This window comes from Gavia stellata, chromosome 13 (genome assembly GCF_030936135.1).
Source record: "Gavia stellata isolate bGavSte3 chromosome 13, bGavSte3.hap2, whole genome shotgun sequence".
Classification (NCBI taxonomy): Eukaryota; Metazoa; Chordata; class Aves; order Gaviiformes; family Gaviidae; genus Gavia; species Gavia stellata.
In genome coordinates, this window is record NC_082606.1 from 5,262,242 (window position 1) to 5,334,330 (window position 72,089).

The following is a 72,089-nucleotide window of genomic DNA, read 5'->3' on the forward strand; positions in this document are numbered from 1 at the left end:
ACCTCAAAAAAAAGGCCCCCAAGCCTGTTGAGACTACAGTGCAAAGCACTGTAAGCATCCACACTAGCTCCTTCCAGTCAAGCAGCCGAAGCATTTTTCTGCTTTGCCGTTTCTCCATTTGCCTCCTTGCTTATTTGCTGCCAAAGGTATCTTATCGTCTTTCCCATTACTAGCAGCAGATAGCTAAATATTTAAGTCTAAACTAGTGTAGTTTCTTTATAGCTTTCATTTAAAGCTACCATTTCTGCTCTTGAATTACTGCTGAGAGAAGTTACTCTGATCAATTGTCTCTTTTCTCATTTTAATTTGTTTATAGTTTGGAGCCCAGTTTCAAGGTCTGACTAAAACAAAATACTGAGTACCGTTGGCTACCAAAATTTTGCGTCACTCTGCATCAGCTCACGTGTTAACAAAAAAAAAAGATTTCTCCCTTTCTGAAAGATCATGAATACCTTTCTTCTATGCATGATGAAGAGTCTCTGCAATCTCTGCTCATGTGCAGTTCTCTGCAGAAAGCATAACCTTAATCTTACTGCTTCAGAGTCAAGAATAAGTAACAGAGCAACCTCCCTATCAATTTATCATCTACAAAAATGGATTTGTTTGTATTATGTTGGTTACAAGTGCAAACCTCATTTCTTGGCTGTAGTATGACTCTGCATTAGACAAAAGTTATTTCTGTGACTATATATAACTCATACAGGGCATACAGAAGTCACGCTTGGGATTTTGCTGGTTCTGTTCCTTGATTTCTCGTTGTATACTATATAAAAGGCATAGTCATAATATTCTATTCTATCTTCATGCCTCTTATCAAGTCCCTATGCCACCACTTGCAGAGTATAATGTTATAGAACAATGCCTCAATTTAAACTCATTTTAAAATGAGAATTACACTAGTAGTTCTCTTGTTGCTAGATCCTAACCAAAATATATAAGGAAATTACAAGTTTACCAAATCATCAACAATCCTTAATAGCCCCATGATTAATATATAAACTGGTATTAGCTGCACAAACAATATTTTGAGTAAACTAAAAGATGGCTAAACAGTGAAAAAGGGAAAGAACTACAGTATGTCAGCCCTTTTTCTGCTTTTGTGGATTGGCCAACTAGAAATATCCCTCTCTCCCATGGCATTCTTACATGACCATGAAGAGGGTTAAAACTTTCTTCCCAAACCTCCAATCTCAAACACTGTCTGCCAACTAGAGAACTAGTTGGGTCCAGAATGGCTATTTTAGTAATCCCCTTCAAATCTCTGCTGAAGTCAGATTCTGTACAATGATTTTAAACAGCAGAATCAGGATTTGCAATACGGCTGCCAAGTTTCTGAGACTGTAAGATTTCCTCTGCAGGGTCTGTCTTAAATCCATGCACAAAAAATCTACTATAGCAATGCCACTGCAGAAACACTTACTGAAGTAAAAGAAGTCCTGAGGTGAGCGGCTACCTTATGTTTAAGACCGGTTTGCTGTGGAATCCTAGAGATCCAACTTTTACTTTTTCTACCCTCTGAATTCATCAAGATTCAATACCCGGTGGACTTGGCAACGGTATGTTGCTGCTTGCTACCTGCATCTATGAGCCAGTGATTTTCTGAGCCAGACTGGTCAGTCAGAAATGAGAAATGCCGTTCTACATCTGTTTCTCAAGCTGACCTTTCAGCATCTGACTACCTTCTCTCTGTAAATCACACTCAATACTTAAAAGGTAGAGAATTACAATCCATGATCCCAGTAACTGAAAATCAGATACTATGCTTTTCATCCAGGAAATCTCTAAACACTTCACATAAATAGTGTAAGCATTATTATTACCATCTATGGGGGAAAATTTGTCCCAGATGTGACTTTCTCAAAATTGTTGCTGTGAACCAGTGCCAAACCCAAGAATAACATTTGGCTCTCTCTCTGCTAAGCCACATTATTTGGCTCCCGTGCAAAGGTGACACCAGCTGTGAAAGTATTTTCAACATATCCTTAAAGTTGGCATGACTTACCAGAGTTCAACTGTATGGGTTGTTGCCCATCCTGCTGTTCTCACCCAAGAACTGGTCGCTATGGCTACGAAAGCCATTGCTCAGTAACACTTTAATAGAAACTCCATTCAGTCGAAGTACATTTAATTACAAAAGCTCATTGACTCTGCCAGTGAACCATAGAAAAATGTTCTACCCATTTCAAAAAAGGTATTCATCATCCCTGTAATCTCACATTCCACCTACTAGGGTCACAAAGGCGCCCTCACAGGTGCAGCCCCTCACCTCACGGGGGGGGGGGGGGGGGGGGGGGGGCGGGGAAAGAAGGAAAAAAAAAAAAGGTTCCTGTCAAAGCACAATTAAAGTGCACCTGGTTGCTGGCTGCAAGTGCCCACCCTGATGCAGCCAGCTGTATCACAGGTAGGAACAGAGCACACTTATTAAGAAGGGAAGGAGAGGCCACACACAGAACCATGGCTTGGGCCAGGCAACCACAGAAATTTGTGAAAGAAATCCTGTTGTGCACACTCTAGGCCCCTACTAAAGCAGGTTTTCAGAGCAACTTTTCTGCCTTTTCAGTGTCAAGGCTGAGGGCTGCCATCTTCACCTGAGCACAGTGCCCACAAGATGGGCCCATTGAGCTGTGTTGTGTATCTAAAATGCAAATGACTGAAGTGTGCGGTCATCCACATTCGGATGTCGGTAATTAAAATCTAAATTCATGCTCACTACTAACAAGTAGTTAGTACATTTCAATTTGTCTCTAATCTTAAAGAATTATTCAGCAAAACTCAAAGATGTTTATAACATATTTTGCCTGTCAGCAATCTATTCCAATAAAATCAGCTTCACACACATGCAGCTGAAATTTATTATGATGTTCAAACCTTCCACTGCCCACAAGTTAAATGGGTACTGGTGTCTAGTTTTGATTATAGCACCATGCTGAAATACTATCTAACTAAATTTTGCAAGAGGGTCTTCTCATCAAACAGAAATGCCCCCTACTCTTCCTTTTCAAACTACAAGCTCTTTTTCTACAATTATCTATTTGGTATTACATTTTGTTGTCCATTTGACACACCTTTACTATAACAAAATTCACCTTTTTTAAAATACAGTTTTTCTTCAGCTCCATGGATTGCAAGCTTCTTCTATTCAGTTGGTCTTAAAATTAATAAAGCATCTTATGGGTTAAATGGGATAAGGTTAAACTTCAGGTTTTACATTTCTGTTTTCTCAACAGCTGATTTAGTAAGAGAAAATATTTAGATGGAATACATGAAACCTGTCAGCTTCACTCTGAAAGGGTTCTGATGTTACTTAGAGAAAAACAGTAATTTGATAAAATATAAAAAAAATGTGTGAATTAATTATGAAAATGCAGTTAAGAAAAGAATGCTCACCTTCAGGATCTTTGGGAAGGCCAAAATAAACAAAAATACTTTCATTGCTAATAATATGTATGAAGGTCATTATCAAAGACGGCATTATAACGATAATGTTTAACATCTCAATGCAAACACAAGATCACTCAGTTCTTCATACTAATACCCCAAATTCATTCCTACCTTCTTAGATGCCTTTAAGCAATGTTCTCAAAAACAAAGCACATCACTCTTCAGCCGTCCACATTCAACAGTGTTCTTCTTCCTTGAAAAAATGTGTCAAATGTAACATCCTTAGTTGCCTGGGTTCAGTTCTTCAGTTTTGCTTATGCTTTCTTATACACTATAGCATTGAAATCCAAAGAGTTTGTGATCTGCTATGGCTGTGCCTGCATGTTGGCTTTGTGACTTTAGCGGGTGTCTAAATTCACAGCATTGTGAACTGTGGATCCATTTGTAGGATTAGGTAGGACCTTCCAGTATACACCTATGCTAAGTTATCCATTCCATAATTGCAAAGTGGTATGAGCAGGCTGTAGGAAAGCTGCAGATGGAGAAAGCAAATGTTACGACAGATTAGAGACTAACCTTCTCCTCGCAAGTAAATGAAACTAACTGTTTTGTATGCCTTCCCTCTTTTCCTAGGTTTTGTTGTTTCTGTTGTGATAGCCTGCATTCTGGGAGTCCTCATCATTCTTGCGGTAGCCTTCTGGCTACTGAAGAGGAAAAGGTAAGATGTCCAGCTGTCACATCACAGGAAAAGAAGTCAAACCAATTTTTATTTCTGACACAAAGAAGTGCTTGTGTGTCCGAAACCTTGCACGTTTTTTTAAGTGGTCATGTTCGATCTTTTATAAGATATGATCTCTTCCTACAAGCTTTGATTTGTTTTTATCACTGTAGACGTTATTTCTCCCGTATCATATACTCCAAAGTAATTCTATTTTATTGCCAGCAAAATATGTTTATATGGCTAAAAGGTCTCTACTTGCTGCGACCTTTGTGCCACAGTGGCCACCATTCTGCCATTGTAGGAAGGGTTGTTTTTCTGTGAAAGGCAACCATGTAAGGTTGTTTTTCCACAAAATAATAATTACTGGAACAGTGCTCATGTAAACCCTTAAAAGATACAAGGACAGGAAATAGGGAATTGTATGTGAGTACTGGGGAGAACACAAAACCACTTTCTACTCTAGGTACTGCCTGCTCCCTCAAGCAGTTACGAAATGAGACTCCCTTTCCAGACTAAGCAGGACAAGCAGGCTTGGTGGATAACAGACTTACCCAGTTTTTCTGTTTCTCCATTGCCATTTGTTCTTTCTCTTGTTCTTTTTGCTAGCATTGCTGCTCCTAATTGCTTTTAGAATCCTTTCATTTTCCCCTAGAACAGTAAGTGAAACAAGAGGGGAATGGAGTTTTAGAAAAAAACTCTCCCAAAGGTCTCATCATTTAAGGGGAAGAAACCTATACTGACAAGAGATCATTTAGCTAGACTGTTTGCCACCAAAGCCAAATTCTGGAAAAAAGACTAAGACTACAAACTCTCCTACGGCCTGATCCCTTTGCAATCAGCATTGACTCTGCCACACAGAATGCGTTCTCTTGAAATATTTGTAACAATAAGCTACTGTGACACTTGCACTGGTACAGAGAAAAATAATCTCATGCACGTATAATGGACCATTTTAAGTAACCGATGGTGCTCTTCCTTCATCAGAATTACAATTATTTAATATATTTGTTTTATTTTAGCTGCAAAAAGGGAGGCGAAGACAACAGAGGAGTCATCTACAAACCAGGCACATACAAGGAGGAAGCTGACATCTCCAAACTTTGATGCCCTGCTCTGTCCCAAAAGCCTCTTTTCATTCATAGCACTGATTCATTTTGCGTTGGTGGAACACATCTCTTTCTCTTGGCTAGTGATAAGCCTCAAGAGTGTTCTAAAAACCTACCAGCCAGAAGTTTTCTGTAGCCCTTGCTCTCTTGTTTTCCAGGGAGATATGATCAGTGAATACTCCTGAGCTAAATTCCTCACCACATTCTTTTCGTGTTTGCTGCTTACTGAGTCTGGGCCTTTTAATTGATTTTACAGTTACTACGGAACTCCAATTTTATGATTTGTCTAGCACAGATTTTCCCACAGGTATTCAAATCTGAAGACACTCATCAAGCTACAAGCACTCTTCCCTGCTACATCAAGGTATTGGTTTTAGCATCATGAATATAAACAAGACAAAGGGCAACGTGTATTTGAGATCAGAATTTGAACTAGGTTGTTCAGCAGATACAGTTTTTAAAATCACGGCACGTGATGCTAGTACATTCACCAGTGGCTTTGTAACAGAAATATTAGAGGAAAAAACAAGCGTAAATGCCATGAGCACCACATGGATTGTTAACGGGGTTCAAGCCCAGGAACTCAGTGCTTAAAAACCTACTGATAGAGGAACAGCTCACTTTCCAGTTATTACACAGCCTCACAAATCTGTTATGGAGGTCAGCCCCTGTCTGTCATTGGAATTAGAGAAGCATCTTGTCTTATTATCCTGCTCTTATTTATAGTGTGCGTATGAATGATGTGGAGATAATGCAGTTGCTGCTGCTTTTAAGCAGACTTGCCATTTAATCATGAAATCTTGATTGATTTTAAAGTATATATTACAACTGCAATTATACAGTAGATGGTTTCGCTGAATTAGTTATCTGAATTCAGTAATGTAATTATTAGAAAGTAATCAAAATTATCTTTTCAAATCTCATAAGCTAGATACTCCTGAGTCGTCTTATGCATTTTTGAAAGTGAGAAGCATAAACCTAACTCTGTTTCCACTGAAGACAATCTGAAATGTCATTGACTTCAGGAAGAATAGGGTTTAGCCAGCCTGGCCCCAGATGTATACAGAATTCCTCTTGAATTTGACATCTAAAGTGAGGGTCTGAAATGCTTGTACTTCAGTATACAGGCAGGAAGGGACTGAGCACAGGCTTATACCTAAAATAACTTCAAGTCTGAATGCTGCTAAACACTACTGGGAAAATTCCAATCTGAACTTTACACTTAGATCCATTTTACATTCAGTAGCACCACCACCACATTTGTGATTTTAAATAAAGAAATTGTTATTGTATGAGTTTTCTCCTTTAAAGATGGCAGATGCATACTTATGTTTTAGATTCTTACCCTTCCCCCCCCAAGAAAATTGTTCAATGTCAAATGCAAGCTTTTGAGTGAAAGGAGAAATAACTTATTAATACTTACCATATATGAAATTTAGGACCATAATCTTACAACTAAGTACACTGCATTTGCCAGCATTTTTATCTCACATAAACAAGCACATAAGGATCATCTTGTTGAAATGTTTGAAATTACTTTAAAAGCAGCATTCGTGTGCTATGGGAAACATTACTTACTTTTTAAATACAGGTGTTTAAAGACAAGAATAGATAATAAATTAGATAATAAAACTTTGTGACATTTCTTCGGTTTCTCTTATTTCTTCTAGAAGAGTCACATTTTATTTAGCATTTTAATCATCAGCTCAGCTGATTAGAAACATCGATCAATCACCTTCTTTTGCATGCAACATCCTTGTCATCTGTAAAAAGAAGTATAAAAACCTCAGCCGAGTACTATATGCTTACTGTGAGGAAGTCTCACATTACCAGCAAAGAAAACATATTACACATTAGGCAAAAAATGTCTCCTTCAGAACCATTTCTTAAGCAAAAAAACAAACCAAAGAGGGATTCACACAAATCATATTTCTGCTACTCCCACTCGTAACTCTCTAATTGCATGGACTCCTCCTATGAAATCCATGCTGCACATGGGAATTTCTGTTTTTCCTTAATACTGTATTAGCAGTTTGCACTGCCAGTGGTCCCTGAGCTGAAAGATTCTAAACCCGTATGTTTTCTGGGCTCTTTAGCCACTATCATTTAATAAACCTATTGAACTATCACATTTTTTTAATACTTTCCAGGACATTTCTTATGTCATTCTTACATGCACAACATTTCAGATGTCCAGAAAAATCAAGCACGATCCGGAAGACAGATGTAGTTAACACGCTACCATAATAAATTAAATCAAGTTACAAATATCACAATTCACCCTTTTTAAATTGAATTACCCATTTTTGAGGCTCCAATAGCAGAAATGAAACTGAAATCACTTAAGCCAGAAAAGAAGTGAGAGAGTTAGATGCTACAAGGGGTGGAGAGCTCTCCTTCCATTTCCTTGTGATATAAGGAAACCCACTTCTTGGTGTTACAATGCACCTATAGCGTGACGATATAATCTCAAGTCCAAACTCAAGAGTATTCACTTCCTGTAGGGAAATATGAATATCCTCACAGAGGTGCTTTACTGACGGCCTTACTTCCTGGTTTAGTCAAGAATTTCTCCTCTCAGGAAGAGGTTATCAAAATAGCAGGTACCAGGTTTTCTTTTTTTCCTTCAGAAAGGAGAACTTACTTCAGGACAACCTATCATAGTTTATATAACGAAGTTTGAAGTCAGCTTGGTACAACTTCGTCCGAACTGGTTGACCAGTCACAAGACTATTCTGCTAAAAGGTGTGGGATCATGATAAATACCTTATTTTTACATTTTCTCCACTGTGACCAGCGTAAATGTACAACACATCTTGCATAACTATGTGCATTTCAAAGTTTGCTCAGGAAGCACTGAGTTACAAGAAGTTCTGCATGTATCATATCGTAATGTATGAAAACAAACCCCAAAGGAATACTTTTAATATATACACCTGAAAGTTAATGCCCAACAAAAGCAATTTTTAACTTCTGAAAAAGCATATTAAATATAGAAGCTTTAAAAAAAAAAAAAGGCTTTGTGATTTCAGCTAAAATGGTGGAAGAAAGTGGAGTTGTTTTGCTATTGCAAAGCTTTCAGTGTTGAAGTAAAATGTTATTTTCATTAATTCTGTAGCAAGATCAATACGTTAATTCTCATCTAAGTTTAAGACATAATCCTCAACTATAAATCCGTTACCCATGGTTAAACATATAAATTTAATATTGAATCATTTATCTTATTATTGCAGAAAGCTACAACTGTACTGTTAAGTTCCAAAAGGAGGTCTGAATTGTGCATTTCAAACAGCTACCTGACAAAAGACGAGTTATGAAGTAAACAAATACTGATTTTTTCCTCCCCCTAAATTCAAGAAGGCATCAGTTGCTCTAAATGTGCAGAGAGATTATAGAGGATATCAGACACTATCTGGGATGCTGACAAGCTAAAAGGAAGTCACTGTCCCTGCCTAACAAGCAGCGTTTCAGATTTTGAAGGGAGCCACCTGCAGTGAAGAAAGTCTTAGTCCCTGTGAGAATCAGAGTAATAAAGGATGGTGCCATGCTACCTTCATAGTGAGGATGCAGTAAAGTCTGCCAAAATAAAAATAGTTCAACCAAGTAGCAGGAATGGAAGTAACATCCAGAGTTCTTCACATGAGACAAGATGGTCGGTGTCAAACAGCTGGGGAGGTGAAATGAAAAGGTGTCATTTTAAAGAAATTAGAGCTTTTCAAAAACCCAGAGTCCCGTAATATGCAGTGTGTTAGCTGTAGCTGTCTGTCCCAGAGTTTCATCCACTTCAGTGCTCAGGATCAGCAGACCCAGTAACTCCAAACTGAAGGAACACAGCAAACTACAAAGATACATGGGAAAATTAATTACATCCCATGGCTGGGCTGGATACCCAGAACTGGACAACTGCTAGGTGGAATATTCCCCTCAACTTTCACACTACAAATAAATCATCAGTTTGTACCTCTGCTTATTTTATAGTGGCCTGATAATCTGCCCCACTTTCCACCTTTCCTACTGTCAAGACCTTAAGGAAATGAAAGTGATCAGTGAACTCAAGAGACCCAATGCCATCAAGTGGCTCAGAACAACCAGCACCACTGCCAACCATTGCTTTTTAATTATTTCCAAGTAATCAAATTTTCTGAAATTCTCAAAGAAAACTGTAAACAGTTATTCTTACAAATTGAGTATATTTTGAAAAATCACTTTATGACTTAATTGTCGTGTGGGGTTTTTTTAACCACAAATACAGCTTGGGACATAAATATTCAAAAAGACGCTGTGAGGTTTCTCTTATTACCTTGCAACTAATATTTCAAATTCCCTGTACTTTAATTAAGCCCAACAAAAGCAAACAGAAGACTTTGTAACACACACGCACAAAATTTCCCACCACGTTCATCTTTCAGAGTCAATGAAAAAACACCAGTGACTGCTGGACGGCTTTACACACTTGGATGTATCTTACATCCACGTGGCAGTGGATGTATCGAACTGCCAAGAACAGTGCAGGCTTTCACGACTAAGTATCGAGCACCAGGATACGCTGAAGTCTCCATTTCTTTAACATGAACATTTAGTACGTGCTCGGCTCTTCACAAAATAAGAAGTAACAAAGAGATGGTGGCTTGGAAACCTCAGGGAACCAAGCAGCTCACACAAGCAGTTAAATGTTTTGGTGGTACTAGTTTTTAGACAATTTCTGTGATTCTGTGATTCTGAAGTAATTTCATTAATAAAAAGCATTCCTGTGAACGTTAAATTCTACTGTGCCATTCTCTCAATTTGAGCTATTACAAAAAAGTGTCAAAGCCATTTCACAAAAATGGTTTTGCAAGCCTTCCTATTTCTGACCAGCTAACCAGAAAAGTAAGTGGTTAAACTCAGAAATAATACCCATCACTTGTACCTAACTCTTACTCGGCACAAATTGTTGACAATACACTAAATTACCACATAGCTTTTTAATGTGAAATTATGAAACAGAAGTTCCCTGGACAGCTTTTAGCCTGTTACATGAAACTGCACAAAGTTGTTTCTGTGGTATCCTAGGACTACAGTAAGATACATAAATCAGCCCCTGTTAACTCCCCTCTTTTCAATTCTTAGTACAGTCATAGAGAAATAGAAAGCAATTGTCCATGGATGAAAACCACTATACCTCAACTGAAGTAATCCGTATCATAATTCACATTAGCTGCAGATACCTACCTAGACCTCAGGAAGAAAAGGAAAAAAAGACCCTCAAACTTTCTACATTTAAAATGTGTGTTTTTATCAAATCAGGTCTCATTATCCAAGCCAGTAAAATATATGTAAATGAAAGTAAAACTAAAAGTTTATGACAATTTAAAAGAACAGAACTTGGAAATTTTGCACATTTTCATTAATACATTAGTTTTACTTGAGCAAAATATATATACTGCATAGTCTCAGAAAAAAGCAATAGTTCCAAAAAAGAACTCGAACATCCAATTGTTTTGCTGTCTTTTAAAAACATAATTAACAACTGTTACTAAAAAGAATAACAAAGACAAACAATTTCCGATTCCAGAGAAGTGAAATGGCACCATCTAGTGACTTAGAGATGAGAAAATCAAGTCAGGAAAGTTGTCACTTCTTTTACTTCCTCACAACACCATGCATTCAAGTTTGGAAACAATAGCAAAAGGAAATGTAAAAATAAACATGAATGCTGGAACACTTACTATGGAACAAGGAATTGAAACTCAAGCGTTATTACTCAAGGATTATTTTTCTACCAAACTAGGTACCTATAGTCTTTAATATATTAAAGTGTTTTTGGAGGCATATACAATAAAAATTTAACAAATACTACTGACCCAAATATCTTCCCAGGAAAGCTGAATGCTTTTTAAGCAATGGCAACAACAGCTTATTAAGGAGCTTTCTATCAATTAATGATAACATACATAGATGTCAAAATTTATGAATAAAAATCAAGTAACTGTGGATGCATCTAACTCTTCAGTGATAAAATCAAGTAAGGCAGTGGTCCCTTCTGTTCAATTAATAACAACATATCATATTTGCACAGGCACCATGATCCTGCATGTATATATTCAATGATGCACATTTCCAGCAGATTGCATAAAAGCTGCTAGCATAAAACCTTTCTAAGCTATTTTTACAGAACCAAGTTTAACTGCTTCTGTACAGATTGCATACATTTTATAAAATCTTCTAGGAATTCATCCACTAGAAAAAATATAGCCAAAGCAGAATGTTTGCTACTTCTTACATGTTTTCCTCTGTGCTTCTCCTAAAGGAATATATTGGAAAAAAACTTAGTCACATGAGATGACTGAATCACTTTTTCCTCACCAAGAAGTCGTATGCCCTCTGGAGGACTATCAAGGAGGGCTTTTCCTTTAGAAATTGCTATACAAAAAGTAAGAGAGTGAAGGAGGTTGCAGAGTGGAGATTCTATACTCTTCAGACATTTTTCACCAATGTTTCCCCTTTTGTTCTTTGCTTTCTGTGTGTATTGAATAAATACAAAGGCCAGTTTCTTGCTTTGATAGAAAAGTTAAGTCTCTAGCAACTTAAAAAAACACATCAAAACCCACCACTCTAAACTTTTACGGTGTCCCACCCTAAAAAGTGGGACAGGTTGAAATTATAGCATCAGAGAATTATCTTTTTTTACACACTGAGAGACGGAAAATACTTTGAGAAGAATGTTACAGTGATCTGTAGCTCTGCTGTCTTGTCGCTTATCCATAGCTCTACGGCAGGGCAAAGAATACTACCTATTCCTAATAAAAACAAGATAAATAAGGTTAACTGTTCATTGTAACAAGCTCAAAAGCCATTAAGAAAAGCAACAGAGAGGAAAGCTGGCATTGCTCTATACTGCTGCAATCTTCAGCAAAAATACCCAACTCATCATATTCAGGGAAACCACAGAAGAGCAAGCTACTACAGGTACGGACCATATTCCAAGCACATATGGATAAAATCCTTCCTGGTTAGAACAAGCACTGGGTCAAACAACTTAATTTTATCTACTAACTTCAACGTATGCAGCTGGCCCAGATCAAATTATTTCTCTATTTCTATGAACCACTTCACCACACAGATACCTATTTTAGCTTTAGCAGAGCACAGAAACATGTATTTGAACAGACTGCCCTTCCTCTTTCAAAACTGATTTCAGTTCAAGCTGAAATTTCTGCCTGCAAGAATGGTTTTCAGCTGACACTCAGTAAAAATGGAGCCCTTGTAATCAGTCTTTTGAGAACACCTACAGAACTCACTTTAACTTTTACAAAAACCTGTATGATTTTCAAAATGTGATTTTTTTTTAAACTTTATTTGCAAATATGTGGGGGTATTACTTATAAAAATTAGTTGTCACTTGTTTTAACCATCATGGAGACAAACATAGTGGAAATCCACAGACTCCCGTTTGAAATTATGACTTTTACAATCTCAGCTACAGAGATAGTCATGGGACTAACCGAGCAAATGTTTCCGGTCATAAAAAGCAGTAAAAGGAAAAGACATGTTAGAGTATCTTCTGATTCTAAAATTTTGTACGAATACCCTGAAAGAAAAGGCATGCAAGTAATTCAAAGAGAATACATGAACAAATATGCCTTTTTAGGACTGGCTGTTATTGTATTTTCTCTTTAAGTTGCTTGCACTAAACTTTTGATAAGCTAATGTTCACCCACTGAATTAGTTACATAATTAGAAAGAGATACATTAAACTGCTCCCTAAAATTAAAAGGATGAAAGATAATTTCTACTATCTGATGCCTAATAATAAGGGAATTTACTAACATTTAAATTTTAGGACCCTGTACATCTCGAAATAAAGGCAGCAGAAAATTTCATAGGAAAACTTGTTTGCGCTCTAAACCTCACTTTTGACGTAGCTGAACCTCTGCAGGAGAGTCTGAGCTCACTTGTTGGAAACCACTGCTCTAGGTCAAGAATGACAGATTTGCCGTGGAGTCTTTCAAGAGGCACTTCAGCATCTGACATCTCCTTTAAAAATAGAAGGGGCATGAACCTTTAGATCTTGAATTAGTGAAAGAAGTGAGCATGGTCACGTATTATCAGGGTATGGGGGGTCTTTGCTGAAAAACTGAAAATCAGAAGCACAGAGCAATTTTATTAATAGACGGTATCACTTAAACTATTCTAATTATGCGCAAAGATGGTCAGTATACGGAGGCGTCGAACATCTCAGGCACCTCTATAGCTGAATCTTTGATTATTCATGTAATCTAATAATTGGCATAGTTATCATAACACAGTCTTCATCTTGGTCACACAAGAAACGCTTAGAGCACTCTGACTTCATACTTCTTTGCATGCTGTAGATACAATCATGTCTCCACACAAGACATGCACATGTGTCTGTCAAAAAGCTGTCAGAAGTCCAGTGGAATCAGGTATCTAATTCATTGGTATGGAGAAATAGACACTAATCAAAATCAGTGTTAGTCACCTTTTTCCCAAAGCAAGAAGATTTTGGAAAGATATTTGGAACACATGTCAAAGTTTTCACTTGTTATTTGGAAACTGAAAATAAAAGTAAAATCTCTCGGTTTAACATCGGAAATCAATCTCGTGAAAGATAACTGGCAAAACCAACCTCATTATTGTTTTGCACAAATTACCTGAAATATAGGAAGCTACCCGTAAAGGACATTTACTGTTCGAGTTATTAAAGATTACGTTTCTGCGATAAAATGGTAATTACAGGGTAAGGTAAGTATCACAGAATGCTCTATGCCTACGCTGTGCATGCAAGTCCAGGTTAGTGAGGCAAGCTGTTGCTTTTGCACTCAACCATAGTCACTCATCTGACATTTTATACAGCAGTCACAAGACAACATATCATGATATCAAAGGCTACCATATGACACTGAAACCCACCTCTCAGAAAACTTACCTGACTCCATTAATTTTGTGTTCTCATTTAGATGGAATTTAAATAAAGGGAAAAACCACTTTTAAAGGTCGAATTAAATATTTCATTCTATATCCTTAAGCAAAACACAGTTTGGAAAGTTTATTATCGTTTAATCACTTTGATCTTTACAGAAGGAGCTACAGTGTCATAAGTTGAAGAAAACTGTCAGGCAGTAATAACAGTAACTCATGAAAACTTCCAAATATATGGTTGAAAGTGAGTTTGTTCTTACTAATACTAACTTTTAATAAAGAGCTGTAAAAATGAAAAAAGAGCATATATAAATGAAATATGAACTACTTTGTTTTAAATTCTCTTTCTTTCTAAGTTGTGGCCCTTACTACAGAAGAAAGTTCAAGGGTTAATTAATAGGATTAATCCTGTTAATTAATAGGATTAACCCTATTAGCTGTGTGCAAATCTCCAAATTGCATCACAGACCCAAATTTAAAAATCAAAGTTTCTAAGTTTTATTATTTGCTTTAAGGCTGCAATCATGTTCTTTTCTATTATTAAACCTAACTCTTGAAAAAGTATGTTGCCACAAGAGAACTGCTGATATCGAACACTTAGCTATTTTTCAAAAATTATTGCACACTTATGGAATCTCCAGTGAATGGGAAATATCATATGACTTACTTCAAAACTCTGTTGTAGGTAAATCGGAAAAGTTCCCAGAGCAGAACAGAAAACACCACTCCAAAGAAGAGCACATTTTCCCATACTGATGCTTAATGGCTACCACCAATTTGCACAGCAACAAACCACACAAGGGAAGAAAGCAGCAGGGAGACCAGCCAGACGAAAGCCCTTGAATGGGGGGCGGGGGGGGCGACGGACTAAAGAACTGTTATTCATATTGCATTTGCCACTAGCATCTGAAATTTCCAACAAGGATCTCCATGAGGCAAATAAATTGGTTAGGGAGTTGCAGAGTAAATTCCACAAAAGAAACACACTTAAGAGTGCATTTCCCATGACAAGAAACTATTTTTTAATTTTAAGAAAAATTAAACTAGCAATTTCATCTCTGATGTGGACAGGGTGGTTAAAAAACAGTTTAATAACTCTACCCATTTATGCAAACTACATTACTACTGAAAGAGGAAGGACTAGACTAATTACACTGTGTGAGAAAATACAGAAAAGCAGGACCACCTTCTAAAAACACTTTCGGTAAAGTCTGTTTCCTACCGTAGCTATGGTTCTCGAGAATACCTGCCAGGCACTGAAAATTAAACAGCAGTGACTTGAAATGTATTAAAAAGTGCATATGAAAATGGAGGGCCTGCCTAAACATTGGAGCTGGAACGGGCCCGAACTGGGGAGCACGGGGCTGCGTGCAGTGTGGGCTCGGGGCCAGGCCCTGCCCGGGTGGGGCACCCTGAGCAGCTCTGCAGGGAATGCCAGCCCTCCGGGGCAGCGGGAGCAGGACAAAGGCTGTGCACCCCCGCACCCAGGGTGCTCACCTGCCCGTGCCCACTTACTGTAATGCAGCATTGGGAGCTTCCTCATGAATGCCCCGGGAGTAACGAAACCTCAGTCACCACCGCGCAGAGATCACCGTTTTTTTTACCGCCAAGCACTACAGCACAGCAGTGAGGTGTCCACAGGGCACAGTTTTGCCCCAGAAGGGTGACTGAGGGCGTGGGACACGGGGCTGGGGACATCCATGGCCAAAGGGAGCCTGGGCGAAAGTGCCCGGCGGCTGCCCAGGCCTGAGAGGCCATGCTCCAGGACCACACAAGAGCTGGTTTTCTGAGGTGGATGTGCCCGAAGCCACCCGGGGCGGCCAGCAGCCCTCGCTGGCACCCCCGGTCGGTGGGTGCGGAGCACCCCGAGGGGGCGGCCCCACAGAAACGTCTGAGGAGAGACCGGGGTGAGCTGCCGCCACCACCTCAGAAACGCGCCCTGCCCGCAGGGAGGGCCCGGCTGGGCGAGACCGAGACCGCGGCACAGCGCCGGCTGCCCGCGGGGGTGCGGCGGCCCGGGTTGAGGGGAGCGGAGCTCAGGCCCACCCAGGCCTCGGCCCGGCGGCCTCCTCACCCCTCAGCCGGCCGGCAGCGCGGGACGGCCGCCTGCGGGCGGGGCGGGCCCGCTGTCCCGGAGGTTGCCCCCTGCCACCACGCCGCGCCCACCGGCAAAGAGGGAGGCGGCGCACGGCTGCAGAGCGCCGGCCCGAGTGCGGTGAGCGCGCGCCCGAGGAAGGCTGCCCCGACCCCGGCAGCGGCTGAGGCGAGGGGCAGCTGCCGGCGGCTCGGCCCAGCCCTGCCCCGCCCCGGGGAGGGGGCCCAGCGCCGTCCCCTACCCCGGCAGCGCCGTGAGGTGGTCGGTGCCCCACGCCCGGCCCCGCCGGCCCCCCTGCCGCCATCCCACTCTGCAGGAAGCCGCGCCGGGATCCCGGCACCGCGTCTGTGCACCGACACCGCCGGGTTCTGTGCCAGAAAGGCGGACGTGCGGTACCAGCCCCGCGGCGGCTGGCCCCCGCACACGGCGGCGCGCTCTCCCCTCTGCTCCTGAAGGCCGCCGCTTCCCGCCTCTTCTGCCGGTGTCCCCAGAGCCCGGGCAGTTTCCCTACAGCCCGGTGTGCGGCTGCCCGCCGGGACCAACCTGCCGCCCCGGCCTCGGCCGCCTGCGGGCTGTGGGGAGGGCGCAGACAGCGCGAGGCTCCGGGGGAGGGCGCCGCTCCCCTCAGGCGGCGCTGGGCGGGAAGCGGGGTCTCGCCTCACCTGCTCGGAGACAGGGAGGGGGGGAAGGGCTTCAGTTCTACCTTGTGCTTCGCTGTTTTTTTCCTCCCCTCTCTTGGAAAAGGATAAAATACCTGCAGAGTAGCGGAGTAGCGTGTGCCGAACAGGACCTGGCACTCCAAGAACAATTAATTGAATATTATTTTTAAAGGATCGCCCATCCCCGTACGTGGCAGAGGGAATGGCTTAACCACTTCCTCAGTTCAAGTACACTTACCAGTGCTATTCTGGATAATTACTTGCAAACAGTATTTAAGAGACAGGCGGTTGCCTTTTCCCTGTATTTTATTGGTTCAGAGCATAAAGGTGAATTTTACAAAGTCATTGCAAGTCGGGTGAGGCAGCTCAAGCAGTATTTGGCAGCATTAAGACGTTAATCTCATGGACAGAACTTGCTCAGGCTTCTGGGAAAAACTCCGTCCTTCATCTAGAATACATAGCAGAGCTAGTTAGTTGCTATGTTGCCTGGGAAAAAAAAAAAAAGTAACATAACACTAAGGATTTACAAACAGCCTTGAAAATAAATTAAACATTCAACTTCTCTTTTTTTTTTTTTTTTTTAAAAAAAACACATTATGGACATGTAATTTGCACTTCACTTGCAGTTAGTGGTGTAAGTAAAGACCACACTTTCTTTAGAGATGAGTACGTTGCCAGTAGTCCAGCAAATGTATGGTATGTGGATGAAATAGTACTGGAAGCGTCACAAATTGTGAACATAAGCAGTGGAGAAAGGTGCCAGCTGGGCAGTTCTGCAGCATGCCATTTTCTGTCCCAAGGTAAGTATGTTCACAGTAGCGTCATCTCTTTATGCTGTTGCAAAGGTGTAAAAACAACTCAGAAAGGTTAGTGAGCACAATGGTGACATTTCCCTGAGAAATCAACAACTATTTTGAAACAAAGTCCATCAATCTAAGAGACCACTGCCTAACACAAGGCCTTAGGGTACCAGTCATAGCTGTGCATCATGGACACTCCTTTGGAGTGGTGGCGTAAGCAGAAAAAGTCACAACTGCAGAAAGTCGTCTCAATCATCTACTCAAGGAAGGTATTTAAGACTAAATAGGGTGTGACTACAGAATTCTTGTTCACTTTCAAGTCAGTGCAATGTATTCAGTAGTAAAGTTCAAGTTACACATGCTTTCCACAACTCATTAAACATATTAATTCCTCACGAGGAAAACGCTCATATTCTGCTCAAAACTTAATACATCATTTCGCAAATTGAAGGAACAATAGGTACTGAATATGTGCTCAGAGGAATTTATGTAACATTTGTTCACACCAGAAGCTTAGTGCTGATGTGCTCTGCTGAGATGGTAAAAAAATTTTTGAAGCAACTACAAAACATCCTAGACCCCTAAAAATCCTCTTCAGTATGCTTTACATACCATTCCATGCCCTTTCTTTAAACCTCTAGATGGCAAGAATAACATTACACAACACAAAAGCTTCATTTATGTATCTCTTGAAGATTAGAATCTTTCTAAAGAAAAATTATTCTGAAATCTTAAGTTATATTGATGACTTCGATACAGTTCAAGAATTCTAAAGAGCTGCTAGTCAACCAAGTTGGAAAAAGAATCATTCAGGAAAAAGGCAGTTTACCAGATTACAAAAGCTGGATACATTCTACACGTGTACCAACAACTTGCCTCTGGTCTGCGAGTGTGCACTGTTTGTATAGTAATCACTAGTCTGCAACCAAAAATAAATTCAGGAACTGTAATAAATCACCATTTTTAAGCAATGTAATTATGCCTGCTATTTCCTTTTAACAAATAGAGAACGCAAATGTATTTAAAATGTTACTGGGATGCAGATACATGCCACTAACTTCAGTGAGAACTGAAGGACTTGCAGAAGTGATTTTAGGACTGCTGAGCATCTAGAACCAGTTCAGATCAAGGGAATCTGCAAGATAATGTTTGAACAGCTGGCCCCAAAGCAGCAAACTTGTCTGCCAGAAGCAGGCTGAAAAAACCACAACAAACCAAACTCAACAAATAATAAGGTGCGACAAGAATGTAACTCTACCTTTCTGTTGCTTAAGGTAGAAGAGACAATACATCCTTCTAGGTAAATGCAGTTTATTAGATGAACATGTAAAAAGCATGAACTTTAGAAGCTACTTGTCATCCATGCGTTTCCCATTCCATTCCTTAGGGTGCCCACTTGGGTGTCTCAACCATTAATCCGCTTTTGTCTTGGGCAGACAAAACCATTCTTTCCTTAGGTTTGCTAATTTTCCTACCAATTGTGAGTTACTGCTAAACCACAATAATTTGAAAGTCAAGAACTATTGCTAATATAATAGCCAACAATTAGTTCTGCCAAATCCCTCAGTGTTGAAGGAAGCTGGACAAACAATATTTGCTTTATTAATTCATTATATTTGTGCCTCAGGTTACTTACGAGTCACCTTTCACATAAACACTGATTTATAACAACAACAAAAAAGAAAATGTTAACAGCTTAAGTGAGTAGATCATTCTTAATCAAATTGGAGATTGTGTCTCATGTTATCTTTACTGGCATTGCTCAGAAGTTACTTTGGAAGGGTATCTCATGACACTGAATGTCTGGAAAAATGGTTCCTTATGAAGCTGAAGGTCACTGAAATAATATACTTAGACCTAAGCAATCACTACAGGAACAGAGGATATTTCAGGAGAAATCTGAAGAACAGTCCAGTTTAGGAACAAGCAAAGCCATACAAAGACCCTTGTGGCTTGCCACTGATGTTAAACAAAGTTTTACAGATGCAACACAGCTGGACTCCTTTCCACAACACATGTATCGAAAATAGAGTGGAAATGCCAACTGTATAGAAAACTACATGGAATATTTCGTACAAAATTCTCCAAATACTTTTCATTACGTAACTTTTATTTGAGACACACGTTGTAAAAAAGTTCACATGGAATAATAAAACCATTGGAGTGTGAAGGTTTCCTTTAGGGATTGGGTTTGGGTTTTTTGTCTATAAACATCAATACACAAGTAATGATGAGGTTTACAAGTTAACCACATGACAAGTTCACTTTTATCTGCAGGAGCTTTTCACATTACGCCTTTATACCAGAGATAAAATGTGCTTAAACACACACAGTAGAACACTTCTATTTCAAAATTAAGCATTTTCTCAAGGACTATACTTTTTATTCTGAATTTAGTAGCTATAATGGCATTAAAATAACTGTAATTGAAGTTTTATTTGCAAAAATGTTCGTAAGGCCATAGGAATGCACTAAAATACTTAAATTCACCAGAAACAAGAAAAATCAATGGAAATCCTGCTTTTGTGGAAGAAAGAAATACAAGTTTTATTTATAAGAATGAGAATGGCATAAGCAGTTCAGTGAATGGAGGTGAAAAAAGACCTATTATCACCTACAGACCAATCCTTAAGAAGTTTAACATTGCAAGATTTCAGTTACATTAATAGACAACCAAATAACAGATGCATTTTCACAAATAACACATTTATGCATTTTACATATTATTCATGTACTTTCAAATCATTACCCATTCACAATATTTTAATGCGATATGTATATTTAAGACTCCTTTATTCACTTGTGAAAATGATCCACCTAATTCACTTGACTTCAGCAGACTAGTATGGGAAACACTTTCTGTAAAAAGAACTACAGGTCTGAAAAGTCAATTAGCATTTTTGAGACTGTCCCCCAAATAGAAAAGTGAGCTGCATTAAGTTTCATGAGTGGTTTAAGCTTTAGCAATAATAGAACTTCCAGACAGTAAGTAAATCAAATATTCTATATACACTCAGCAAAAACTTCTTGTGCATGTTTTGCTGATCAGAGACTGAAAGCTAAAATTGCAAAGCACTGAGACCAGTTTGGTTTTTGTTTGGCGCTTTTTTTTTAACCATTTAGAAAATATTGGTCAAGACATAGTGCACAGACATGGGGCTGAGGGAAAGATTTCCTAAAACTCAATAGCATAAGCAGCATTTTCGTTCAATCGAAATCCACCAAAAAATGTCTGCCTTTCCTGAAAGGTTAATGGCCATTTCTGCAACAAAACATAAATACATTTGCTGCTTAATGAATAATAATTATATGACTTTCATTCTAATGGACATTAGAACACTAACTAGTTGACTGAGGTATAGTTAAGAGTCCTTCAAAATTTAGATTATATAGTCTTGAGCAAGGTAGCAACAGAGACTGCACAAAACAATCATAGTGACATTAGAAAAGCCTGTAGTACCCAGCATCTGATGCGTAGGCAGAACATACCATTTATCATCACCCGCTTGTCTAAAGGAGAATATAGCTAAAAAAAATTCCCAGTAAAACATACAGCTGATTTGCACACTAAGATACAGCACATTTTTCAGTGTCTGACAAGGCAGACTGTACACAGAAAGAGGTCTATACTGACCAAAAGTTAGCACACTGGTAAAGTGCAGCCACTCAGCCATTTAATACTGCTGGAGAAGAGGGGTGGGGGCAAAACAACAAAGAAAGAGAGAGAAATCTGCATTTTACCTTATCCATAAGACCACATGAAATTAGAATTCTTCAGTTTCAGCAGGGGACAACAAAATTGCATTAAATTCTTCTACAAATAGAAAAAGATGAACTTTACATGAACATTAAGCAAAGTGAAATACTTACTGCATTATTTTATCATGCATAAAGTGAATTTCCTATGGTCTTACCTCACATTTATGTACAGTTTAGCACAGCTAAATGTAAGAAAATAGCAAGTTTTTTTTCTCCCCCCCATACAGAGCAGATACCCCAATTCGCTGCTGCTTCAAGAAGCACTTCATAGACTCTACTACTTACAGGCTCTTTCAAAGGGAAGTTCATGGAGACTAATATTGAATGAACATTTAGCCACACAGCAAAGACAGGAAAAACAATACAAAACATTCTGTAAACGGTGCCAAACACAGAACATGTCAGTTTTGGTTTGCAGACAACCCCTGAGATAAAAATCAAAGTATTACGACACCAAATAAGTCAGAGGTAAATTACTGAAAATAAACAACATTCATAATTGGTGTCACAACACTTTCTGTATAGAAGCACTTTTTTTAACCATACAGAAAACGTAACTGCTTTAGCCTGTCCGAGAAAAAACATCAAGGGTAGACAACAGAGCAGTTAGGGTTGCTTTGTTTTCTCACTAAACGTTGTTGCCATGAAGATTCTTCTGTTTTAGTGCAGCAACAGCAGTTTATGAGATTCACCATCTAGTTACAATAACTATTTCTACTGAACTACATGTGGGGACAGGTTGATAACCACTTAAAACTTTACGGAACCAGCTACTTATGTTAAACCTTTTAAAATCAAGTCTTTAAATCTAACGCTATTGGCCCATTCACTTTCAAAATATTTACAACAGACCCACAGATGACAAATTCCATACCTGACACCACAAAATGAAGCTGTTACCTGTGGTAACAACCAACTCGCTGTTTACAACTCTAGACAATGTAGTGAAGCAAAAGCAAGCACGTCAGACATTAACTTTGACGATGACAGAATGCACCTATCCCCTAGTAACAAACGTGCTGGACACAAACCTTGTAGTTAAAGCTTACAATGGTCCAAGTTTGGCACATCAACAGAACTAAAGCACCTGTTGTAATTGCTCATTGAGGAAATTTTTCAGAAGACAATAAAAAAGTAGTAGAACAAAGGCTAGGTTATACAATGCTCAGTTGAGTAAAAAAGGCAACTACGTTTCAACTCTGCTTCTAACAGTCTAGGTCACTGTACCAGATGAAAAAAATAACTGCTTGAGCAGACCAAAGCGGGCTTCACACATTCAGCATTAACTGCATAACTAGTAGTACACTATAGCCCTAACACGACCATTTCCTTAGTGCCAGAACTTGCTAAACTTTAGCAACTGCACAGGAAGCTAGTTTTTGGACACCTCTGTTGTCAAGGGTCGATGCTTACAGACATTAACGCACTACCCTTAGAATTACAGTAGAAATGGAAGTCACCTTTAGAAGCAGCCATTTCTGAACAAATTAATCCACAAAGAGGTTACTCAAAACTCATGCATTCAGCTTCCACAAGCCACTTAAGTGATAGTGATGAGGCCAATTTGTGACGATGATTTCAGCTCCAGAGTGTACTTCCTCATCAGAAACAAAAAAAAGGTGCAGACAGTTTGAGCTAACAAAGGGACTTAAGTGAGGAAAGACGCTGTGTTTATTCAAATAACTGAAAGGTGCATCTGTGAATCAGACAGTGACTGGCAATTCAGAACACAACTTTGCTAAGTCTGGTAAAGAAAGAAAAGCAACATACTACATTCAGAATAGAAGCCACAGCTTCTGCATGAACAGATTTGTGCATATAAGAGACAAAACCCATACAAATTGTTAAATGCCAATTGTTACAGTAATTCTCATCACTAGAGTGTCAACATCCATACTGCAGTCATGGCCACAAATATACAGCGTATAAAATAATGGAAGCAAGACGTAATTTTTCCCCTAGCTCTTCTGCTTGAAAATAAATTTGTTTAAAAACAGAAAGAAAAACCTGCACAAATCTGTTAAGAATCTTACTAACAAGTCAAACTGTGCAAATACAAATGTAAGATTGTGCTGTAACAGGCAGTAAGAGGCCAATATGGATGTGCAAAGTTAAAAGAAACATAGCAGCTTTTGCAACAGGCAATAAAACAGAAAGTAAAAAAGGAAAACAAGTTAACTCTTGCATTTGTGTCTCCACTTCATAGCTTCCATATCTGAGAAAGAAGAGCCTGACAGGTCAATAGGCTTAGTGAGCAAAATCCACTTGGTATTTTGTGTATCGCAGTCTACGTTCAATGGAGCTCTCAGCAGCAGCTTGGTGGTATTATTTCTGAGGCTTTGTGACCCTGTGCTTTCAAAGAAGCAGAAAAGGTTCTAAGTGTGCTGCAGTCTATCGTTAGAAGTTCATCAAAGTAGCGTGCATCGAAAGAAGCTGCTCTTCTTAGATCGATTCTCTGTTATTTTTACAGGCCCACCTGCCCCTGATGAACTGTTGTCATTCTGAAAGAGAAGAGTATCAACATCATAAAATGCAGAAAAAAATAGGTCTAGCTTTCCTAGTTTCCCTCCCCACTTCCCCCCTTGCAAAGCAATAACCAGAGCAGATGTTTGTTGCAACTTGAGCTCCTCAACTATCCAGACTGTTAATCACTCAATAAATCTGCCTAGTTTTAAAAAAATATTTATCCAACAATCCCGATCTCGAGCATTAGCTGAAGAAGTGACTACGTAATTGGACGTTTAATAAAGCAAGGATCACAGTGTTACATTTCAAAAGAACACATCAGTTTCAGGCTGCCTGTTCATGCAAAATAAAGAACAATTACACACTGATGTGTAATAAAGTGTGATAAAGCACTGTTTGCTCAAATTTGATCTAGCATCCATTGTAATCCCCAGGAGTTTTTTGGTAGGGCTACTACTCAGTCAATTATAGCAGTCATTTCAACGTATCTAGTTTGTGTGCCAACTGGAAATACAAACCATTTTTCTGTTGAGCTTTGTCATAATGTCCCGTGCAAGTGTGAAAAATGCCTGGTGAGGAACAGAAATAATTAAAAAGAGAGAGTTAGTCACAAGACACATTATTCTGTAGGCTACTGCTAGCACTTTGAGTTGCAAGGCACTCCAAGTACAATACATGTTTACTTAAAACTGCAATAAGCATGCTTTAGAAGAAGAAACTATTTATTTTTAGTCTCTATCCCTCCAATCTTTGAAGCAAGTTGACTTTCCCATCGCATACCTCTTGGGCCAAAAAAAAAAAAATCTGCTGAAGAGAGGGCTGCATACACTAATACTTTTTTTTTTTTTGCCAAACTGTACCGTGCATGAGAACTAGAAACCCACAGAGAGGTTTGAGGATGGCATGCCTGGGAATTCACATTAAGGTTAGCTTGCTTTCTATCCTCCAGAATTTTTGCTCCTGGGCTATCTATAATGTTATTTACGCTTCCAACATCCCTATTTAAAAAAAAAACCAAACAAAAAAATCACTCTGACAAATCTCAGCATCTCAGACTTCAATGTATGAAGCAGCAACGAAACTTCTGTAGCAGAAAAATTCTGCAATTCTCCAGAATCATATATCCAAAGACAGACATTTGTTTAATACAAATAAACCACAACAAATAAATAAAATTCATTCTCTTCTGATCACAAGAATATCACAATTGTGTTGTTTCCCACAAGTTAAGCATTTGGTGGAAAGAAGACTAAATCATTACTTCCCAAATGTCTATACCAGCTGCATTTTTTAATGCTTTCTTCACTATTCATGTGGCAACTTAAAAAAAAAATATTCAGATAGCTAAGTCATTTGGAGTAAGCACAAACTGATGTTGTACATTTAATGACCTACAAGAGTTAAAATGAAAATGCAGGGCATGTCATGAAAGAGCAAGTCAACCAGCTGGAGGAACTAATGAATAAGATAGGTACTTTTTATTGGGAGACTATTGTTATCCACCATTGGTATTAGCTGCCAATGTTCACACTTCCATTGTCTGCTGTAGTAATCATAATGACACTGTGAAAATCAGGTCAAGCACTATTCCAGATGCAGCACAATGCAAATAAGTCCATTCTAACTATATTGTATAACAATCATCTTGTGATCAGAAAAAACGCTTGGCTGGCATGGCATCAGTCATGTTATTTTAAAGTAACAATCTCTTTAGTTTCTAGTTAATTTGTTAGCTGCATGATCTGAATTAAGTACGTGTGTGGAGGACTTTTAAAAGGTATCCCATCAATACACATGGAAAAGCTTTTAGATCATTAGGTACAGGAACAACATTTAAGAACAAATCTGCCTTATCTGAATGAACGAATCTTAATGTAACTGCCTTTTGATATCATATTATTTTGTTGTCCACGCTTTTCATAGGGTTAAGATCCTCCCCCCACCCTCCCTGGGATGACAAGAGATTCATCGTAGGACAGACTGGAGTTGAGCCACTCTTCCTTCCGATTTTATTTCCTTATGCTCTCATAAATAGGGATCTTGTGTTTTTAGCACAAAATTTATTTGCAGGAAAACAGATTGCAAGTTTATGGATAGAGTATTATAAGCCTCCTTCCTCCTCTAGCATCAGCTTATGACAGTCTATGCTGATGTTCCAAGCTAACATATAAACCTTCTGTCTCACCTGCATAGCACATATTTAGTAGTAAACTGAAGGCTCCTTGACACAGTAGCATGTTATTCTGAAAGTAAATAATCTTGAATCCAATTTCCTGCACAAAGCATTGTTCTAAAATTACACCTGTTCGCTGTCCAAAAGCACTTGCAATTTAAGTAGCAAGGCACAGACGTCTAAAGCAACTGTTTGCTACAATAATAATAAACCACTCTGTTAACACCCATTTAAAAAACAATTCCAGACATTACCAGAAAACAAGAAATGCTGGATTTTGCAGTAACTCTCTAAATATAACAAGATTTGTGACCCAGGAGCACAGTTGGGACTTCAGGTCCCAGATCAGGTCAGAAAGCCCAGAAGATCATGAAACATGCCTCCACAGCAGTAGTTCAAGTGTAACACCCATCTCTTACCTCTTCCACATTTATGCTGGATTTTGCACTTGTCTCCAAAAATTTGATTCCATAATCAATTGCTAACTGGAAGAGAGGTTAAAAAGTTTTTCAGTGTTTTTGAAGTTCCTTTGTAAAAGGAATGTTTCACATAGGTTCATAATAAAATAGATGCTGTATGCTGCAGCAAGCTTTAAAAACAAAACCAAACAAGCTTTGTTTCTGCAAAAACATTCAAGTTACTGGACAGTTAGACAAAATATTAGAACAGGCCATACCCTCATGTAAATTCAAAACTAACAAAGAGATTAATTGCTCACAAAAAGACTTATTTAGGACCTAAAAGAACATTAGGATAGAATCTTCATTGATACTGATTTATGGACCAGATGACTACATACAATCATCCCATAAGTTGTGTTACTAGCAACTACACTGTATTACCTGTGTACATGATAGATTACACAGTATTCTTACTTGCTTGTTTGTTCTGCAGAACAACTAATTACTCAAGCTTTAATAACAGTACTTATGAGAAGAGCAAGTAACTAGCATGGTGAGTTGAGTACAACATGATCAAACTGCATACAAAGCTTTATACTGAGCTTTAGAATGCTTCATGCCATAGCAAAGGTCAACATTCTTTACAGGATCTTCCCCTCAAGACAATAGTACCATTAAGTTTATTCAAAATTGAGGACAGTCAAGTCCTATTTATAAATAAAAAACCCAAACCTGGCATCCTATAATATATAAAAGTTTCTGAAACAAGAGGTTTGAGGCCCATTATCTCTCATATACCTAAAACATACCAAATATCCAGCAGCCAAAATCCTAAGAAAAGTAGGCTTCTAAATAAGGTAAGTCACCAAAGCCTACCTTCTCCCCTTTTTCTTTTGAGACTTGTCTTTTTTCATTCATATCACATTTGTTACCCAGGATCATTCTTTCTACATCTGAAGAGGCATGCTGAAAGAAGAAAAAGTAATCTCTCAGAAACAAAGTGCATCATTATTTAAAAGACACTTTTGTGTCAACCTCACCCACAAATGAATATTTTATTTTTAAAAAGTTGTCTAATGTGAAGGCATTAGTGAGAAAGAAACTGACTTTTGAAACAGGCAATTTAATATTTAAATATTAAAATAGGTTGGAATAAGTACTCCTAGATTAAATTTGCCAGAGTATTATTACAGATCAAATAAAGTACCATGAGCCCTGTACCAGGCTGCACACATGCACACACATTTGGCTATTCTGGAAATGTAACAGTACACACTTCTAAGTGGTGCACGGACATCTGGGGTATTTGGTTGGAGTTTCATTATGCAATACATTTGCATTTTTAAAATAGATTATTACAAAAGACTTAAGTAATAATCACTTCAGCAAGAGAACTTTAACAAGAGAACCTTGCTAGCCCAGTCACTAGTGGACCAAATTGGTCACTAATACAGGAAATTTGCTTAAGAGCCAAAGAACAATACTAAGAAAATCCCGTGGATTTTATGTTTAAGGAAAAAAAACCCCACCAAACAGTAAGATCCTGTAACCTAACTACAGTTTCACTAAAATTAAGGTTTCACCTCTAACTTCATAATGACCTATCCCTACTTGACACCACGTCCCATTAAATAACTTACAATAAGTCAGCAGGCAGAAAGGAAGCTTACCCAAGACCAAATGAAAAGGTCAAAAATCTCTCATCAGACAAACACACAACACAGTAACAACTGAAATTACACAGATCTGTCATCATTCCAGTGAAAGGTAGACACCCTAAGATCTTGCTCCTTCCCATTCCTTAGACACACCCAAAAGCAAAAAAGAATAATAGAAGTCACACAGTAAGAGCAGCTTTGAAACACTTTATGCTTACTTTTTAAACTGAAGTTTTCTACCTTCAGTCCCTAGATGAATAAGGTAATATTCTCCCCATTAATAACCACTGTTGCGTTCACTCACTGCACAGCCTAACTTGGCCATATATGTTGGCTACTATAATGAAAGTGAATAATTACTTGATTATTATTTGTCTTGGGGAAATCGTAAGACAGAACAATTAAGAAGCACTCTCCAAAGCACCTACCTCCTCTATGTTTCTTATCCAGTTTTTTATGTTGTCAAAAGACTTTTCATTTGTGATGTCATACACCAGCATAATTCCCTAAATAAAATTAAGAAAATCTAGTTAGATGAGCTAGGACTACTGGCTGACTTTTGATGTATGCTGTTGGTTTGACTATACTTGCAAGAAATTCAACATACAACTTATGTACCTACAATCCTTTCTCAAAGCATTATCCATTACTGAGAACTTACCCAAAATATTACTATTTAACATCTTTTGCCGCTGTTAGAGGTCAATCACACCACCTATATGAAGTTTTAAGTTATTAGCCTATAGTCAGGAAAAGTTTAGAAATTCTACTACAACAGCAACCAGGACTCTATTGTTAAAGTCAAGTTTAGAAGCAGCAGTTTTCAGCAGTCAAAGATGACAAACCTGTGAGAGCCAATCTGCTGGGGCCAGTAGATACTTACAGCAAAGCTGACTTTAGGTGCTCTTCCAGAAGCCTTAGCTCTTTCAGACAGTTATGTACACTTACTAGCGTGGGCTCTCAACAATTAGCAAAGCATGGGAAACCACACAGCAGCTGCATTAAGGACAGATTGCCAGCTTCACCTCCATTCCTCATTGCCTTTCCAATCATTCCTCATAGGACAAAGAGAAGTCCTTAGCCATGGACTGGGAGTTGGGGAGAAGACCATGTCACTGCCAAACCTTTTTAAGTACTAGAAAGCTCTAACACAGCCACAACCATTACTATTTCTCCCCACCTGTATTCTGTAACAGTGGAATTATTTGGACCCACAGCCAGCCTATGAATGGAATGGATCTGTTCATACAAGGCGATAACAACACGTAGTAGCAGCGTAGCTAGTAATCAGCACGTTGACATTAACTTTGTCCCAACATAAAGCATCTCAAATCATAGCATTAAGAACCATTACAAGCAGTTAGAGCCTGCACTCTTTGTGGTACAAGTCAGTTATTTGACTTCAAGTCATTCTTAATGGAGGAAAAAGTTAAAGTTACAAAGCTTTTGTAGGTGGCTGTATTTCTAGCCCAGATTTTGCATTCTCTACTGGCTGAAGGAAAAACAATTCAGTCAAATACACTTTTAATATAAAATCATTCATTACCTATTTTTCAAACATTTCAACTGTTTAAAGGGGTTGACTGCATTAAGAAAACCTTGTCTGATTAAAGCTTGGCAACTTAGCTTGTTACTATAACCTGCGTAATTTTTAATTATATTAAAAAAGACAATAAGGCTTGAATATTCATCACAAAAACAGGACTAGACAAAGTACCAGCAGGTTTAAAAAATGAAAAACAAAAAAACACAAAACAAAAAAACCTCAACCAAAAAAATCCCAACCAAACCCCAAACTTTATTCCCTGCATCTCAAGCCACAATTATCCAATCCTCCAGTTGAAGACATACATGGTATAACCTTAAAAACAGCAAACCAGTTACACTAGTTGTGCCTAAATTTTTTTGAAGTGAGAGCACTCACCATGGCTCCTCTGTAGTATGCCGTTGTGATTGTGCGGAATCTCTCCTGGCCTGCTGTATCCCTAAAATTCAGTGAGAACAAGTATTTGTTGGAGGTGATCTTTACATTCTTCTGTACTTAGAGATGTCTTTTTAAACAGAGTATCAATGTACTGATGCTCACTCACTGAGAAAAAATACCATTAAGATGATGTTTGCACAAGTTTCTTCAGCTCTCAACACTTCCCTCGCTCCCAAGCTATCCTACTTAGATCAGTGGTTATAGCAGCACCATAAATAATGGCACAAAAGCATTTAAATTTTCATGCAAGCAATAAAACTCAGCACTACACAGCCTTCCCTACAATAATTAAAAAAGGCAGCTCTGATGCATCCGAGTCCTGCATTAAACAAAAACTAAAACATGCAACAATAAAATATTTTAGGATAGTGCATTTTCACATACAGTTAGCTTTTGAAATCAGCCACTATACCTTAGCGTGCTGATATTTTATCCTAGATGACTTCAAAGCAGTATCTGTCTGTGAGTGAACAAGAGGACCAAAGCGTTTGGCTACTAGTCACACCTAGAGGGAGCTGAACCCCAAAGGCCTGACAAAACCCAGCTTTTTGACTTGCATTACAGGCAGAAAATTTGTTCCAACCACTTCTGGCACTTCACTTCCTTAGTCACAAGAATTCTGGCTCGCATGCAAGTATCACAACTATCTTTTCTGGAACTTATGAAATCAGCAAGGGCCCTACATTCATCAGTAGCATTTAAAGAGTTTGGCATGTGTAATAACGCTACTCCAAAAATACTCATCTGTTGCTGTCAGGAGGCTCAGTCTCTAACCCACCATGCAAGGAATGGGAGCATCATCACTCACCTGGGCCTCTGTGAGTACAACTAGGTGTCAAAGTAGCAGGGGAGATTACATTTTATCAGGTCATATATTAGTCAATACTTCTCTTCCACACAGAATAGCTAAAAGCGCATTTACGAGGACAGCTTTTGATAAAATGGGAAGTTGCTGTAACGTTTGCATGTGGACAGGCTATTTCCTGTGCTACTGAAGCAGAACCACTCCAAGAGCAAGCTAGAAGAAAGCATAAATCTTATGGACAGTCAATGAACAAAAGGTATGAAACTTCTGGTACACCCAGGCTGAAAAGCTATGAAGGATTCCTGCTCAAAGATTAATTCAATACTCACTGAAAATTTAAATTACTTTGGAATACTTACCATATTTGTAGCTTGATTTTCTTTCCATCTAATTCTATTGTTCTGATCTTAAAGTCAATTCCTGCCAGAGAAAGAGATACTCTAAGTTTTGCAATAAATGAAATGCTCAGTTTCCTTTTGACAATTTGGTAAGAGCAAACTTAGACAAAAGAATTATTCTGAAGTTGTAATTTCTTCCAAACACTAGGAAGTGCTGACGATGCACAACGGTTTTCAGCTGTGTCCAACATGTCAAGGATAAACTATTCTGCACAATGAAAATAGACCAAACTCAGGCTCACTACTAGAGTTAGTCAAGATTATGAGAGGAAGATTTAACCTCAAAATTCTTCCATTTTACACCGATAAGGTCACAAGCTGGCATGTATACTTTTCTCAACTTTTGACTAGCCCCTGCAGTTCAAGTCAATTCCCTAGAACCTCTGCTGGCTCTGAGGAAAAAAAATACATACTATGGCCCCTTAGTTCCTTTTCAAAGCTGGCATCTACTTTTGAAAATTGATGTTTAATGCAATCTAATCAGGCATCACAGTAAATGGTAAAGCATCACAGGAGAGAAAAGCTATACAGATAGTTACTGAAGGTGGCTGAAGTAGATCACACATGGGATTTTTTCAAGAACACCAGTTTAGGAGTAGCTTAGATTTTCTAGGAAGCTCCAAAAGGTATCAAGAAAACACTTCTCTCCTTTCCCCTCCTTACACTTCCACATGGTACCCATCGGTTCTGAGACTGATTTTGAAGACAGATTTCAAGCCATGGGTGAAGAAACAATGGATGAATTCAGTAGGGCTTAATAATGTCTTTTAAGGTTTAGAAGCATCAAATGGATCTATGAATCAAAGCGAAGATTTCCAAACAGACTAGCCTTTACCCTGGACTATTTTAACATTCACGTCTCTAAACCTGTAGTATAACATAGCTCAAACGGAGACTGCTCAAGTCCCACTACATAACTCCCAGATTTTTGAGTCCCAGGACAGCCACCCCCATGTACCTCCCACTTCATCTGTTTTGAAACTAATGGCCCTTTTTTTCTTCACTGAATCTTAAATAGTCATAGTTTGTAAAAGATTGGGGGGGTAGGTTATTTTATTTGCTTAATTTCTTCTTTCCTCAGATGTAATTTAAGTGACAATTATCGAGAGTATCTTAATTGGGAAAAAGCTGTTTCTAGCTTTAAGAATTCATCCATCACTTAAACAGGAAGCTACAGGATTTTAAAATATACTACAGTAGCATTTGAATATGAAATAGGGACAGTCATTAACTATTTTACTTTCATTCTTCTCCCATGCGATATTAATATTTTAATATACTGAAAATACCAAGTTTCAGCCACTTCATCTTGATGTGCTATGGATATGTAGTTTAGCCCATTAGTTAGAATACAAATTATGAGAAGAAATATCACATCAGCATTTTTAACAGCATATGAAATTAATTGCATTAATTTAAAATGCTCTGACTACTGCTACAATTGCAAGTTCCCAAGATTCACTAGAGGATTTACAGGCAAAAAGATACTTTCATTAATGATATAAGAATGATGTGTACTTTAAAAAAAATTCTTGTTTCCCTTGTTGTAAAGATTTTTCTCCTAACTAGGTGCAAGACCTGCTGAAATCACAGGTAATTGTATTCAGGTCTAATAACAAATGACCTTTGCTCTGAATAGATTGTCTTTTGGCCTCAGAGGTTATAAAGCACAACTACAGATTTTTCTGGAAAGGGTATTGTATCATTGACAACAGCAAATTAAATCAATTTTAAAGGCTCCTTTGTGTCTAGGCCTGAAGCATTAGAATTAAGTATAACAACTATCGGGAAAACTAGGTTCAGAGACTACCGTGGTTTAAAGATAACTCTGTACGTACTGTCAACTACTGAAGCTAAGACACATCAGCATAAACAGTGGAAGACTCCTGTAGGGATGGTTTTCTGAGAAAGCAAGCTTACGCTGCACTTGGGTATCTATGTGCACCAATCCATGCCTTGCACGGACTGGCATCTTGTGGTTAGTCATTTCCCTTGCAGCACCAAAATGATTTATACAACCATTCCTTTGATCACTTCTAACACTCAGGATGTGCACAAAAAAATATCTTCTCGGAACTTAAGATTTCTAGTAGGAACTTCACCAAAATTCTCAAATAAAGATGAATTTCAAAGCTAAAAGAAGACTATAAAGAGAAGGCCATAAATACCTCTGTTATGATACGAAGAAGTTTAACAAATGCAACTGCAACTTTTTAGAGGCTAAAATGAACTAGAAACTGGTGTTTCTTTTGTTCCTTCACTTCAGTAACAGGAAGTGGTGAGCTGCAAACATTCGTAGAGCAAGCCTGGTGACATGTGCTACCACTTCCTGCCAAGTACACTCGCATGGCAAGTACAAGCAACATTTTGGTTACAGTTAAATTTAAATTACCCCATGTAAAACACTCCAATGACTACAGCATTTCAAAAGTAATTATTGACAGAAAGTTTCCTTTATCAATCAATTCTTATTTTGCACAGTCACACACTGGGATACAAAAGTTTGAAAAGATACTCAAGTCTAAGAAAGAAGAGCCATTTGCAAATGAGAGAGTTTGATTGCCGAGGATCACACAGCTTTCACAGTTTTAAAACGCAACCTACAATGCTGTTCTCTCCAGCAGGGAGAAGCAGCCCAGATGTCCATCTGAAGTTAAGTTTTGGAAGCTTTTGGAAAACACCGACCCAGATTAATTCTTAGAATGCAAAGGCTAACAGGATAATTATTTTTAACTGCTAAAGCAGAGTTGCCACACAGAAGTCTGACACGCTGGTGTCCACCTAGCAAGTCAGTACATACTAAATATGGATACAAGAGCGTCTGTTGCAGCACAAACTTTCAGTCTGCAAGGATGAAGTCCAAGTTGAGACCCGAACCGTGCATTGGTTAGGACTGTAATTGCTTGCATTTCCCTTGCAGCATGGGATAATGGATCCTTGCTAACTATAGGCCAGGGATGCATCCTCTTCTCTCCTCGCTTTATTGAGGGTATTTTCTCCCAGAGCTCCCAACAAAACTCTGTCAAGGAATGCACTGAGCAGAGAAATCTGCACGCTCAGAAAAAGTCAGTGTCATTAGTGCCACACAAAGACTTACACAAAAACCCATGAGAGCTGCATGTTGCCGTATTTACCTTGTATCGCTACGCAAAGCTAATAAAATTCACCAGCTAGGGTATACCACTGTCCAACACCACGCAGCCAAGTATCAGAGGCCAGGGGGGCTGGCCTCACCCAGGCCTCTTTCAGTTTAAGCCGAGAAGTCGTGTACATCTCATACACCGAAAGCTCTTCTGCTACTACTTCTTTTTCTTCTTCCACCACTCTGCTCCCTAGTTACACATTCCTTCTCATTCCAGCCAACCTAGGCAGATTTTACCCATAATTAAGCTGTAATGCAATCATTTTAAAGAGACATTGGGTAATGTTCCAAAGAGCTGCATTACAACAGTAAACATACAGGTCTGCCCAGCAGTACATATTGAGAGATTCCTTTTCCAGCTTTAGTACCAATGGTTTTCTACAATGAACCTTAATAGAACTGGTCTGACGCAAGTGTTACAGGAATGTAAGGACAAACTGAGCAGAGATGCTGAAACGGTTCATTTTGCTACTTTAGTTTTTAGAACAGTAGCTTACTCTCAAGGCATCACTGTTACTCTTTTGTTCTCCCCTCATCTGTGATTTTAACCCTGTACTCACAGCTAGTATCTCTGTTTTTTCAGTGCTACAGAATCAGTTTCAGCTAGGTCTCTGCTACAACTTCTCCCTACACAGGACCACTGTTCAGACTTAGATTGTCTTGGTTTTTTCTTTTAAACAAAATTTCCGTTGCAGAAAATGCTACAGCACAAAGAAATCAAGCCAAAGTATTCTGGTTGGAGCAAGTAAACTGTTACAACAGTACCAGCAAATGCTTCCTGAAGGTAAAGGTTTCTCTGGTCTTCAGTCTGCTTAGCAAGAAGGTACTGGAAGGGTCATGGTCTTGAAGAACACAAGTAGTGAAAAACAGACAGAAAAGAAACACATACAAATTGATGTAAAAAAAACCCAAAACAACCACTCAGTAGCCACCAGCAAGCAAATATTAGAATTCTTCATATTTACCTGTATTACACAGTTAACCAGTACTTTATTTTTCATGCAGCTCAACATTAGTTTGCAGCAGCTGGACCTTACATGTGAGAAAACTGTATGATCAGATGACAATTCCTGTTGATTTTAACTCAAGTTCATTTAATAGGTTTCCCATTTCACTAAGTTCACAGAGTATATTTAATAACTTCTTCTGGTGCAGCTGTAGCAAGAAATCAGCCAGGAAATCAACTCCTTTCAGGATGCAAATAAATGCCAAGCTCTGATAGTGTACATTAGCCTATATATCTACCACAGTAAAGTATTTCTGCATCTCTGGCAAAGCAATATTAAAAAAGAAACATTAGTACTCCAGGTACTAGCATTTTAAATGCTTTAGTTGTTTTTTGTTTGGGGTTGTTTTTGTTCTTTAAATATCCAAACCAAGGGAATTTTACAAAGTGATTAGACACCAAAAATTGGCAAAGAAGCTGTGAAAAAATTAATACCTGATTTGCTTGCTAGAGTCTCATTTTAGACCCATCTATCAAAGAACATAAAAGATGCACCACAGTATTGGATCTTGTTTATCAAACTGAAAATTAAGAGATCTGTTTTGCATGACCTGCACATAATAAAAACCCCACCCTCTTAAAGAAGTTATCTTCCTACTTATCTAAATCTTACCTTACTCTTTTGAATTAAGAATGGAAGAAGTAAAATTAAATGGCAAGAAAAGATTTTTCCAGTGGGATTCCCTGATACACAGAAACTTTGTGCCACTTATCACCATTGGACATAGATCACAATAAAAAGGAATTCATTACAAGACGGGGAAAGAAGTCAAGGTACAAAGTCTTGTTACCCTTTTGAGCAATACAGCGTCAGAACAACTGGAATTTATGCATCACCTTTCAAGCTGGGCTTGCTCCAACTTCACAGCATTGGTCCTTCCTATCCTACTGTGTTTATATGTGGGGGGTTTGATTTTTTTCAATGGGCAGAGCTGGAGAGGGAGAAAATTTTGCAGCTTCTTTACTGCAAGACACAACACACTGGAGTCTTCAAGATATACAAAAGGAAAGAAAAACATTTTCCTGCAGTCACTCAGAGTTAAGGCTGCATCAAAAGCAACTTAGAAATGAGCAAGCAGATTTGTGACCTACCTTCAAAAAAAGGAAGTGAGAAGAGGCACATGACTGAAAATCAATATGCTTCACCTTTAGTATGTTGAATTCTGGGAGAGAATTACTTGGAAAATACTTCTCCCTGTAGGCTTTGCTTCTTGTGAACAGCAAGCGACTAAGTCGCATAGATGAACATCAGAACTGGTAAGCAGTAGTACTTCTATAGCACCGCTGTAACAGCTGGTACTGTTCTGCTGATTCTCCAGAGGATGGGTTTGAATTTGAGAGCGCCGTCACAAGCCTGTCATCTCCAAGATACTGCAGCAGTATGTGTTTCAGAATCAACTGCTGCCAGTGCTTTTCATTACACTTTGAAGAGCTGTAAGCGATCGGTACCGAAGGACACTGAAGCACTCATTTACACACCTCGTTCACCACCAAATGACAGATGTGCAGATATCAGCACTGATCACACACACGTGGACAGAACTGAAGAGTCTCAACATCTTCCATGAAGATTCCAAGCATGGACAGACCTATAGGACAACACTCTTCCAGAAGCCAAGGGACATCAATTTGTTCCCGTAGATTTTCCCTACAAGCTTACCCAGGGATTACTAATTTTTTTGATTCTCAGCAGTAGGTATTGCAGCGCTTGGATTAAATACACAACTATTTTTTAATGGTGTTAAGGGACTATTTTCTTGCACTACATCAGTAGACTGTCTCCATCTATAAAGGCAGATAAATGAAGCCTCAGAAATCTGCTTTTATATTAGGTCTTTCTTGAAGGATTTCAGTAAACATTAAGAAATGACCAAGTAGGAAACAAGATCAGTGTAAAAGGCAGGGTGGGGAATACTTGCAACACACCAGTGTGTCATACAGCCTCATGCAAAAGAACAAAGTCTAATCATTTTGAACTTGAACATTTGGCTTTAGTCCCTAGTAACATCTGCAAGGCATTTTCAGATGATCTCAGCAACGTCTTGTATCACTACGTAAATTAAAGACGCAGTAGTCTTTTATTGCGACCATTCAAAAATACAGCAGATTAACATGAAGCAACACACCAGGGTGAAGGTCAGCATTTTTTTTAAAGTTGTAAGATAAATTTATTTTAGAATTATACACAAGTGCAACCAGTTTTATTCATCCTTTCACAACTTAAAGGGACAAAGCTGTACTGCATTCCTTCCCGACAGCCCATAAGAATCCACAAAACACTACCAAATTCAGAGTGGGCTGAACAGGCCCCTTCAGGTTAACTGCCCTTTCCTTCATCTTACTATTCACCCATACAAAGAATCTAATACCAGTGTCATACACAATGATACACAGAGCAGTGTCTTGCACCTTGAAAGATATTAATACAGTAAGGTTCTTGAAGTTTAAACACACTATGCTGGCAAAATAAATATATACAAAGGGCTAAAGTAAGTAAGGCAATAAAGAATGTGGGTGCCATGCGTATATATAACATAAGGCAGTTTTCTGCCTTGAAACTTAATACCAAGATCAGATCAATGCTCATAATGCTAAGCAAATTGCCGCTTCCTTCAGCATGTGTCTCCTCAGCTACAGTACAGCTACCACTCTAAGCTTCCTTTCTTAAGATAAACTACTTTCTACCTAAAAGAGAATAAGGGATTCAGAATACAACTTATAATCATCAGAATTAGACCAACCTACACTTTGAAACATTCAGGTTTTTGACAGCTCAATAACCCATAGGGTAATATGATTATCATACTAAGATTTAAATCCAGTGCTTCAGCCACTTGTTCCTAACAGTGCCCCTATGAGTTCTGCCACCACAACCGTGCATTGCAGTGCGTCAGTGTGAACACTAGAAGATCCTGCAAAGTTAAATTCTCTTTTCAGCATTTTGAATACAGAATTTACAGATTGCTTTGAACAGCCTTTGAATTGCATGATTTTAAACACCAAAAATACTCAATCCAAATTTAAAGGCTATAAAACAAAACAATAGTAGAAACTTATTACTGCTTGACATGAGTAAAATTACCAGCTGTCACAACAGCCCAACTTTAGAAGGGCAGGGTCCCTGCAGAATGTCTTTTAGAGTTTACAACCTAGGTACTACAGCTCTATGAAGTGCACAGAAATTAACCTATGTCTACCTCTCGTTCTATTTTGAATGTAAAATAAGCTACACTTGGTGGTAACTCAGTTTCTTTTAAAATAATTTTGAAACAGATTAGAATTGCACTACTGATACAGACAGCAAAGTTTGTTTATTTTAAGGATTATTTATAGACTGACTGTCTCTAAGCGGAATGCACTAACTAAGCTGCTTTGAGAACATATTCCTTTCAAGCCAACATGCAACTGGAGGGCAGCGAACATTAAAATTGGCCAGCAGACTTGAGCTGTGGCTACAGTTTCACAGCTAGCTGAAACTCGGATAGGTGCTGCCACTGAAGTCATGACCAAATCCTTTTCTCTTTAGGTCAGGTTAGTTTTCATCTGGGTGAGCTCCAAAACTGAGCTTACCATCATCTGTAATGATAACTGATGGCGTAACTTCGAGAACAGGTACACACAGTCACAGCTCACCTCTGAGTAGCAGACCACAGACTCCATTGAACCAATCATTAAAGCCCTGGTTAATAGCAACCAAAAGGTCACTCACAAGTAGCTTGCAAGCAGCTCCAGCGTGGATCCTGCACCAGGATATCACCTGACCACCTGCAGCTCCATGCTAGTACAGGAATTGCTCTGTATTTCACACTCCAACCATGGCTAGATACGGAACAGAAACGGCTGCAGCAATCTCCCAAGGACCCAGTCTCATACTCACTTAACCTGGAATGCAGCAATGGGAGATTTGTGCATCTGTCATCTACTCTGAAGCTCTTCTTTCCCTCACATCTGTGAGATGTGCAGCACATGGCTTTCTACTGCACAAGAAAAAAACAAAACCAAAAAACTTTGCCGCATGTTTTAATGGGTAAGAACATCAGATTTTCCCATTTAGAAGGTGGCTTAGGAATACAAATACTCAATTTTCTTTCAGAAGCCCAGTGCTTAATATGAGATGACATGTGAAACACCATTTAATAGGCAAGACCAAAAAAAAATTGAAAGTGGACCCCCCAAAACAGGAAAGATGATCCTTAATCTCCTGCCTGTAAATCAGGTATGTTTGTATATGTAGACAACACAGAAAATGCTGTCTTTAACCAAGATAACACTAACTGAATATTACTGTCAAAAAAAAAAAAGCTCACTTTATCCAAAAGTTAGCATCTTAAGCAGCCAAAAGGTCAAAAAAACGCCTTTTTTAAAAAATCCTATGTAACCAATACTACCTTGCCACCATGATTTAAAGTTCATTGTTCATATAAAACACTTCAGTTGTGATGATCAGAACTGGTTTGGTTCAGTAATTTTTGGTCCTGATGAACCTATATGACTGTCCATATAGGTTGGAGATGAGCAATGGAAATTGCTCCATATAGGTTGGAGATGAGAAATGGAGATGCCACTTCTTTTTTAAAAAGCTTCTTCAAGTTTTAGGGCTCCCATTTGATCTGCATGTCTATACTGAACTGGTTATTCAGAGTGAATAAATAAAGACTTTTGGGGTTTACAACAGAAGAGCTGCTACATGAAAAGCAAGCATACAGAGTGTCCCAGAATTCACAAAGCAAAGGAAGAATTGGTAAGTAATTGATAGATGATAAGATAAAAAAAACCCTTGCACGGTACAAACAATGCACTTTGTACTTCTATTCCAGCAGTACCTATGATAGGTACTGCATACATGTCCCGTCAGCTGCAGATTTAAGACAGGTATGGAAGACTTGATGGGAACCATTAGTATTTACGGTTAAACACTGCTACAGCCCAACAACTTGGACTGTCAAGCACCTCCTTGAGAGATTCAGGGATATCAAGATAGGGTCAGGGGCAGAGGAAAAAAAAAGTTGAATTGGATTACGTTAGACAGAGCAGGTACAAATCACACATGACCACTACAAAGACAGAAATGAATAAAAAAGTTGAACAGTGATGAAATTTTTGAAAGTTTTATAGGAATGCAGGAACACCCCACTCATTAAACAGATTAGTCTTTAGAGGGCAGACCTGCTAAAACTGGAAGGAAAAGTAAATAGACTATGGGTATTACCAGCAACATAAACAGAGATGAAAACACAAAAAAAGCACACGTCAACTACGGTAGTAAGAGAGTTCTCAGCTTTGTAACTGATACTCTGGCCGAAAGGATCTTGGTTATCTATGAAGATCAAGATGTCTCATCCAGTAAGAATTATCCTTGTTAAGATAAATCATCTAATCTAGGAATTTCAGTTAGTCTGAAATATGGTCGTGTTTTAGAAGCAAGTGTGTAAAGTACCTAGTGAGGCAGCAAAATCAGGCCAAAAGTCACAAGCAGAAGGTTTAAAGTTACTGAAGTTATGGCACTCTCAACAGACTTTGGGAACACCATTTTTATCGGAGGCTTTTTTATACCCACTTTTTTACATGGGGGTAAGTAGGGGGGAGGGAGTGTTTGGGAAGCAAAGGACATGAGGGAAGAAGGACTGCTTTATTTAACTTCTTACGTTAATTACTAAATAAGCCTTTTTTGAAGACTTTTACTATCTAAATCAACAGGCAAAACCACATAACTTATTAATGAAGGCCATACTTGTCTTTCTGGCACATAACAGTTTTCTTTTTCTACATTATGCAAGGTTTTTTTAATGGCCACTTCATCTCCTTTTCCTGCATTGCACAGTCTAAGTACTCCTCTCTAGTGACTTCTGCTAAGCCAGAGAAGTTCTCCCAGCCAACAGTTACTATGACTTACTCTACCTTCCTTCCTTCCCTCCATGCTTAGGTTGACACAGATACCTTACCTCATCTTTAATCCCATCGGAAGTCACAGCACACAAACGTGTTTCAGTAAAGGAAAGCCATTTCTCTCTGGCAGATGAAAGAAAGGAGGATTTTGTTGGGGGCGGAGAGCAGTGTATGTGTTCCCTGGCTGACAGCCACTTCAGCTTTGCCCAATTTCTTAAACTCAGCCTGTTCTTCCCAAGTTCCAGATTTGATGCCAGACTCCTATTAGTGACCAGTCTGCTTCACATGTTCTTAGATGTTGCCATACATATGAGAGAATGCCACTGACATTTCAGCATCAGGTTTTTTTCTCTGGTGCCCAAAGCAGGTGCATAGCAGCCACAAAACTAATACCTTAGTATTAGTCTTAGACCTTAAACTTGGTCAACTGTTTGTTCTCCCTAGCAGAAGAGAAGTCTTCTGAAACATGCAGTACTTTAGTTGCCTTTAAAACTACGTACAATCTAATTAAGAGTGTCATAGCTTACATTTAAGAGCAAAGCTTACTACAAACCACAGGATTAAACTGATATTACATGCAATTATTGGTCAAAAACCCTTTAGGAGCCACTAAATTACATCCCACCGCAACCCCTGTTGGGACAGGAAGTTGCTGACTTAAGTTTTGAGTTGCAAGTCCGGCAATGAAAAGCCTCTGGATCAACTCTGTTTGTACAAGAGGCTTACACAGTGCAACTGCGTTGAAGTTACTATTATTCGTAGTTCATTCACATTAGAAAAGGATCAGATCTATTTCATGCATCTACAGTCAGGACTAGGCACTTAAGCCACCATAACATCCAATTAAGATAAAAAAAGAATATAATATCCTTTGAATTACAAACAAACACTTAATTTCTATCACAAAACATTAAATAAAGCATCACTATAAATACTGCATGTATTCTTCATCACCTATTAATGAATTTCAGTTAAATTCTGAAATAAGTCAGTTCAAGACGTATTTCTACTAGAAGGATGCCCTGTTGCAGGAGGACTAGGAAATCCTTCCAAAAAAGTATATTAAAAATTCCCCAACAAAAGCGGTATGTCTTCAATACCCCTCTCAAAGCCTGCATCAATCAATCAACACATTTGTTCCTACATTCATTCAATGTTAGCCTGTGTTCTTAACCTTGCATTCAAGCCAAGTCACAAAAGCAGCTCTAAACTAACTGCCCTCCTGTCACTCAAATAACCAGATAACACGTAACGAAGATAGACCTGCACCTGCCAATCAGGAATAGGCATAAAACAGTTAGACATCTGCCACACTGTTTCAGAGTAACATGCAGCAAGAAAGCTGCAACAGCAGTTTTAATAAAAGCCAAACAATTTCACTTACGTTATTGGCCTGTTGCAGAATACAGTAGGGTAACGCAATCTCATCAGTGGATGGAAATCAAAGCCTAAGATGTCTTTTGTTACCAGCTAGGTGTTAGTATCAAATTTAAGGTCACAAGAGACACAAACTTCAATGCTTTTAACCTACAATGTCTCCAACTACCATGCTTTCTGATCAACGTCAGGATAACATCTTGCTGACCACCCATCACATACCTTGAAAATGGAATCATTCTTCCAGCTTCCTATTTACCTCCATAATGCTGTCTGTCCCTATTCCCATGTAAAGCCTTGACCTCCTTCTCACACTGTACTGAAGAGATACCCAAGATCCTACAAACCTTGAACAGCACTTCCATTCTGTAGATATGAATAATGGTGCCACCTGAGACACTTAAACTAGTCTCAGTCACTTCAACATCTTACAAATTTGTTTATTATATTGTCCATTAATAAAGTACAACTGACACCACCTTCCTGACTCTTCCCTCCCTTTGCTCATCTATCATTGACATGTGTCCTACAGCTCCTACCATCTGGACAAGCCCAAAAGAAATTGATTGAATGAGGATAAGGAATGCTGAAGCTTAATGGGAGGGTGGAAAAAACCCAACAAACCACCAAACACTCTTTTGTCTATCATACAAGTAACCGTGGGGGAAGAAGAGTAGAAATATTCAGCGAGGCATAATTTGACTTGAGTGCATTAAAACAATTTCCATTACACATTGCAGACATGGAAAATTCACTGCAAAAGGGAAGTTGATAATTTTGCTTGTCAAAGGATTTTCATCAAAGTGTTCAAAGGTCAGCATACACGTGCTTGATTGCCAGAGTAGTGTCCTATTTTGCAAGATGTAGGCTAAGGAAAAGTTACTTGTGTAAAATTAACAAATTGTTTCAACTCTCAGATACAGTACTATCTCATGTGGGCAACTTCCTGCCAAATGCTGGTATCATCTTGGATTAAAAAAAATAAATATGGAAAAATTTGTTTCAGAGTCAGCAAGCCTTTGTACTAAGTCAGAAATGCTATCAGCTAAAAGATACGACTTTACTCTCATAGAAACCCATTTAAACAAAAAGTTGAAAGGAATGCAAAGAATAAACCTTATTTGGAATGACAAACCCAATCCAGTTTTACCAGACAGCACTACTTGAACAGCAAGTTAAGATACCTAGAAGACCGCTAAATTAATGCTTCTTATTCTTGTATACTGCACTGAAATTACTAGCAAAAAGCACATGAGATACTCAAAGATAAGTTTTGCTTTAGGAGCTGTTGAAGTGTGAAAATGAGCTGACTCAACCACATTTTACTTTCCATGTAGAACTGGGCAAAAGCAGAAGTTTCCACTCAGGAAGCAAACTAAACACATAACCTTACATAACACATTCCCATTGTAAAAAAAGTTTTATCCCATGTTAACAGTGAAAAGCTGATCCTCACTAGGGACCACAGCAGCATTACTATTTGTCAGTCCTTTTAGAATTTTTCCAAACGAAACTACAGAGCCCTGTATAAAAAAATTTAAAGTTGCTGAAGGCCAAGGACTGCCTTGCCTAAAGCTGCTGAAGGCCAATCTGTGTTTTCACAGACTGAAAACACATCACTTAGAATAACTAAAGGATGATCTGAGAGAAAGATTGCTGGTTCACTTCTCATAATGGGTAGCACAGTTTGCTGAAGGTATTAGTTACGCCAGGTAGTTAAGACAAAGACTGGAAGACTCTTGCACCAAGAGTCGCCCAAAAAAGAGTTTTAAAAGTCTGAAAAACTTCTTATGCAACCACGGACCACAGGACACCAGGCTGTAAGACCTTACTGTCTGAATCAGTACAGCCATCGTTAGAGCATAACCAAAGTCTTGAGGAGAAAAGTCAAGGGACCATTTGCAACCCTCCAAGCAATCTACAAGGATGTAGCCTTACAGGCATGTTTTGCATGACAGCAGAAAGGAAGGGAATCTGCAAAGTATGGCACAAGTATATCATGCAAGATGACAAAGTAACTACAATTCATTATTGACTCATTTCTATAATACGAACATTGAGACTAAGGAAAACAAATATTCTACAATGAAGCAATATTTCCGTATCCCCCTCCTACTTTCTTTTTTTCCTTTTGGAAAGCGTTTCCATCACTCTGGTAACTGAAGTGTTGTGGTTTAACCCCGGTTAAACTACTAAACAACAACAGGAGTAGGAAATTGTAAGAAAGATACTTGGTGCTTAGACATGATGTGGGCCCTTTCATCATGGCAACAAAGTTTGCTTTAATTGCTGGATGTAGAATTTAAGAAAAAAAATTAGTTTGAAGTTTAACCCCATGTAGTTAAGAAAGACCTCTAAAAAAACCCCACTCACAAATAGCATTTACATCCATAAGATTAAACAATAAAATTTGACGTCAACACATCTCAAGCATATGCCTTCTCAGACTTCTACAGTTAAACCAACTCTGATCTTGTTAGCAGAGAGACAGACCAGAGGAGAACTAGGGCACCACGAAGAGCACATAATATCCTGCGTGCTAATTAAAATAATTGTGAATTGAACACACATCATAACAGTAAGTACCATCGCATTGCAGAATCCACTTTTTGGAGAGTGTGTAAACGAAACAGCCTGGCAGCTTATATACTTCAGGAAGGCTCAGTGTACTCTATTAGGAAAGCTAATCTGGAGACCTTAAAACTTCAACTGGGGGTGGGGGGGGTGAGGGTGTTTTGGAAAAGCATTGCACCCCTGAGACTCCCTCCCCACCATGGTTGGCTATGCTTTATCGGTCAAGGAAAAAAAAAAATCAGAATTGTTAAAAGTGGAATGCCCCTAAGCTCATCAGATCTATTAGTTACGATTGTAAAACTGACTACTATTGAGCAGCCAGCAAGCACTCACAGAGAGAGAGAGCACGCGTGCGAGTGCATCTTCAAGAACAAACAGATTAGATCTACATGATTGACCTAAAAGTAATACAAGCAATACATGAAGACTGAAAAAAACCCCAAGTATTTTTATTTAAGCATACGTCAGCACTTTATGAACAGTTTCACTATTTCCTCTGTTGTCAACCTTCCTGTTTGTAGGTCCTTTGCCAAAAAATAAAAGGGACTGGAAAAAACGAATTATAAGAAGGAAAACGTAACTGTGAAATCGCAAAGGCTACCTGTAGGATCAGAATTATGCCTCAATTATTAGTAAGTTTCTGCAAGTTGAATAGTATTGAAAGTAAGACCCTTGTGAAAGAAAATATAAAGGAAGGAAATGAGGGCAAATCCTATATTTACTGAATAAGGTAAGAAAAAACAGCATCACATTCACAGTCCTCATGACTTCAAAGTGAATCAGTGAGAAAAAGAAATATCATTTATTAATGTTTATTAAGCCTTTTATTCTACCACAGATAGAGCAAAATACCTTTTTAGGCAAAACGCTACTCAGGCCTCGATTAGCTGGTGTTACTGATACAGCATTTTGAAAATGGTTGCAGAGATAAAAGGAATGTGCCATTTTAATTCTTCAGAAATATTTTTTTGAAATGCAGAAAAACTGTTCTTAAAGCGCTAGAAATGCCAGCCATACCTCATTTAGTCAATCGCATCTGCCTAAATAAAAATCTATGCACCAAGTTCAGCACAATAAAATGTCTGAAGAGGATATGGCATTTGGGTAACATAAAACAAGTCACATATTATTCCACCTCATCTTTAAATCAACTTCCTTCCAATACAGAGTCTACTCATTCATTAGTGTTACTTTTCAAAGCCAGCATTAGTTTTGCCCTCCTAAATACTAACAGCCTCCACTGCAGTTTACCCCTTCATCCCCAAAGCAGTGTACTTCATTTGATTTTACAAGTGACCTCAACTATGAGCAGCTAACCATAAATCGTGAGCCTTGCCAGACTGAGATTTCAATTCAGCAATATCTCACTGAAGGACTTGAAAATTTTCCTTATGCTTAGTCAGAAGAAAGCATTTTAAGACTGAGAAATCTTACAGAAATACCAGCCACAGCAGTCTGTGTTGATGTATCGCATCTCATTGTCACTAAAAGAGGCCAGCTGAGCTTTAGAAACCCCTTTTCTTCACCAAATGCATAACCAAACTCCACTTTTGTCAAGGAGGTTCCTCCATCTAGTCACTAAGGAGCTTCTAACCCTAGTCGACCAAGGAGCTCCAGATCTCAAAAACGTGAGCTAGATGTATATGAACAGACACACGCATTTAGAAGAGTTGAGTAACGAAGAGAGAGCTAAACTCTCTGCCGAGAGCGGTTTAGCCACGGTCGGTCGCTACGCAGCTCAGCATGAGCCACAGTTCGCTGAAGCGGTCCAAGCCCTCCTCCACTTTCTGAACATCTATCTACACCTCAACGTGAAACGGCCAATAACGAAAGAACAAGAGAAACTGACAGCAAGATCGTCCTGTAACTCAACCAGGGCAACGTCCCGGGCTCGGCGCAGGACCCGCCACCGATGCAGTCCTGCGCGCGCCATGGCGCAGGCAGCCCCGCGGAACGTCCTTTCCAGCGCCCGCGGAAGGAACCGGCGAGCGGCCCAAAGGCTGCGCACGGCCGAGGCCGAGGCCGAGCCAACTGTTGCTGTCGCCGGCGCACAGGGAGGCGCCGGGGCCGCTGGAGAACCGGCTCGCGCCCTGCGGGCCCCTGGCCGGGGCCGCGCCACCGAGCCGCCTCCGGCCCCCCGCACCGGGGCCGAACCCGTGCCCCGCGCGGCCTGCCCGCGCCGGGGCCCCCCACCGCCGCCGCGGGGACGGCGGAGCGGCGCTCCCGAGCGCGGGCGGGCTGGGCTCCCGCCCCCCCGCCCCGCGGCGGCGCCCCGGCGCTTCCTCCCGCACGGGGCCCGTAACGGCCGCCTAACGGCCGCGGGGCTCCCGCCCACTCCCGCGCAGCGGCCACGCACAGGCCGCCGAGCGCGGCCCCAGCCCCGGGCGGCGAGACGGGCGGCGCCCCACCGTCCCTCCTCCCGCCCAGCGGCTCCTCTCCCGGCGGGAGGGCCCCGGCCAGGAGCCCTCTCGCCCCCGGGATGGCGGCGGCGGCGGCTGGCCCCGGCCGCGGCCCCTCACCGATGGTGGAGATGAAGGTGGTGTTGAAGGCGTCCTCGCTGAAGCGGAAGAGCAGGCAGGTCTTGCCCACGCCCGAGTCCCCGATCAGCAGCAGCTTGAACAGGTAGTCGTAGGTCTTCGCCATCTTCCCTCGCCCTCGGGCTCGCCGCCGCCGCAGCAGGGGGGGGCCGACCGCGGGAGGGAGTCAGGGAGCGAAACGCCGCCCCGCCCGGCGCCCACTCACGAGCGGCAGCGCCGCCCCGCGTCACGCCGCGCCGGAAGCGCCCCGGGCCCGACGGGAGATGTAGTCTGCGGGCGATGGCGGCAGGAGCCCCGCGCGGGAGTCCCGCCCTTACCGCCGGCAGGAGCCGCCTCGGGGAGCGGCCCGCGGGCGGGGCGCAGCGCCCTGCCGCCGCCCGCACGGCCGCGGCCGCCGAGCCCCTGGGCGTCTGCCAGCTGGGAGCCTTCACGGCGGGGGCGGGGGCGCTGGCAGGCGCGGCCCTCGCGCGCGGAAGCCGCCTGCTGCGCAGCAGCCGCCTCTGCGGCGCCGCCGGCCCGCGCGGACGGGAGCGGGCAGCAGCGCGGCTGCCTTCCCCGTCCCGGCCGTGCCCACCGAGCCGCGCACTCTCTATTTCCGCGTGAGCACCCGTGCAGCCTTTGAGTTTTAAAAACCTGCCCGCACTGACGCCAAGCGCGTTAACGCTCAACCCGATGGCTCTGAGACCTTGCGTTCTCGGTGCTCAAATGGCAGGAGATGGATGAGTTTTCTACATGGAAACACGCATCCTGAATTCAGTGACACCTGGAGACTGCTAGGGCTGAGCAATCCGCTGGCCTCGTTCTACAAGGGACCGGGCTGAATTCTCTTTGGAAACCAGCTGGATTTGTAAAGAGTGTCATGTATTTCTCTGCTCAAGTGACACAACAAATAATGGCACAGTACTGCGCGTGACCAATAAACACAAGTGAAACGCGAGTACGTACGTGGCCTCAAATGTTTTTACGTGTTGCTTGGGGAGCGTCAAGGAAGGAAGGAACAGAAAAATTACTTTCGCACACTCCCAAGTAGCGCTAAAAACGTGGGTATTCTAGAACAATGTGGCTATCCCAGCACACATCCATAAACCCTTTTCCCCATGATTTTTCCACTGATAATTAGCTCTTGGTGTGAGGCAGCCTCATTATGTATTCATTATGCTGTGTTCCTCACAGGATGTCACAAGGCACTATGAAAATAAATAGCATTACTGAAACACTTCAAAATGACAGCAAAGAGCTACTGCTTTAATTTAATTTAAAAATCGTAGCCTTTAGACAAGCTATTATCAGAAATCTCTAACACCATAAATCACCACAACAGTTCTCACTTCCCTCTTAGGAAAACAAAGGAAAAAGAGCGTTTTCCCCAAACCACTCATCAAGGGATTGTCATCCTGCAAGGCCTGAGCCACCAGCTTCCTTTTCAGCTCCCTCCAGGCTTCCCCGTGCAGGAGCGGCCCCCTGGTCCCCGCTGACTGGGGCACCACTCCTAGTCACCCAGCAGGGCATCGTGCTCAACAGCTGCCTGGAGTAAGGCAGGAGTGAGGTGCAGCCTTAGGAGACCCTGAGGGCCCCTGTGATTTCTCCTTAGCTACAAGTGTTTCGAGCACCCTCCAGATGGGATTGGGGGGTGCAAATGTGATTCAACCGCCTAACAGCAGTCTGGAGATGCCTGCTCGTAAGTGCCTCCCATCCGCAGCCGGCTCTCTTAGTTATAACCCAGCCTGCAACTGGAAGAGGTCCTTTGTCACTTTTTTTTTGGAGTTAATTTGGCAAATATGTATGCTGAGTTCTATACAGAGTCAAACAAAATTAGTTTTGAATATTAAGGCTCTGTCATACGTGGTTAGCCTCCATATTCCAAGCACACAAAAAATCACTCCATGACATCAACCTACAATCTGATGGGATGAAATAGGGCTAAACTAGTCTAACGCCTGCTACTGCTGTATTTGTGCAAAGTATTCTGAGGAATCACTGCAAACAAATACCTTCAGCCATTATAAACCTTGAAAAAGCAAATGCTATTCTGCTCCTAGTTATTAATTATTCCAAATCTTCCTTGCTAAGGGCCTCAGTTTGGTGGTGTTCCTGACCAATTATATGTTTGTGATAACAAACCATCAAAAATCCAGTGACAGATCTGATGTAAATCTCTGTACAAGGTGAATTCAGTAAGACCTTGTCATGAATGCTAATCTAACTTCCAGTTAATTGTATCAAAATCTACTTTTATATTCTAGATGCTGTGTTGTGATTCAAGTAAAAATTTCATTGTTTGTTTGACTGAGACTTCTGAGAGACCAGGCTATCATCTGATAGAGCAGAATCAAGGCAGCAAAACAAGAACGGGGGGAATTGCCCATATTTTTTTTTTTTAACACACTTGGAGACCTCTGCCCAGTTCAGGGTGGAATTTGGAAACATGGCTGCTTGGTTCATTTTAGTACCGTATAATTAGCAGTTGGGCTGTTCAGATGTTAAGATGGGTTGTTACAATACTTATTACAAGATTTAAGTTTATAAATTATAATGGCAACCTGGCACTGAAGCAGTCAAATCAAATTGGTTAATTATTTCAGACTAGCATGAATAATCAGATTACAGGAAACTGCAAATGAAAAACTAATCTCTGAAATGTTTCCCTGTATCTGTATTTTCAGAGACATGAGTTGCTATGTACTGTGATTAGGCCGTACTGGAGAGTACTACACAATCGTATTTCAGCATTGAAGAGAGTAATTTTGGGGTTAATATTCACTCTTGAGTTTTATGGAACAAATAGGCTTCCATATGTCTCTGGAGCAATATGTTTGCGATCGCCATCTGTTACTCAAGACTAGTTTTATAGAAAAATAATGCAAATTACTTCCCTCTTTAATTACACTGGTGCTTTGCAATATTGCGTTCTGTTCTGATTTGGAAAAGTGCCAGTTTGCCAGACTCAAGGGACAGATGTTTGCTTAACCATGAACTTTAAAAACAAGATATAAAAATTAAGAGTTACTTTTTTTCATTTTCTAGATTATGGAAGAACTATAATTGTACAATTATGTACTTTGCAATATATTAGTAAAACTTTGAGGAGTACTATCAAAGCTGTTAAGGCTCAATAACCAAGCCACTACGATATCCGTTCCATGAAAATACTTTGAAGCCCAGTCTTTGTTATTGCACTAAATTCGAAAAGGCAACATTTGTTTTATATTGTATTACAGTCAAATAGGTCAACTATAATTAAAGCATTTCATTTTTTTCTGACATGGGAGAACCACTGAGGGGAACACTGAACATGCAGGAAAGAGATGTTTGATACTATGGTTTACCTTTTGTCACTATATAAAAGTGGATAGCACCATAACAGTGTGATACTGATTTGTACGTTTCAAAAAGCAGAATTTTAAAACCCTTTATAACCCTTAAATGACTGCCCTAACAGTTTTGCCTGAATACCACAGTTGAAGCTCATCCAATAAACGGATGTTGAGTCCCAACCAAGATACGAGAGAATTCCATTAGTCACTGAGGTGTATGTAAAGTGCATCTGTTAAAGCACTCAGTTTAAGAAAGGCACTAATATGAACAGCAAAATGCAATTACTCCCTCTGTTCATATGCAATAAATTCCACAATCGTTATATACACATTAAAAAAACCCAGAAAATACTCGTGACTAGTTTACCAACACCTACGTTTCTAAGAAAAAAACAGATTACACTGCTGTTTCATTCCCACTCTCGTTTTTACTTTCTCAAATGATAGACATCATTAGTTCTAGCTTTCAAAAACCCTTTTTCCCCCTCAATTCAAAGGTGAGACTGGTTAAGTGAAAAGAGAACTGTGTGAAAATCTGTCTTTAATCAAGCTTTTCTGTTCAATGCATAAGAAATTGTAGGAAATTCACAATAGAGTTGAAAACATGCTGGTAGAACCAGGATCCTGTTAGTTTGGCACTAATTGGAATCCACAGGTCCAACTCCTACAAAAGATAATCTCATGAGGCAGTCTTGCCCCAAATGCCACCTAACCGCAAATCATTAATGTGAGCTTTGCTCCTTAGCTTTTGGACTCTGCTAGCTATTATGATAATATTTTTGATGTGTATCTTTAACAACTCTGATTTTGGCAGATGCCCCTGCATTTTATTACTTTTTGATGACCGTCATGTGACACTCCTTTAAAAAATGTCACTTATTCCCCAGTTCCAGTAAATACGTCTTTCACTGCAGGTAGATCACTTCTATGCTTATTCTACACTTTGTCTTACTGCATTTGATATGTTGATATGTCCTGCTTTTAAGTCCTAGTTTTAAGAAGATCAACGCATAGGTTTCATTTTTTCGGTCTTTACATAGTGACCTAAATGTACGAATTTTCCATACGTATATGCTGCAGAACTTTATATAGAAGTGGTTAAATCAAATCATTATTGGAAAAAAAAAATTACTTAACGTATGTACAGTTCAATTCCAGAAAGGAAAAGCACTGTAAGACTCTTATCTGTAAGTTCCATTAATTTCAAGGTTTGCTATTACGGTAGTGCTAAAAGTGGACCACCTTCAAGTTCCAGTGCTAATCTAAACTATCTCAGCATAAGCATATTTGAACTAAAAGACTACGTGCCATGGTTTACACCATTAATTTATAATTTATTAAAATTATAATACTTAATTCTGCAGTACAGGCAAAACCACAGGCAGACTGCGTTCCAGATCAAACATACCACTTGAAGTGAACCTACTTATTTTGAGTGCATCTTAGAGCTGGTTAGTGTATGGAAATCTAAATGGGCTTAATGATAGTACTACAGAGACACCCATCCACGTTTTAGTGTTCTAGACAAACCACTGTAAGCATTGTTAGGGTGAATTTGTTTTTTTAAAATCAGTTAATACTCACTTCTTCAGTGACCACAGTCAGTTTAAACGAGGTTTTGTAGTAACCCCCCCAAAAAGCCTGTATTCTCGCAACATCAGACAGCAAATCCTAAGGACCCACCCAAACTCAGCTGCAGAAGGCCACAAGTGGAGCAGAAGAGAGTAGCGCTGGGTGTCAGCAGGTGCTCTGCCGCTGCCTCCCTCGTCGCAGGCAGGGCTTGCTGGCTGTACCAGCCCAGCAGGAGACCACCACAATGCATGTCATCAGAGACACGGATTCAGCTTTTAAACAGCAAGAGACTGCCACTCCCAATGCAGAAAAAAACCCCAACTATCATTATGTTGTTTTTAAACATCTCCAAATCAGCTTCTGGAAATTTTCTGTTGTCATTCTAGCAGACAGATAATGTTTCTTGTTCTTTTCTCTAAAATGAGATCAAAGTCTGTTTGCTGGGAGAAGGCTGGAAAGGGGAAGTCATTCTCTTAGAGCTGAATCTATCTCTGCCTCTGTAGGCCACGCCACTGTGGTACAGACTGCATTTCTCTCCTCGTTAACTCGCAACTTTAACTCAGTGCTGCGTTTCTGTTTTCTAAAGTGTATACTTCAAAAAAAGCTTCAGTCATAAGATTGAAGGTAATGCATTAGAATTGGCTCATTCAGCAGGTCACTGAACTACAAGCAGTTACGAAAAAGAAATGAATCTCCAAGTGAAACCACAACAGAGAACCAAACAGAGGAATGCGTCCAAAACACATCCTGTTTTCAGATCATCCTGTGTGCCCCTCCTTCCACAGAAACTAATTTTTAATGTAAACTGTGACTCTAAAGTCTTCCTCAAGCACCAGAGGCTCCTTGCAGGAAAGACACTGAAGAAGGGAAAGCTAGGAGGAAGAGGTGAAGGAGGGCAGCACTTCAGAAGGTCTGTTTTTTTGTTGGTGGTGCTTTGTACGTTGTGAAGATATTTTCTTAAACAAAGAAAAACGTAATTCTCCTTCAGATTCCGAATCAACAGGCTTAACAGATTCTCCCCTTTCTCTTCCACTTGCAGATAAATAACATACATTTGAAAAAGACTGAAAGGTAGCAGGAACAGCTAAGACTCAAGGACAGACTCGGCGCTGATAACTGGTTTATGTTCCTAGCTTTGGGGACAGCATGCAGAGGAATGTCCAAATCAGAGTCTTTCATATTAAATTCCCCATGATATGTCAAGAAACACTTCCAAAATGCCTCTATCTGTGTGTCATCACCACTCCAGCACATAAGGAAAAAATGCTAACACAGCGTTACAATGTTACAAAACAATGGTTGTGACTGCCAGAAGAGGAAGACCAATATAATGGCTTGGGGCACTACAACACATGGGGCTATTCTCGCACAATAATGTAGGGTTTTGGGGTGGCAAGAAAGTATTTTGAAAGTTGTGTACAGTGCCAGCACTGGAGAGGCCATCCCAGCTTTGAGAATATTGTTGCCAGAAGGATATGCCTCTATAAGACTTACATCTTCACTTGTGCTCGTGGCAAACTTTTAAAATAACTTTTGCTAAATGCATCGGTTCTCTCTTCAAAAAGGATGTGGCTCAACACGCTGCCCGTTGTACATTTTGGAAGACTTTCCATACTAAGCAATTTTTGTCATGTCCACCTGTGCCACTTAGTGGACTTCTAGAGAATTACACTTTTAAATGTTCCGGGCTTGATTAAATTAAATCCAAGAGTCTTTACAGACTGTATTTGGAAAACGCTCAACCCCTTACTAGAAAAATGTTTTTTTTTTTTTTTCATTCCCACTATCTGCAATATTTTTATTTCTCATAGGTTCCCTAAATCGGTTTAAACACATAAATGATAACTAACAGAAATTCTTCCGCATTTTCCCTTTCGACTGGGGTGGGAAACTGCAAAAGAATATGCACATAGGCACAACTTCACGCAATGCGTCATTTAGCATGAAATGACACGTGAGTGACAATTTAGTCAGCACCTACTATAAAATCAGATGGGACTTCTAGGTTCCATTTATTCCCTGAAGATACCTGCGTCATGGATTGATCTGTTAGAGGGGAAAAAGAGCAATTTTTTTGCAAAGACACCTGCAGTCATATTAAGACTCTGTCCTCCTCCGTGCTTAATCAGCTTTGAGTGCCAGCGAGAGCGAGCACTGCGGTGCTGCCCTCCCACGAAGGCTGTAAGGGCCACGACAAAAGGCCGTGCCCCGGCGCGCTCTCCGCTCTCGCTCCCCGACCAATTTCGGGTAAACAAACCCAGGGACGTGCCGGGGACGACGCGATGGCGTTCTGGCCAGTACTGCAGACAACGTCCCTACGAGGAAGGGACTCCCGCCCCGTTTCCGGGAGGCCGTCAGAAACGGGCGCCGCACGCCTCCCGCCAGCACGGCGGCGGCCTCCGGCCCGGCGCCCCGCTGCCCCCGCCCGCGGCCCAGCCGCCCGGCGGACCGCCGCCGCCCTCCCGCCGGCACTGCCCCTCCGGGGCCGACGAGCTCCGCCCCGCCGGAACACACCACAGACCCGAGGCCGCCGGGCGCGCAGAGCGGCTCCGGCTCCGGGCCGCTGCCCTCGCGGCCGCCGGAAGCGCGTGGGGAAGGGGCGGGCCGGTGGTGGCAGCACGGGGCTAGCGTCGCGGGCGCGCGGGGCGGCTCCGCGGTAGACATGCCTGTGAGTTGTTTACCAGCGCCGGCCGGGCCTTTCCGCGGGGCAGGGACCGGGCCGGCGGCCGAGGGCCCGTCCCCGGGGGCCGCTCCCGGCCGACACCTGCCCTCGGGCCTCCTCGGGACGGGACAGGGCGCGCGCCAGACCCGCGCCGGGGCACCGCGTGACGGGAGCCGCCCCCCTACCGCGCGCTGCGGCCTGCGGGGCGGGGCGGGGGGAGCGGAGCTGAGCGGAGCGGGCGCGCCCGTCTCTGGCCGCCGCTGCCCGAGGGAGCTGGCGGTGCCGCGCCCCGTGCCCGGCGGGGACGGGCCGGCGAGCTGCCACCGGCGCGGGGAGCGGCTGCGGTCGCTCGGGCTTCCCGCCGCTCCCGCCTCACGGGCAAACGCCGGTACCCCGCCGGCGGCTGCGAAGGCCCGAGAGGGGTCTCGCTGTCCCCGTCACCCTCAGCCCTGCCGGGGGGTCGGCTCTAGCGCTGCCGCCGTGCTCGGGAACAGAGTGAAGGCGGCTTCGCGGCTTCCAGTCTGCGCTGGCAGCCGGAGCGCTGTGTGTGTAACGTGCGGTGCGTTTTCCCTCTTGTCCTGCCCAGCTGGCGAAGGATCTCGTGCACCCCTCCGTGGAGGATGAGAAGAGAAAGCACAAAAAGAAACGGCTTGTGCAGAGCCCAAACTCCTACTTTATGGATGTAAAATGTCCAGGTAAATACTTAGAATGTTTGTGTCTTACAGAAGGAACGAAACTAATTTTGCATGAGATTCGTCTTCAAAAAAGGTCTGTTTTTTTTTTTTAAAAAAAAAAAACCCTAAATGTGGCTTGTCTGTTCTGTAGAGGAAAAAAAAAGTCTGTATGGTACTTGGGAGTTTTTTAACAATAAAAGTGTTTTCAACCTTTTTCAAAAGTTAATTGAAACAACCAGCTTTTTATTTTCTTTTTTGGAGGTCTGGCATGAGACTTTTTTTGTTGTTTTTTTTTCCTTTATGAAATCCTGGCAAGTAGGGGAAAAAACCAAACCCCCCAGATTTGCATGTATAAGAAGTGAGGTGAAATGGATGCTTTAAAGCATCCACGGCACAAGTTTCAAATAGAAGACCCTGTTTTCCTCCTTTTGTAAGTTGGTTGATTCTAGAAGAGCAACCAGAAGAACTTTTCACAAGGATCTAGGCAGGCATACATAGAAAGTGAAACATACACAACTGCCTTTTTCACATGTTGCTGTTAAGAAGTAAGCTGGCATCTAGCTCACGTATACAGGGGCTATATTTAAGCTGTTGCCTGTGTCCACTTTTCACAGATTTTCATTACTTTGGCTCAGAAACATCTGTACAAACAACTTCTCTTTTTTAATAAGCTAAAACGTGGGATTTTCTATCACAATGACAGGAGTAAGCTCTACCAGTGAACAGCTGCTTTGATCAGCACAGCTACATCCGTATCGAGGCACAGAAATTGTCAGGTGTGGCTGGTAACGTAACTCCTAGAAACTACTGCAGTATAAGAAGATTACAGCAGTAAGAAAATGCATAGACTTACTTACAATAGTGATCATCCGGACTAGAAGCAGGGAATTGTTGCTGTATTCAGCTTTTCTTTTTATCGTTCTTAGTAGCTTAGATTTCTAAGAAGCTCTGAGACATTGGTTTCCATCCAGAAGTGTGGTAAATTCATTAAAACTGTTTGAAAGTAAAGTGTGGTTACTTTTAAAAAATACATGGTTGAGGGCTAAGACACTGATTTTTTTTTTTTCTTTTAAACTTTCTTCAAACCAGTGTACATGCATGCCTATACTAAGATACAGTTAATGTCAACATAGGCCCATACGTCATTGGTTATCGTCATTGTTGGGTTAATTGGTTATCGAGTTTGAGGGATATATAGAGCAAAGCAGGAGAGCTTCAATAATGACGGAGTCCTAAGCATGAGGCACTGAAAATACCAGGTGGCCTTATGCATCACTCAGCATTGTTGGGAATTGCTACCCAGTTACTGAAATGGATTGGGCTTGTTTCCACAATTCAATTCCAAATTCACAAAGTTACAAACTCATCAATGCAGAAGTTCACATTCATGGGGGGAAAACAACATTTGCTATGGTTAAATGTTAGCTGCTAGCAGCTTTTTGTTATCGGAGATTTGTGCAGTTGCTATTTGCCATTTAAACAAAGCAGAAATCTGTTATTCTGTCTAATGGGACTTCTCTCTATCAACCAGTTCTCTTGTCAGAGAGCTTTCTGAGAACCTTCCTTACAACATATATTCCATTTTATCTTTCTGGTCCACACATGCTGAAAACAGAATCTACGCTTACCTTTATCTATTTGTCTATTTTCTATATCCACATCTAGATTAAATCCTTTACAAGTTTCCTCTCTGCAAAAAATTCCTCTTGGCTAATTAAAAATATTTTTCAGGGAAAACAATGAAAGCAGTGAAAATGCCTTTGTCGAAGCCATGTATGACAGTGATTTCGTTCATTCTTAAGTCACAGAATTTAGAAGTTGTAGACAAAAGTGTTGGTGATGCCTGTTCTTGCATCTGGAATTAGTGAAGTTATTCTGTGCAAGCTTTCCCATTTAAATATGATACTAGCTTTGTAAAATGCAACCAAGCACATGCTTTATGTGAACCAATTATTAAACAGAAAGCAAACACAGATTTGAACAGCAGTGTTTATATTCACAGCTGCCAGGCTTTGTCAACAGCAATGTTGTACTATTACAAGTTAAATATTTCTCTAGCTAGGTGGGTCCTGCTATTCAGCAGAGAAGGCTTGTCAGGAACTCCTTGACTTTTTTGCAGGAGATATACTGCAGGCAAATTAGGGCTTGTCAGCCATCAGGCTGTGATGATTTTCATATGGGGAGTCAGTCATAACGGTTTCAGTTAACTAACCTGCTTTCATATGCATGTTAGTAAAAGCAGGTACTTCAGACCACAATAACAATGTTTTGCTTTGTTTTCCTTGGTATGCTATGTAATAAAATACAGATCCATTTTTGGACAAATGTATTTAGAGTATCTGATTCAATTACACATACAATAAAAAAAATCATGCTAGAAGTACTCAATGAAAAGTTTAATAATGCTGTTTTCCAGGATGCTACAAGATCACCACTGTATTCAGCCATGCTCAGACAGTAGTTCTGTGTGTAGGGTGCTCAACTGTCCTGTGCCAGCCGACTGGGGGGAAAGCCAGGCTCACAGAAGGTAAGGGGGCAATGTTTAGCAGCCTAAATACTCCACTTACGTAAATGCATGTATGTAGTTACAGCCTGCAAATATTTTAGCTTTGGTTTTGAAAACCGATACTGTAACACTTATTTTGCAAGTGGTTTAGAGTTGACTAGTAAAAACGTTGTTAATGGGCCCTGAATTGCAAATTTTTCTTCAGATTCTTGGTTTTAAAATGGCTATACAGATATGACAGGCAGCTAAACAGCTACATTGTGATCAAACACACTTGATTTTAGGTGCTTTGACTTGTCGTTTCCTTTAGCCTATCTGTAATAAATACTGCCTATTTAATTCTGAGCTAAGCTTAGAGCGTTAGAAAGCACCATTGAAGGAGTAGGGTACTTTTGCCAGGCTAAAGCGATTCGGTGCCACTGCTAGTCAGTGGTGGCGTGCCTGTTTGTTTTTAAACAGTAGTACTGTAAGGCAGTTCCCTGGCTCACGTTACTTAATCAAAATTTGTTTTGTGTAAGTTACCACTGATAATTATATAGATAACTGGTATAGCACCAGTATCTTGAAATGCAACCCACTGTCTGGGGTATATGCAAAACACTGGTAACAGTTGACTGTTTAAAAAAAATTAAAAGAACAAATCCAGATTTTATTCATGTTTTATTTATAGGACAAAAGGTAAATATATATGCAAATTAGATAGAGTAGTGCTTATATCATATGCTACTATACAGATGTAGTTTTATGTGAGGACAGAATACCTGAAGTAAGGCTGTTGAGCAGTTGAAAAGGTATCAACAGTCCTAGCAGCTGTTTCAGTTTGGGGTTTGTATCACTAAGGGATTGAACAGTAGACTGAAATTTTAAAACGCATCTGGGAGAAAAGAAATAGTACACCTTAGCCTTATGTTAGGTGAATAAGATGAATTGTATGACAGCCATGTTGTTCTGGGTGAATTACAGAAGACTCAAAGTGCTAAATCTTCACCTCTTGTAGTACATGAAATTTAAATTTACTGCATGAGTTCTCCTACTTAAGGTGGGTGGGCAATTTTCCAAGGCAGTCTAACAATTTAAGGACTATTCATATCTATACTCATAATTCTATTTCTTTACAGGCTGTTCATTTAGAAGAAAGCAACACTGAACACTTCAGCCTTTGGTTTTGGATCTGTGTCCCTTAAAGCCTTACCAGTTTAAAAATGCCTGTTAATGCAACAATGTAATTATGATTGATTTTGTAAAAATTACATGCTCCTGGTGACTAATGAGCTGGAATCTCTTTTTCAATAAATGCTTTGAAGTGCAAGTTTTTCCTTCAAGTTTGCAGACAACTGAGCTCTATTCTTATAATTTTACTTTTAAACAGAGTATTGTTAATTGGGTGGTGTCATATAATAAAAAACCCTTGGACTTGCTGCACCCTTCCCCTCGTTAATCATCAACTACAGCAGTGTAATGCGTATAGTGACAGGAACTGCTCTAAGAATGCATTTTGTATACATTATTACTGCAGCTACCCTAACTGCAAGTGTTGCAAAGGCTAGATAGATTTAAAATGGCTCATCTGCTTTTAACATTGCTTTAGTCCCTTTACGATGCTGAGCAATGTGGTGATAAAGAAAAATACAAAGTTACTCACTTATATTCAGCTGTTTTTCTGGAAGGCATGGTTTTTCCCTCCCTCTAATCTGTCTTGAAACTGCATTTGATATTCTATACTGAGATTTCTATACAAAAAAAAAAAAAAGAGGATTCTTGCAAAACACTGAAAGCATTCAGTGTAGAGAAGGCATATGGTATAAAAGCAACAGTAAGTCAGCAAACTACACTAACAGCCATGAATGGTATCCAGTCATTAAAAAAACTAATACAGCAACACCATACATATTTTCAGTATTAAATACTGACATTAAATAATTACCTTTTTGCAATGAGGAAGCAGGTTTTTAGTTAGTTTTTAAAAGCCATCCCTTTCTAAATGGCTGTTAAAAAGTGGATTTTTTTTTTAAACCATGAGAAAACATTCAAAGTCTTACAGTATCTTATTTTACTAAATAATATCTCAAGTTAAGTATCAACATTTCTTTCAAAGTATCAGGTGTCTTGGTGAGCTAATTATTGCTAGGAATTTCTATTTAACCTGTATTCTTTTTATGACATTTAAAACGTGTACAATTCTAGTCAATAAAAGAACCCCAAAACCCGATATTACAATTTGTTGCATTTGCAAGGTAAGTTTTATTTCAGTTAATTCAAACAGTGGACACTTAAAATTACCAGATGCAAAAAATACGTGTTGGATACAGAAATAGATGCACCAATTTAGTGTACATGCCTTTTAAGAAAAGTACAGTTTTATGTCAGTGCCATACTGTGTTTTCACAAAAAAGGTTAATTTAAGAGCAAGTTTATCATTAAAGTTGCTCTTAATTGACCAGACAGTTTCCCACACTTAATGCCAGTCCATCAAATAACTGGTTTCAGAACAAAGAAAGATCAAAGTAGGAATACTGATTCACTTGTGACCTGAATACATGTGCTAAGGCCAGACTCATTTCCAGCTTCCTGTATCTCTGCCTTCTCTTCTTCCACCCCAAAAGATAAGGACTCATGATTAAGTAAATACCAAATCAGAGAAAGTCAGTGACTCATTTTGTCCCAGGTACTGGAAGATGAAATTTAGACATCATAGCATCTCCAATACTGTACATGTGACAACAGAGGTTTTTTTAAAAGCCTTAAGTTACGGGAGATGATAAAGTATAAAGAACGTGGTATGCATACAAGAAGTTGGTGGCTAAACATATTCTATGAGGGGAGCGAGACATATCATTAATATCTTGGTGTTAGAAATGCCCTAGACACTTCTTACCATTGCTCACTTTCATACATTCTTCAAATATTTACATTTATTAGTGTTTGGTGATATGCAGACAAGCTTAATAGTAAACCTACACCTTCCACATTCCGAGTCTTTGGCTAAACCCAAACACCACGGTCAGTGAGTGAAATTTGTTTTCTCCCAAGTATAGAAAATGGTTTTCAAGAACAGTAAATGCCATTTGCAAAACAGATGCATCGTACAAGAAAAAGTAGGTTGTAAATCCTAAAACAACAGTGTTACTTTTTAGATTGTCTATATTTTAAAAAATTGTATTTGGTCTATTTCTATTCATGTATTCTTCAACATGGAAACAACTCAGAACTACTTACTCTTGATCCCTGTGTAAAATGGGCAATGACTGCTGCTGCATGTTTACCCAGCACTAGTAGGTGCTCAAGACGGGAAAAAAAAAGGTTGCTATTGTAGAAGACTCTCACCTCCAGTACTTCCGTATTGGAACTGTCAATATCAAAGACTTCAGCGGAAGAGTAGATAATCTATTGCCTGACCAAATGAAAGTTTGTTCAGAAAGGTTCTCTCTGTTGTCTCTACTGATTTGATATTCTTGAGATAAAGACAACCCATTATTAATGAATAAAAAAGTGAAGTTCTGGTGAGCGGGCCAGAAAACCCAAGCAAATAGTTTAGGTGTAAGCTTTTACTGTTTTAAGGCACAAGAAAGAATTATTATAATTATGAAGAGTACTAAACAAGTCCTACTAGCTTCAGTTAAAAATGCAGGTAAAACACTGACACCTCAAAATACTAAATTTCCTGGTTTGTCAGTGTTTGTTAGGTAATAAAAATTACCCTAGGCATGCTGGCAACAGAGATGACAGCACGTTGTTTCATCACAGGGCAGATATAACAACTACGAAGTTAATACTAAAAGCACTAATCTGGGAAAGAGGCAGGTAAGGCTATCTTCTGCTAGCTGTTATCTAAGACATCTTGCTCCTAAAATTGACAGAAGCAGGGCTGCTAAACAGTGCAGGGACGTAAGTATTCAAACATTTCCTGAAGGATATTTTGTTTTGTCTCGTCCTGGAAATCCTGTCTGATGTAACTGCAGGGGAAGGGGGGTGGGGGTAAATCTTGGCCATCATGGAGATCTTCCATGCCATTATGGAATATATAAAATTAACATATTCAGATGTTATTGTATTACTATAGTAAAAATGAAGATTAGAAAATGCTTCTTTGGAACTCTTAACACTATTTCTTGTTAAACCTTGTGCAAAAGTAACTCCTTGAGGCAGGTCTCCAAATGGAAGAAAGTAATGGTTTTCAAAAAAACCTCTCAACGTCTGTGAGACTTTTACTACTGGCTTCAAGAATGAGCTTTGATTTTTATTATTTTGGGTTCCTAGTTCCTATATCTAAAGGAATATCTACATTACAGAATACAGTGCCATTTCTGGCTACCAAAGTTAGCACGTGTATCATTCAAAAACAATGAGTTTGACAGCTCACCATGTTGTGCTATTCGGGCATATTCGACTGTAGAAATAATACCCTTATTTCATAGTAAACGAGTTTCACACATTCTCTGCGTCCAATAAAAATGGAAGAGAGGACATCTAAATAACAAAAATATTTTTACTTACGTTACTCTAGCTTCATTCTTTTCTAATTCTTAACAATCCACAGCTCTGACAAAAGCGTACTTCTGGTATAACTCTGCATTCTGGAGGTAGCTTCAAGATTTGAGGGGTGTGGGGGTTTTTTTGTTTGTTTTTTTTTTTTTTTCTTTTTTTTTTTTCTTTTTAAGCAAATAAGAAAAGCGCTATGTGAAAAATATAAAAATCAACAGTAAAACTGTTTTTCTTCAAAAAATAATACTGAACAGTTTTGGCAGACTAGAACTGTGAGAATAACGAATTATGTCTTCGTGTGCTCAAATCAAGATGTGAAATTTTTCACAAGTTTAACATTTAAGGTAGATAATTTGTTGTACTTCTCAGTGCAAGAAGCCGATGCTATTTTTTTAATCTTAGTCAAATGCTTGACTGGGTAAGAAAAAAACTTGCTAATATAATGATAATTTACACAGGTACTACAGGGAGTCAAATTTGACTGTTATATTCTCCTTTTCTATAAGTTAGGAACTTCCCTGAGAAATTAATTCCAGTTACACATAAGTTTAGCACCACTAGCTGAAGTTAAGTCAATTTTTGATGCTTTTTCTTTACATACTCTTAGTGATCTCGGAGTCCAATTACACCCTTCTCCATTTGTTTCTCATGTTTCAGTACAGTGAGTTCAGTTACACCTATCTTCTTTTCTAATCTATATATTGTGCTCTTTTTTCTTTATCAAATTCCCTTGCAATCTTTAAGGCAGTGCTGTTGAGTGAAACTGATTGCATATTACAGATAATACTAACAATTACGCCTCTAGGTGGTGCCACTAGCCCAGCGTCTGTAGCTTCAGAGTCCAGCTCTTCAGGAAGAATTAGGAGGACACTACTTGCCCCCACTGCACCACCCGTATGAGATGCATAGTGTCTCTGCTGTCTGCAACAGCCATACTGTTGTTTTTTCTCTACTACAGCCCAAGCCATTGCGTATTTACCATCCCTGTCCCACGATACTTCCGTTTTTGGCACTGGGGTCCACATCATTGCAACTGTGTCTGGTTTGAGGTACCCAGGAAGAAGTCTGCCATTAGTGTTTTTAAATTGTCCGGCTTGATAACTGTATAACAAGGCATTTCCAAATTTCAGAAGGTCACCTACTGACGACAGAAAACCACCACCAGCCCACTTGTAAGAGTTGTCCACATACGGTGCATTTACCAGCCGTCCCTTTTTGTTGTAAACATAACACCTAGAATTCAAGAAAATTCGACTTGTCATTCTCAGATACTATGCACAACTATTTTAAGCTGCCCTACCTTAAAAGAGCAAATTGAGCACGTATTAGCTTGTTCTCATTAAACATTTCAATTTTTTAAAATATATTTTTCTTAAGTATATTTCTTGCAGAAAAATCAACAAGTAATTCAGATGGGAAACAAAAATTAAGCTGACTTCTGATGTTAGAAGCTTAGTTTCAATAGAAGTACTAATCCTTCTGCTTCGGATATGCTAAGAATAAAGGCAATATACAAATAAGAGATGTGACAGAAATCTATAGATCAGCCAGCACAGGATTTTTCTTAAATCCCTATACTAGATTTCAAGTGTTTTAAGAAAGAGGAATCCTACAACCACCCCATGATTATCAGACACTGAGCTGAAATTTCACTGAAGTCTTAGGTGACTGCTCCGAGACAGTAGTTTCCATTTATGATTGATTTCCCTGCACTGCCCCATTACAGTTGCCATATTCTACAACAACTGAATATTCTGGAACTAGTAAGAAAAAGTGAGGAGCATGAAACAGTCTTGCAAAACCCATCATTAAAATACAAATGAGAAACTATCAACCAGAATTGCAGAATGAACTATCAGGAACAACACAACAGGAGTGCAGACTGAATTACGCTTTTGAAAGAAACAGCCCAGTCATGACTGGATTAATTTCATACAACATATGAAAAGGAATGTTAAATAACTATATATAATCTCATTAATTTCAACCTTTGGCCTTTAGACCACAAGAGGTCCATGTGTTACTTGGAGAGTTGTGAAAAGGAACCACACACACAAAAAAAAAGAAAGGGGGCAGGGGGTGCGGGCAGGGCAAGCCTACTATCAAACAGTACAGAGATACGTTTCCTAGCTAGTCTGCACTTATATTGGAAAACTTTTAGGGAACTTCTGAGAGCCATAATACTGAAAATCAGAGATAGAAGCAAAGAGAGATGGATGGTCCAAGACTACAATTAACTCTGCCAGTCACTTAATTATCTCGGTGTCCCCATAGTCGGTTTTTCAATCACAATAAAACCTGTTAGAAAGATGCCAAAATGCTTGACTTATACCTCTAAAAGATCTAGAGCATGAATTTTTAATCATTTTCATGTCAGTGAAATAGTATAACCAAGCCAGTAAACAAACCACAACATGTCAGTATGTTCTAGTTTGAGGCACCAAGCTAGCTATTTGCAGAAGCAAAACCATCACATTACCATCTCAGTTTTGCTTAACAATAAGTAGCCCATAAAAAACCGCCAAAACAGCATCTGTCCCACTTCTTTCATACCTACCATATTTCAGTTTACAAAACGGTTAATATACACACACATATATTTAAAAGAACTTGACAGTACAAGCTTTATAATTTCTGAGAACATCGCTAACATCTGGATATACAGCCAGAAGAACCTCTGAAATTTTGCAAGCAAAATAAATACCAGCACAAAGCATCTTAGAATACAGCAGTGAAGCTACCCCTAAAACATTACAAACTGCTTTGTCTCTGTGTGTGTATATACACACACTTTAAATATACACTTATATGTAAATACTATAAACCTTGGATTCAACATGTTCCTCATCATTTTCATTCTCTGAGAGCATTTTAGAAGCCAAACTTTTAAGAAGTTTGAGTCTCATGTTCATGAGTCTTTTTCCGTAACCTGCTTTTGTGATTCAGTTAGAATTCTTCTCCTGCACTAAAATTTAACAGGTGAGGCAATAAAACAATTCCAGAGCCCAGGCAGGTAGGTCAATAAAATAAGACTGGAAGTAAAGACAAGAAAGTCTACCCTTATCCACTATAGTGGAATGGATTATCCAGTTACATAAATTTCTCTGGGGTTTTTTTTGGTTTTTTGTGGGTTTGTGGGGTTGTTTTTTTTTTTTTTTAAGATAATAAAAAGAAATCAATTGGTAAAGCATGTTTTGTGTTAAACAGAATTTTAATTCTGGTCAAAATTGATACTACAATTTAATTTATGAAAAGCTTGTGCTACTGTGAGACTATTACAATTCCACCGAACTCTTGAAGTCAGTATATTAAGCAAACCAAGGTAACTATATATTCTAACATAATGTCCTAGTTACTCCTTTATTTTACTCTATTTGCACTTACCTGCTTTTTTGTACCCAAACCAAACGCAAACTTCAAAGTCACCCCTGCCACTCCCCCCCATATATACTCTTATAACAGGAAATACTTATTTCCTATTCTGTAATTTTACATGCTAATTACAGAACCAATACCATAACGCTAACATAAAATCAGTGATATGACTAAGTCTGAAATAACATAAGCCACTTCATTTAAAAGCCTGGAAAAAACCCTCACACATTCATAATTAAGTTGGCTTAATAAAGATAGAAAGAGCAACAATTTTTGCACAAAAAAAAAGTTTCATCCTTGTTTACCTTGCTCTGTTATATATCATTGCTTCATTGTCATCTAGTACAGTTGATAGCATATCCAAATCACGAAACATTTTTAGCATATAATCTGTAAATTTTTGTCCTGAAACTCTCTCCACAACAGCGCTTAAGAGAGTAAAGCCATACGTTGAATACAAGAACTGACTACCTTGAAGAAACACAATGAGAAAGGGGGGGGGGGGAAGTTAGCCACCTGATGCTTTAATGAAATCTGAAGGATAAATTTTAAGTAAGCACATGTGCAAATAAAACTATATTAGCAATGAATAATCAGTTAAAAGACTCCCCCTCCACCCCCATTTTAATATTATATGAATCACATGCTTATGATACTGGGTCCTAGGAATTTCTGTACTGCAGCAGACACAGATGCTTGCTAAGTGCAGGTAGATCTGAGAAAAGCACTAAAAAATTTTCAGGGATCTGCATGTACAGCCAGGTTTCATGCCAAAATGTGAGGACAGCCATTTAACATCCTTTCCACAAGATTTACCATACCAGTTCTAACAAGGAAGTCTGGATTTGGAAAGCTGAAGCAAACTACAAAATTACTTCTTAAAAGACGCTCACCTACTGTGACTTGTTTGTGCGTCTATACCCTAGAGATGGAGAGACAAGGGTAGTACTCTTTCAAGGTTTTCAAAGGTCTTGATCACTTTTATCATAGTGTTTCCAGTTCTAGTTCATATAATCTTTCAGAATATTCTAGATCTCTAACATTCATATTATTTAAGACGATATAGTTTATTCACAAAACAATGTTTCATTTTTCTAAATCTCATTCTTGTGCTACCACCTTTTATGAAATATCAAGCAACTCCCTACAGTCGAGACAGATATCTTATTTGAAATGGTTCCTAGAACTCTCCAAGATGCTAAGTGGTTAACTTCTCCCCCTTCCTACCCCTCTCTCCCTTTGAAATGTACATCATTTATCAGCAATGCTATCGTTTGCCTGCTAACCTAACTCATTTAGAAGTTACACCTGAAGTTCCTCAAAGTCCTCTTTAGAATAACTAACCTCAATAATTCTGTGATTCTATGATCTTTCTGTAGATTTTTTTAGCTCTGGTTTAGTGCCTCACTAATTTTTTTTTCTTTTTGGTTCATACCTAGAAGGCCCAGAGCACGAACACACCAAGTTGGTACCTGCTTACAAAATACTTTGTAGATACAAATTTGTTACCAAAATTATAATCTGCTTTAGCATTTATAAATTCAATAACCGTATGTTTCATAGTACTTACTGCATTTCTTAGAGCTCCTGGGAGAAAAGTCTTATATCTATCTGAGGTCCCACTTTCTCTTCTCCCCTACATTATCTGAGACTCTTTGTATCACCTTTTAAGTCTTGGCTACATCACACTTTGAATCTGCTGGATTACGGTGCGTACACACCATTAGAAGCTACCTATATAAGCATAATTCTTTAAGTCAGTAGATTGGTAAAGACACCTATGCAAGACTGTTATCTAAAATTGAACTAATAAAATCCTGATCAGTTCAGTCTTTAAAAGTTACATCAGTTTTAAGACAATTACATAACCAGATGGCTGCAGCCCAAATACTTCTCCATTGAGCTTTAAATGGGGCACAAAAAAAAAAAAAAAGGGTGTGGGTGGGTGTGAAAAGCAGAACAAAACAAAACCCCCACCCCCACAAAAACACTCCTTAGTGGACTCCACTATCTTCACTGCACGTAAAACAATTAGAAACAAAAATTTCACCAGAAGACCGTTTTGGTCTAAGTGAATAGAAACTCACCTGGTTTAAAAAACAAAGGATCATTTTTAAATATCTTCAGCGATTCAATCACACTTTCAAATTTTTCCTTCAAATAATACTCTTCTTGCTCAAATTCCTTGTCTCTCCTGCCAGGTTTTGAATTTCGGCTTTTTACCTCACCTTCATGTTCTTTCCTCGGTTTGACAGAATCAGTTTTTTCAATCCCTTGGCCTTCTTTTTCTTTTTGTTCTTTATCCTGATCGGGTTTTGTTAGTTTAAATGCTCTGTTTGCCTTTTCCTTTTCTTCCTTTACTTTTTTAATATCTTTTTCATAGTGACGAATCCCACTCAAGTGTGAAACTAACAGTCTTGTAGTAATAGCGACCTAGGTAGAAAGGACAATGTTTAAATGTGAGCTCTCTTCATTAAAGACGCACACTAAATCACCAGAAAAGTGAAATTCAACATGACGAGGAACAGCCAAAGATATAAGACCTTTTAAATATCATGTATTAAACCCAGTTAAAATATATAGAGATATATGCATGCACTACACACTTGATATAAAACTGAAGATCCAAATTTCCAGCATTGCTTTTTCTAGCAGCAAACATCAGTACTTGTCTAAATGATTTTTGGTGTTTTACAGAAATAGGTCCAGATACAGGCACCTGTATGCATACGGCTGTGCAATGACAGGAACAAAAATCCAAAAAAGTGTTACCAATAAACAATTACATACCTTTTCTCCCTCGTAGACTTTTTCTGGAAATTCAGGGACATATTTCTGCACTGGAGCATCTAAATCCAGTTTCCCCTCTTCCCACAATTTCGCAACAGCCATCATTGTAAGACACTTGCTAATACTAGCAATTCGCATGATAGTCTCTGGCTTACATACTACACGATTCTCTACATCAGCATAACCCATACCTTTAAGAAAATAAAAACACTGTGGTAAATATTTGACATAGAGACATGCTGAATTAATTATTTGCAATGAATTAGATTTCCTGCCTCCTTAAAATGTTTTTCCTCTAGCTAAACTGGGACATGAAGTATCGGACTATCCCTGCTCCTGCTTCAATTAAGTTAGTAACATTTTAATGTAGTAAGAACAGTTAATCAAAGTCCATTGTATTGGTCAATGGCATCCCAATTTACTGATTAAGACTACAAACCAAACATAATGATAAATGAGATTGAAGATTAAGCCAAAATTTACACTCCTAAGGTCAAATATTCAAGGTAGAAAAACTAAAGAAGCCCAAGTCTAGACTGTAAAATAACTGACCAACAGTCATAAATACTCCTTTTGTTGTTCTGAATTAACGGTTGAAACAGTAAAGGGTCTTATTTTAGCAATACAGAAAATGAGAAAGGAAACCACTCACAAACTCACAGCAATTACCGAAAGCTGTAAAGCTTCAGAAAACAGTGGTGTTATACAACCATCACTCAACATCACTCAGCATGACTTCAATTAAAAGACAGCTTAATAATCTCCATACCAGTGTTTTCCTATGTAACCAACCCACAAGTCTGGTAGCAAGAACTGGAATTAATAAGTCATTATCAAGTTCCCAGACTAGTCTTCAGTTTGAGCTAGGTTTGGAGAAACTGTGCAAGCGACGTTGCAGCATAAAAAGCAATGAAATGCAGTAATGACATACTTGCAGTTTTCAATACAAGCAAGGCCTGCAAGCAATGCATGTTTGTCTATATAAAACTGTAGTCTAATAATGAACTACTCAGAAAAAAAATCCTTGCCAAAATACAAGAAATAAAGCAGATCACATATCAGTTGCCCAAGACCCTTTCTTTTACGTAAAGTTGCTACTCAAGCGCTTGCACGGTGCTTGTGAATGCAGACGCTGTACCCCTCTGTGAAAATACCTTCCAAATCTCAAATCACTCCCACCAGTTCAGCAAGAAAGCAGGTTTAGTTCCATGGTCACAGAATACATGCAGCTTAAACCTATTCCTATCTTTCCCCCCATGAAGAAGGGAGGAGGACAACAAAATGAGCCGTAAGTCTGCTAAAGCAATGTTACCCACCTACCAGCTGCCTTACTCAAGGCAGTGTTGTTCTCGGTACCCATGTGCAGCAGGCTACAGAAAGCTCTACCATGGCTTATACTCCCACCCGTAGTTGTCTTACCACTGGATCTGGCAGTCCTGGTGACAAACCACAGCCCTGGCACTAGTTCCCTCAGGAACTTTCCTGCATGCCAAGGAAGGGATTCTGCAGAAGTCTTATAAAAACCTCTGCTTTCATTGCTAGGTAATTAGAGACCAGAAAAAGCTATCTGACTTGAGAAAGTTTGTGACTAAGTTTCTAGCACAATTTTCTTATTAGGTCACATTACAAAAGGTACCAGAGACTCTCCAACTCACTTCTGTCATGATGAAAGAGAAATGAAAACCTATAATCAGTTTTATACATATATAAAAGTTAATGCAACAACAGACTGTGAGAAGTAACAGTCTTTCTTACAAAGATTTTTTTCAAATTCTGTAATACATTAATGAAATATGTGGCCATTTACTACTACCATTTAAGTTGTCCAAAAAACCCAAAACACATTACGAAAATGTTTCTGAAAATAGACACACAGTTTGACTTTTTTTTTTTTTAAATAAACATCAAATGTCCACATGATATGAGCAGTACTAACAGACTCTATTTAAGACTAAACTGTGTAACCAGAAAAATCACTTGGCATTTCTGGAAGCATGACACCTGTTAAATCTCAGTACCTTCCCAGTGAAAATCTACACCTCAGCCCACAAATGGGAGACAGATCACCAAACGTGAGCCGTTATTACTTCGACTATTAAGTAAGTTCCTGTGGGGAGAACAGTTCTTTACCTCCTATATACAATTCTACCAGGCCACTGTACAGCTGTATGCCTGGAGTATAAGTGTATTTGAAAACCAACCTGACAAATTAATGGAAGGAAGGTTCTTAAACATAGCTGTTGAGATATACTAGCACATTCAGCACATTAATAAATTATTGATTCCTGGAAATGATTGAAGTTTAACAAGGAAAGTTAGGCACCTGTTCTGGCCACTGTCCGGAGATGCCACATCAAGTGAATGAAATCCCAGCCTGATCAGTATGGCCAAATTGTTCATTTTTAAAATGTTCCTCACTTCCTCACAGCATGCACAACTACTACTCCCATATACTAACCTTCTGACCAGACCTCCTTTCCATCTACAGAAACTCCAACTAGAATACCTGGGATTCCTGCTTCATCCTGTCAAAAAAAAAGGACAGAAAACATTAAGAAGTATTTTACAGTTAGGAAACACCTCTTCCCAAACCCTAAAAATGCAAAAGCAATCCTACATATATATCTGCATATTGTTGTCACATTACAGTTGAAGTTTTGTTAAATACTAGTTAGGCCGAACTGGTGTAAACTGCTTTTGAGAAGCAGACGTTTTAATCCAGCAACTGGGAAAAATACATCTACCAACAATAATCATTTAAATAAAATAATTTATTTAACAATTTAATTAAATTAGCAACCAGGGCATGCAAGAAAAGAATATGAACAAAACATTACAGAGTTAATACGCAATATGCAAACCGC

General features: G+C 39.6%; 3 protein-coding genes across 8 annotated transcripts in view; 1 reads left to right on the forward strand and 2 right to left on the reverse strand.

Moving 5' to 3' along the window:
- CA12 (carbonic anhydrase 12) overlaps positions 1–5,206 on the forward strand; it is a 23,725-nt gene extending 18,519 nt beyond the window's left edge. The window contains exons 9-10 of the mRNA XM_059824075.1: positions 4,015–4,099; positions 5,122–5,206. Coding sequence (XP_059680058.1) covers positions 4,015–4,099; positions 5,122–5,206 — 170 coding nt within the window. The remainder of the gene's footprint in view (positions 1–4,014; positions 4,100–5,121) is intronic.
- Positions 5,207–17,198: 11,992 nt separating this feature from the next.
- Positions 17,199–47,966, reverse strand: RAB8B (RAB8B, member RAS oncogene family). 6 transcript variants are annotated; one of them, XM_059823778.1, is made up of 11 exons: positions 47,833–47,966; positions 31,290–31,350; positions 30,066–30,126; positions 28,570–28,647; positions 27,360–27,449; positions 26,502–26,567; positions 24,428–24,478; positions 23,920–23,944; positions 23,623–23,790; positions 21,426–21,498; positions 19,404–20,946 (listed from the first exon to the last, which is right to left on the reverse strand). In XM_059823778.1, the coding sequence occupies exons 1-10, from the start codon at positions 47,954–47,956 to the stop codon at positions 21,449–21,451; spliced, it is 774 nt and encodes a 257-aa protein (XP_059679761.1). In that variant the 5' UTR covers positions 47,957–47,966; the 3' UTR covers positions 19,404–20,946; positions 21,426–21,448. The 6 variants fall into 6 exon arrangements, with proteins under 6 accessions (XP_059679759.1, XP_059679762.1, XP_059679764.1 ...); XM_059823776.1 differs by lacking the exons at positions 19,404–20,946; positions 21,426–21,498 and adding an exon at positions 17,199–17,332; XM_059823779.1 differs by lacking the exons at positions 19,404–20,946; positions 21,426–21,498 and adding an exon at positions 17,292–17,370.
- Positions 47,967–60,789: 12,823 nt separating this feature from the next.
- Positions 60,790–72,089, reverse strand: part of LACTB (lactamase beta) — a 12,269-nt gene continuing 969 nt past the window's right edge. The window contains exons 2-6 of the mRNA XM_059823934.1: positions 71,684–71,750; positions 69,226–69,416; positions 68,523–68,868; positions 66,741–66,906; positions 60,790–64,293 (exon numbers count right to left, since the gene is read on the reverse strand). Of these exons, the coding sequence (XP_059679917.1) occupies positions 63,750–64,293; positions 66,741–66,906; positions 68,523–68,868; positions 69,226–69,416; positions 71,684–71,750 (1,314 nt within the window). The 3' untranslated portion in view covers positions 60,790–63,749. The remainder of the gene's footprint in view (positions 64,294–66,740; positions 66,907–68,522; positions 68,869–69,225; positions 69,417–71,683; positions 71,751–72,089) is intronic.

Bases quoted from the DNA above. Each gene is read 5' to 3' on its own strand.
- RAB8B (XM_059823776.1), bottom strand. From the start codon at position 47,956: ATGGCGAAGACCTACGACTACCTGTTCAAGCTGCTGCTGATCGGGGAC. The intron at 30,127-31,289 runs GTAAGTATTCCA...ACTGAATTTTAG, and splicing joins AAAATCAAGCTACAAATATG to GGATACAGCAGGCCAGGAGA. The intron at 23,791-23,919 runs GTGGGCCTGTAA...TTGAAAGCACAG, and splicing joins CAACAGTTCATCAGGGGCAG to GGTCACAAAGCCTCAGAAAT.